The sequence below is a fragment of the Trachemys scripta genome, chromosome 16 (genome assembly GCF_013100865.1).
Source record: "Trachemys scripta elegans isolate TJP31775 chromosome 16, CAS_Tse_1.0, whole genome shotgun sequence".
NCBI classification, from domain to species: domain Eukaryota; kingdom Metazoa; phylum Chordata; order Testudines; family Emydidae; genus Trachemys; species Trachemys scripta.
This window is the reverse complement of record NC_048313.1, coordinates 22587191-22658933: the sequence shown is the minus strand read 5'-3', so window position 1 is coordinate 22658933 and position 71743 is coordinate 22587191. Positions and strand designations below refer to the sequence as shown.

Sequence of the window (71743 nt, the reverse complement as noted above, 5' to 3'; positions counted from 1 at the left end):
GAAACTTCTCAGAGTAAATAAACCTTGGTTTAGGTAATTTATAATGGAAAGTCAGCCAGACTCCTAACCAAAGTCATAAATCACTGTCAGGAATCTGATTCACGAGTATTCATTTGCTAATTTTATAAGCCAGATCTGTTTTACAATCCTCCACTTTCCAAACTGCTTCCTCTAGTCTACGTACTTTCTACAACCCGTACATACCAAGTAAGCAAAACATATAATTACAGAAAGCCAATCAGGAGCACAGACACCTCTAGGGCAGAGAAAAGAAACTAGAAGATCTTGAATTATGCTGATATTTTTACATCAGGTTATGTTATTCACTTTATTAGTTACATCCCCTTGAGAATCACAAGAGCATACAATACGCACAAAAGAGAATGTACTCCTCAGGTAGGCTTTTCTCTTTAAATACAAGTACAGTTAGTTCTCGCCCAAGTGTGGGGTGATTCAGACATAGTGCAGCCAGGTGCTGTGAAAACTGCTCACACATAGCTCTGCCAAAGCACCTTAGACCTGAAGTGTAATACACCTGCCATTCAGTTCCTGTGTGCACGTGCCTCTCCCTACCACAAACACAACTCTCTGCCAGGGCCCTTCAATCCTGAGCTGCAATCACAACCTTGCATTTATTCTACTCCTAGGTCAAATTATACAGTAGTCATGCAACAGACAGAAAAAAATCATTTTCACTTGTGACTGGAGCTATGATTTGAACACCCATCTGCAGTAGCGAAAGGACAATTCATTATTAAGACAGAATTATTTTATACAAGCTGGCCTAAGAAATCAACTCACCCCTACAGCACTATATGCAAGTGTTAAACAGTTCACAGTCTTATCAATGGGACAAAGGTACAAGAACCTCTCAGTCAATATACAAATTAACTGTTCATCTCCCACACTGAAAGTCTCCACTCTTATTCTTACTGTGATGGGAAAATAAAGTCGAGTTAAAAATTTTCTCTGAGCAGAACTAGCAAGTGAGAAATTAAAAAATTAGATCCACAGCCTCAAATCCTCCATGTTCAGGGCTCTAAAGAGAATTGAAAAAAGGAAATGGGGTGGCTCAGGAAATCAGTAAAAGAAGGTAGAACTTTTCATCTCTAGGTCACTTGTGCCACTACAGCTAGTGAGTCAAAGACATTCTCATTAGGTGACTTCATTAAGTAACCTGTGTGAAATAAACTTGTGGGTCTCCGCTCTATTCCTAGCAGATAAGTGTCTATATCAAAAATCTCCACCATCGAACTTCCTGTGCCCCAAAAGCAGTCTCAGCAGCAGCCAAAGAATGAGAGGCCAATCAAAAAATGGACTGCTGTCATCCATGAGGTGGGGGTCTCTCCAGGGCAGGGCTGAGACACACTAGCTAAACAGTGCCTGAGGAAAGTTTGCTTTATTGCTGCCTGAACTGAGGATGTATAGGGAACTTCAGTCTCCAGGACTGTCAGGCAAACACCTTTTACCAGCACTAAAGTCCCTTAAATAAACTGTAACCCCATACTGAGGGTTTGCTCCTAAGACATTCCCAGGGTCTCAACACTATAACTAACTCTACCGTTTTAAGCAAAGTTCCTCTGTGAAACTAAATCAGGCTGCCTCACGCCTTGCCCAGCATACAAATTCACAAGCAATACGGGAGATGGAAACAAGCAGGGAAGTTAGTACGCAGGAGCCTGATCACCTGGTGCTCACAGCCCACCTAAAGCAGATGCCAGACACTACCCCACTCTACACTTTAGTGACACACACTGCCATCCCCTAGAACCAGACTCTGGTGCCCAAAGATTCCAGGATTTGGAGACTCTCTACCCATACCCTGGCCCCCAGAGACTGCCCTACACAGCCCAGGCCCTGATGCCTAAAAGCCCCAGGACTCGAGACCCTTCAGTCCCCAGAGCCTCGAGCTTCAGAGGCTCCAGGTCCCTAGTCAGGCCCTCTATGCTCAGAGCCCCCTCGGGCCCCGCGCCCAGACACCCCCTCCGCCTAGCCGCGGCGCTGCCGCCCACCTATGAAGCCTCCCCGCAGGCGCTGCTCGGACCCCGGATCTCCTGCCCGACGGGCCGCACATCCCCGTCCCCTGCGGTACCTGGCTTGCGCCTCGTCCAGGCTCTGGTCGGTGATGGCCATGATCTGCTGCAGGATGTCCCCAGTATCCTGGTGCCCGGGGGGCGGCGGCCCCGGCTGGAGCCGATGCGGGGGCGGCGGGGGGGGGGCGGCGGCGGCCGGGTCTCCGGCGGAGGGAGGCGGCGGGATCCCCCCGGGCAGGGAGACCCCCGCACCGTGCGCCGCCGCCAGCAGCCGGGACGGGTCCTCCATGGTGGGGGGGAGGGGAGGCGGCGGGGCTGGGACGGGGGTGGGGAGGGAGCCGGAGCAGCCGCTAACGGGCTCCTGGTACGGCCCAAGCTCCTCACACACAACAGGCCCCAGCCCAGCGCCGTGCGGGCCCCGCCCCCTCCTACGTGACTCCGCCCCTTCCCTGGCGTCTGTCCGCCGCGGCGCAGCGAGACCCCGCCCCTCCGTCCTGGCGCTTCCTTCCAGCCTCGAGCCAGGCCCTGCCCCGCCCCTTCCTCTTGACTCTGCCCCCGGGGCGGGGCGGGGCGAGGCGCGGCGCGGCGCCGAGCACTTACCCAAGAGCAGGCTGCCCCTCCCGCCAACGGCCATTCTCCCAAGTGTTACCTCCCGGCTGCCCCAGGGCAAACTGTGCCTCGGGGCTGCCCCGTCCCGACTGCCCCCAACCACCATTCTCCAACTGCCCCCTTCCAACTGCCCCTCACAGCCCCCTCCCAACTGCCCCCAACGGCCATTCGCCANCCAACTGCCCCCTTCAAACTGCCCCTCACAGCCCCCTCCCAACTGCCCCCAACGGCCGTTCGCCAACTGTCACCTCCCGCCTGCCCCAGGGCAAACTGTGCCTCTGGGCTGCCCCATGCAGACTGTCCAGCTGCCCCCTCCCGACTGCTCCCAACCACCATTCTCCCAACTGCCCCCAATGGCCATTCTCCAACTGTCACCTCCCGACTGCCCCGCACAGCCCCCTTCCCTCTGCCCCCAACGGCCATTCTCCAATTGTCACCTCCCACCTGCCCCAAGGCAAAGTGTGCATCACCCTCCCACACTCTGGTCACACTCCAAATAGCCCCAAAGGGTGTCACTCCATGTCCCTCTGATTCTATGGGAATTCAGCCATGTCAGCACAACCAGACTGGACTACCAGCAAGCCAGCATTTGCCTGCTATAGGGGCCCAGGATCATCCCAGTCCCTGCTGCCACTCTCAACTGCTCCAGGGCAAATTGCCCTTCCCGTTGCCATCATCTTTTGGCAATGTACCTGAGCACCAATGGATTAATCCATAAGGTGCTGAGCATCCTTGATTCTCATTAACTTCACTCTGAGATGAGGTCACTCTGGACCTTGCAAGAGCAGGCTCTGTGACAGGCAGAGTAATGCTCGTGCTGTGGTTAACCATTCTTATATCTGTATTCATATGTGCAAGCCTGCATGTGTGAGCTCCTTCCAGGAAGAGAACAGATTCTCCAACTAGAAATGCTCTGATCTGACTAATTGCTCTAGAAAGACAATGAAAACATGTGAATCATCAGGTATATGAGAGGCATAGATTCTACTCTCTGCTAAATGCACCACTATCATTCTCAGACAATTGGTGTAAAGCAGAATTCTGTACTGATTGAAAGCTTAATGATCCCAACTCTCCTCTCATTTACCCTGATGTAAAACAGGAATAATTCCATTAAAGAAAATGGAGTTTAATTAGTATAAAACCCATGTACATGAGATGCAGGCTATATATTTCTACTTCATTAATTAAAATCACTACTAGCTGCCCAGCTGCAATGATTCATTCTCTCCAACTCATGGAAAGTCTTCACTTAAACTGATTTACTCTACCCAGCTGGAGATTGTCAAAGCAACTAAATTGGGAGTCCTCTGAAACATCAACAATGCTGATCCATCTCATAGGCATGGCTGGAAAGCTGCTTAATCATCAAATGCCATTGTAGCGTCCCACCCAAAGGGAGGGGAGCAATGTGTCAATTTAATTATAAAGTAATAACAACTAACAACATTTAGCTCTTATATAGCTCTTTTTATCCATAGAGCTCATTAGAGGTGCTTTCTTTAAGCCAAAGTACGGAAGCTAAGGTTATTGCTATCAGTGGCTACCAGAACAGATATGCTTCTGGGTTATTCTGGTGGCAGCTCTGTCCAAAAGAGTAGGATGCTTTATTCAATCTGTACATGGTGAGAAGAGTGCGACTTTTCTCTCAAAGGTGGATCTTGCTACAGTTACCAATGTTTTTGTCACTTTGAAAATATGATCTACATGGAAGTACATGAAATTAATAGGCAGCGGGTTTAAAACAAACAAAAGGAAGTGTTTTTTCACACAACGTACAGTCAACCTGTGAAACTCCTTGCCAGAGGATATTGTGAAGGCCAAGATGGACAGGGATGGTGTCCCTAGCCTCTGTTTGCCAGAAGTTAGGAATGGGTGACAGGGGATGGGTCACTTGATGGTTATCTGTTCTGTTCATTCCCTCTGGGGCACCTGGCATTGGCCACTGTCAGAAGACAGTATACTGGGCTAGGTCGACCTTTGGTCTGACCCAGTATGGCCACTCTTATGTTCTAAGTACATGATCTACACCTTAGACATATTGGAAACCAGATCTAATGCAGATTGCTGCTTTTTAAGATGTGCATCTTGCAGAGAGCACCTCACACACATGCTCTGTATTCTAAACGGGAGGTGAAATTCACCTCTGTGCAGAAAGCCAATCCAAGGACTATGCACCACAATGCATGGGCATCTTGATAAGTGCTTTGCAGATGTTTCTTTTAAAACACCTAAAGCTAAGGACAGGTGCAAAATGTTTTCAAAATAACAGAACAATCCAGATTTAAAGCACGTGCCATGTATTTAGAACTCGTTAAAGTTGAATCCCAAGCACAAGTGTCATTCATCTTCCCTGTAGCTTGTCTCCTCACTTCTCAGGCAATGATAATTTCATGCTGCAATGTAGTCATTTCATGGTGATTCCAAATCTTTAAATAACACCTGTTTTACGCATGTTAAAACATGTATTCAGGTTCCAAAGCAGGGACCTAATGGTCATGGTCCTGCTCTATCATATGAGACCCAGGCTTGATGCCTCCCTCAAACTTCTGGTGCCCAGGTCTAGTCACCCTGTTCTGCACCATTTAGTAGTGTCAGCATCTCTGGCTGTTCAGCAAAACATTTCCCATTTTGCTCCTAGACAATTATCATATTAAAGATGACAAACGGTGAATATGCTGAGAAATGATATGGGGCTTCCCCTCTGGGGATTTTCTGTAGCGAGTAAGTGCTGCATATGGGCAATTGTTCAGCTAATGGAATTGTGCTGTGTCAACATGAAATTGCATTTTCCCTTTCTGTAGCAACTCAGAAGAGTCTACGAGCAAAAACTTTATTAGAAATGACAAGCCCGGTAGCTTGTAGATCCTTCCTGTCATCCTGTTGAAAGACCTGAGCTCAGCCCTGCCTGCTTGTTTGTAGCTTTAGCAGTTCAACAACAGTGACATTGTTTTAGTCTTGCACAAGCCTCCTAGTCCAGGACTTTTTATTGTCAAAGGGAAGTCTTGTTAACCGGGATGAAAATGGATTTTGTGCAATGAAAGCTTTGTTGCCATTTATTTTTACGAGTGACTCCAGTTATTGATACTACATGAGGCTCAACCTCTTTCACAAGATGTAGCTGTAGAAAACCAAAATAATTTGTGATACCTGTTCTATCCACCTTTGACACCATTTAGTAATCAGAAAAGCAATTTTGCTTCTATTGACATCACATTTTTCCACTGATTTCAGTGGAAGCAGGATAGGAACCCCGTTCCATTTAGCAATGCTTTGGGGTGAATTACTTGATTTGCAGACAAGTGGGTGAGGTAATATCTTTTATTGGCCCAACTTCTGTTGGTCAGAGAGAGAGAGAAGCTTTTGAGCTACACAGAGCTCTTCTTCGGGTTTGGCAAAGATAGTGTCACAGCTGTACCTTTGCAAACCCGAAGAAGAGCTCTGTGTAACTCAAAAACTTCTCTCTCTCTCTCTCACCAACAGAAGTTGGTCCAATAAAAGATATTACCTCACCCACCTTCTCTCTCTAGTAGCCTGGGACCGACACAGCTATAACAACACTGCATACATTACTTGATTTATGCAAGTTTATGGTGATAGTTGGGTGTGAGAATGTCTTTTAGTGAGACCTTCAACATGCTATCCCCTCTGTATGAGCTTGAACCCCTTAATTCCTAAGAGTTCATAAACGGGCATGTTCTGTACATGGTTACAAAGGAATCTGGAATTAAGCGGTTAAAAAAAACCTTTGAGCACTTTTATTAATTGCTCAGTGTCCCTAATCACAATTTCTCTTCCCATGTGATTATTGTTGGGTCCCAGGTAGCTGCTGTCCTCCACCCCAGAGGTGGCTGGATGTCAGTAGAGGAGTGATTCTGGTACATATCAGTTTGGAAAGCCCTTTTCAATGAAAGACCCTGCAGAGATGTGATCTATTCTCATTCATTATTGATTAATTTACATTTCACTCTCTGTATGAGGAAAAGCTTCTTTCTTATCTTATGGTTTCCAGGACTGTTCCAAGCACTTACATGCAGTAATTTCCCTACACCCCCCCTGAATTTCCCCAATGCCACCCTCCCCCCCCCCGATTTTTGTGAACTAGTTACATGCCAATTTAGTGACTGTTTGGAAATTTGAATTTAAATTGAAACATTAATACTCACTTTAAAAGCATATACAGTGTATGATAAAATATGTGTATCTGAAAAAGTATAATAGATTTGAAAAGTATGAACATAGACTAGCTTCCTTATACAGCTGTTGTTTTTTTATGACAGTGTCAGTGCATTCATTTCGGTGATGTTGGCCAATCTAATAATTTCAAATGATGATTTGTAAGCAAAGTCTAAATGAGCTCTCCCTGACAGCTAGTGATGAGCTGGGGCTGGGGGGAAAGGCTTCAGGACCAGATTGTATTTAAATTCACACCTAATCTACCTAGGTATCCAGCAAACAGAGCTGTGTTGCCCAAGTGATAGATTTTGGTTAGGGTTGGGTTACAAATCACTTGAATGCGGGGGGGAGGGGAGAGAGGGGGAATGAAATGTTGTTGTTCTTATTGTATGTGTAAAGGGCAGTAGAACTGTACTTAGCCTGTGCTGATTGAGGGCATCAAGAGAGAGGGTGGGGATCTGTCCCTCTCCACTGTTTAAAGACAGAGCTGATTAGTCTCCATAGATAGTCTTTTGTTCTGTTAAGTGACCACTGTAGCTGAAAAAAGCAACAGAGGGTCCTGTGGCACCTTTAAGACTAAGGCCTGGTCCCCACTAAGCCCCCACTTCGGACTAAGGTATGCAAATTCAGCTACGTTAATAACGTAGCTGAATTCGAAGTACCTTAGTCCGAACTTACCGCGGGTCCAGACGCGGCAGGGAGGCTCCCCCGTCAATGCCGCGTACTCCTCTCACCGAGCTGGAGTACCGGCGTCGACGGCGAGCACTTCCGGGATCGATCCGGGATTGATTTATCGCGTCTAAACCAGTTGCCTGCCGCCGGACCCTCTGGTAAGTGTAGACGTACCCTAACAGAAGTATTGGGAGCATAAGGTTTCGTGGGTAAGAACCTCACTTCTTCAGATGCAAGGAGAAGTGAGGTTCTTACCCACGAAAGCTTATGCTCCCAATACTTCTGTTAGTCTTAAAGGTGCCACAGGACCCTCTGTTGCTTTTTACAGATTCAGACTAACACAGCCACCCCTCTGATACTTGACACTGTAGCTGAAACCACTGATAATCAGGTCTAAGTGCTTAGTCCTACTGTGGGGACAGTGTTTCTGTGGAAGAGACAGCCCAGATTGCACTAGCAGCGAGGTTCCCCCACTGAGAGCTCAGCTGAAATCACTGAGAGCTGGGTGAAACCTCAAGAGACCAACTCGCAGAGGTCACAGTGGCAGGTGGCAGCAGAAGGTGACTGCGCAGGGCCATTGGCAACAGATTGGTGGAGTGAATGGTGGCACAACAAACAGCCATGGCCAGAACAAACAGTGAGCAGCTGGAGGAATGAGCAAGGTGCCTTCTTGCCCCCCACCTGGGAAATGTACTCACGTGAAAGCACCTCTGAACTCTGAGTCTCCACTGACCAAGGACAACACCGGTGAGTGGGGTGCGATGGAGGGAAAAGTGAGAGGTACGTTAAATAAACATTTGTTTGTTGGACTATATTTTAGTGACTTTGCTCCAGAATGCTAGATTTGTTACTGGGAATGGAAACTTATATAAATATGTTTCCTTGCAGGCCAAGATTTTTAAAATGCAGTATTTGCCAAGGTTGTTATCTCACGTCATTGCTATCTTGAGAGGTCATTATGTTGGGGAGTTTCTGTACTAAACATTTTTTTATTATAATTTTTTACATAAGAATGGTCATACTGGGGCAGACCAATGGTCCATATAGCGCAGTATCCTGTCTTCCAACAGTGGTCAAGGCCAGGTGCTTCAGAGGGAATGAACAGAACAGGTAATCATCAAGTGATCCAACCCCTGTTGCCCATTCCCAGCTTCTGGCAAACAAGCTAGGGACACTCAAAGCATGGTGTGGCATCCCTCTCCATCCTGGATAATAGCCAATGATGGTCCTATTCTCCAGGAATTTATCTAGTTCTTTTTTTAATCCTGTTATAGTTTTGGTCTTCACAGCATTCCCTGGCAAAGAGTTCCACAGGTTGACTTTATGTTGTGTGAAGAAATACTTCCTTTTGTTTTGTTTTAAAACCTGCTGCCTATTAATTTCATTGGATGACTGCTAGTTCTTGTGTTATGTGAAGGATTAAATAACATTTTCTTATTCACTTTCTTCACACTAGTCAAGATTTTATAGACCTCTATCATATCCCCCCTTAGTCGTCTATTTTCTAAGCTGAAAATTCCCAGTCATTTTAATCTCTCCTTCTGTTTCATACCCCTAATCATTTTAGTTGCCCATCTCTGTACCTTTTCCAATTCCAATATATCTTTTTGGGGATGGGGTGACCAGATCTGCACACAGTATTCAAGGTGTACACGTACCATGGATTTATATAGAGGCAATATGATATTTTCTGTCTTATTATCTATCCCTTTCTTAATNTGGGGTGACCAGATCTGCGCACAATATTCAAGTATCAGAGGGGTAGCCATGTTAGTCTGGATCTGTAAAAAGCGACAAAGAGTCCTGTGGCATCTTATAGACTAACAGACGTATTGGAGCATAAGCTTTCGTGGGTGAATACCCACTTCGTCAGATGTGTCTGACAAAGTGGGTATTCACCCACGAAAGCTTATGCTCCAATACGTCTGTTAGTCTATAAGGTGCCACAGGACTCTTTGTCGTTTTACCCAGTATTCAAGGTGTGCACGTACCATGGATTTATATAAAGGCAATATGATATTTTCTGTCTTATTAACTATCCCTTTCTTAATGATTCCCAACATTCTGTTTGCTTTTTTGATTGCCGCTGCACATTGAGTGGATGTTTTCAGAGAACTATCCACAATGACTCCAAGAGCTCTTTCTTGAGTGGTAACAGCTAATTCAGACTCCATCATTTTGTATGTATAGTTGAGATTGTTTTCCAATGTGCATTACTTTGCATTTATCAACATTGAATTTCATCTGCCATTTTGTTGCCCAGTCACCCAGTTTTGTGAGATCCCTCTGTAACTCTTCGCAGTCTCCCTGGGACTTAACTATCTTGAATAGTTTTGTATCATCTGCAAATTTTGCCACCTCACTGTTTACCCCTTTTTCCAGATCATTTATGAATATGTTGAACAGTAATGGTCCCAGTACCGACCCCTCAGGGATACCACTATTTATCTCTCTCCATTCTGAAAACTGATAATTTATTCCTACCCTTTGTTTCCCAGTTACTGATCCATAAGAGGACTTCCCTCTTATCCCATCATGGCTTACTTTTCAAAAGTCAATTTAAATTAAATACATTTTTTTTAATTATATTTTTTTAGAAATCTAGACCCGTTATGTGTTTTGGTGTAACTTGCATTATCCTTAGGTTAAATTTGTATTATCCTAACAAAACACTTACTTTATTCATATCTCTTTTATATGTTGCAGGTCAAAGGTAAAATGAAAAGACAAAAAAAAAATACAACAATTTTTCCACTCAAAGGCCTCAAAAACTAACCAAGGTGAAGAACACGTCAAGAACCAAGAATATATCAACATATCGTCTGAAGGTTCAAGTGGTATATCTACATCCGACCAGCCCGAAGCACAAATACAGCTACCTACTGAAGAAACAGTGTCTCCAAAACCTAAAGGCAGTTCCCGATGTATGTGAGTCACAGTGTTCCCATTTATTGAAGTTACAAAAGATGGTTACTGATGCACCTCTTGCAAAAAAGCTTACGAAGAAGGAAAGCTTCCCAATGCTATAATTGGTAAAAGTGGAGGACCTTGGTTTGTCAAACTGATCAGCAAAGCCAATGCTGACAAACTACGTAAAAAGGCTGCAAAACACCAGGCCTCTGGAGTCCATCAACATGCAGAAAGCCTTATAAGCCCACTTTCAAAGCCAATTTTAGAAGTACTTAATGAGGCTGTTAAGAATGCTGGAGACACAACACAGTTCATGTGAACAAACATGGCTGTGGCATCGTACTTTCTATTTAAGCAAGAGATACCACACACTCCAAACTGGAGGCCAATGTTAAGTGCATTGTCACTTGTTCATCCTCAAGTTGAACACTGGTTCCGAACAAGACCAGCAAATGCTCACTATCTTTCTGCAAGAAACTCAGCTTACTGGCTAGAAGCATGCGGTGCAACAGTGAAAGACTCAACAGTTGAAAAAGTGAAGAACTCTCTCACCACATTCAAAAAATTTGCATACATGCCTGATGAATACACCAATGCAAATGGGCATCAAGTATTAAGTCATTGTGTATGCTATCTTGATGTCAGGAGCAGGCCAGTAGATGCATTTCTAGATGTTCAAGTTATAGAAGACACATCGGCTGCATCTGTGACAACCCACATCTTAGAAGAGTTAAATGCTTGTCAATTGGACCCCAAACAGATGGCTGCTTGTGCATCTGATGGAACTGCAAACTTCTCCGGAAGACATGGTGGAGTACAAGCTTTGCTCAGAGAAAAGTGTAACCCTAATCTCTCCCATACACACTGCAGAGGCCATCTACTCCAACTAGTACTAGTACGAGCTGCAGAATCTTCAAAAGACATTTAAAAAATCTATAAATTTAATGTCTTCATTATATTATTTTTTCAGCAAGAGTCCAAAAAGACTGAATATCTTGGAAAATATAGAAGATACACTGGGACTGAAGTTCAAATTAGTCCAACCTGGGAAAACCCGCTGGCTTTCTCATAAGCGATCCTTGGCTGTTGTCTTAAAATTACTCCAGCCATTATTACTAGCTTTGGAAAGTATCTACCAAGATGGGATGGAGCTAAGGAGTGAGGCTGGTGGATTACTTTTACTACTATATTCAGATAAGACTATTGCCATTCTCCCTCTCGTAAGTCTACTGTTGAAACCACTTCGGTCATTAAACAATGCCATCCAGCCATCTGCTACAACAGTAGTAGATCTGTGTCCAGCAAAAGAAGCTACATTTTGGATCAATCAGAGAGCTATCAATTTAAAAAATATTGGAAGAAGCAAAGCCTTCAGTCCAGAAGTTGACTAATTAAGGCATTTATATTGAATCCTTAAGTGAAGAAGACAAGAAGTTGTCTGTTAAGACAACTGAAAAAGTACACAGACTTGATTCTTAAAAATCTACAACAGCGACTTCTAGATTCTATTCAACCTCTACGTAGCTTTTACAGATGCCTGTCCTATAAAACACCAACAGTTGAGTGGAGTGAGGCACTACCAGCAATGGGGCTGCCATGTGTTCAGGACAGAATAGAGAATTTGAACATAGAGTGGAATATCATACACACAAGAAGCCACCAAAGATGAACGCATTGCATTCAAGAAGTTTATTAACAGAGTTGTGCAAAATTATAACGAGAAACCAAGAAGGATGTAGACGTCATGCTTCATAGAAGGCTTGAGTAGCCAACTTTAATTTGTGTGATGATTTTAAAACACGAGTTAAATCTAATAAAATGGTCATGAAACATTTTTCAGTTTTTACTATGGTGCCATACAGCCCATCTTCACCCTCACAGTCTCACCCCTCATCGGCCCTGACACACACCCCTGTAAATTCAAACAACCCCCACCCCCAATTTCAATTCCTGGGGAAACCACTGGTTACATGCATGTGGGAAATGAGTGCAGAGATTATGGGTTTATTTTCCAATGTACCATTTGTACACTTTGTTCCTCTCTGCTCCACCAGTAATTGTTGCTGTATGATCAACTCCATCCCAGCACAGTTCCCCACACCACCACCACTTTCTCATTTCCCTCTTAAAATTCTATTCTTATTTTTTCAGCCCACCTTCTAGCAACCAGCTTTTTAAAAATTGGCCAGAATTTTCCAGCCTTCTCAATGGGATTGGCAGGGCTGAGCACTTTTGAAAATCTGGCCAATTACATTTTTTTTCCTCCTTAGCTGCAAGATTGGGGCAGAAACCATGTATTTTGTACACAAAATATTGTGCATTTTTGGAATTAACCAAATAATAAGAATGAATAATATGCCCCTCATTAAACTGCTCTTCTGCGGATTTTGAATGATGGTCAAAAGGTATTTATTTCTTCACCTGTTAAATGATGAACGCACTTGTCTCTCTGGGGGTCTGGGTTCACAAGTTGCATTTTTTCTTAATGAAGTCAACTTTGTATCATGAGTGCTTCTAACCCCAACCCCATGGTAGATACCACACTACTTCTCTTTGAAGAAAGCAATCTGCACTGCCATTCCCTAGGATGTAAGTTTAGCTGGATGAAACTAAGAGTAAGCTGGTGCATTAATTTATTATGAAGAACTCTGGCACCTGGGTGCAAATTACCCCTGACCAAGAAGGACATATGTAAACAAGACACTTTCTCTGGGGCAGGCACTCAAGCTTAATAGGCTTGTGGGAATTACTGCCCCTTTCATCGTGGGCTTCCATTTTGCCACCTGAGTTGCTCCCTCTTCAATGTCTATACTCATATGTAGGATGTTACTTGGTCCCAGTTCTACAGAGCTTACATGTCTTTTGTCTGTGTTTTGTACAGGATGTTTTTAGTGAGGAAATAACATCCTTACATCTTACCTATACAGGCGAGTCTCATCTTACACTGGGGTTACGTTCCGCTGTCAGTGCGTAAAGTGAAAATCACGTGTAGTCAAAATTACATTCAGTGTAATGGCGTGTGTAATCGCCCGCACTACAGGTACAGTATTTAAATTGTTATTTTTCCTTTTTTGTTTTTGTTTTTGCCCACCACGCAAAGCTGAATTCGCACATGTTAAATACGCGTAAGACGAGACGCGCCTGTATATCTATCATCATATGACAGGCATGATCACCCAAGAAAGAAGACAGGGAATCACAACTGACCATGTTTTGTTATAGAAAGGAAGGACGTCTAGTGGTTAGGGCTCCAAACTGCATACCTGATGCAGAAAATAAAGCCTTCCACCTATAGAAACTGGGGAAAACCCTCATCCCATCCCAAATATACCATTGGCTCTTTCATTTAATCAGAACATCTTATTTTCACTAGCATTTACAGACACCCACACAGCCAGAATCAATATACATTGACAGTCAAAATAAGAGTAACACTGCAGTTACTTGGGACAATTATTGTGTCAAGCAAATAGGCTGAGAGGTTTTGTCTGTAGAAAACTTCAAGGAACTTGCTGGTATCAGCAAACACAAATATACAGCTGCGAGTTCCCAGAACTCTGCTGGCGTCCATGAAATCTTGTTGCCAAGCAGAGCATTACCTTTCTATTAGTATTGGTGCATTTATTGCTTGAACTGACTGAAGCTTTAAATCTGCAGGGAACACAATAACCCCAGTAACACTCTCAATCGATCTGATCCTCATATTTACTGGGGGGGGGGGGGTGTTCTGTGCCGTGGCTGGACCAGAATCTATATTGATGCCTAGAAACAGAAAAGCTTGTTGCTCTCCCCACTTCTTTACACTGTTCTATTTATGACTGATAGGAAGCTTAGGTGCTGATGTTTCTATTCCTAATGCTCTCTGGATCTGACATTGCCTAGTTGATGCCTGTGTTTAAAAACAATACTTCAGCTTACCTGACAACTGTCTATCACTACAAGTACTTTATGGCAATTAGAAGGCAGAACAGCAGCACTCTGGCCAAAGTTTTCAAACCAGCATAACTAAAGTTAAACACTTAAATCTGCATTTAAACAATCTCAAAGACATCTATTTAGGTGTCTGAATATAGATTTACAAACCTCCTTTTAGGTATCCAGGTATGAAAACTTTGGCCTCTGGTCCTTCAATTTAATTAGTTTTATCAATAAAATCCCTAAAACTATTTTACAAAGTGTTACAGAAAAAACTCCCTCTCAATTGCCCCTCCTAGTGCACATTCTGGACTCCCTTCCATAGAACCACCTCTCCCTGATCCCGTAGCAGGTTATGCCATCCATGGAATAGGAAGGGAACTGTGTACAGGAAGCAAGGTGATTTTGTTAATAGCCCCCCTATCCAGTTCCCAGACAATGTCTGATTTTAATGCATAGCATACTCCAGATATCACTAAAAGATTGTGACGTGCAGGTAAGATGTCAAATGGTATAAATATACTCAGTCTTGCTTCAGTGCAAGGGATGACCTCTTGAGATTCATTCCAGCCCGATTCTCTCTCCTCTCCCACATAGAATTTCCATTTCTACCATATCCTAAGATGGTAATTTTGTTATCTAATTTTGGCCAGTTTTGTATATATTAACAGTTAATTGCACTTGCAAAGTTTTGGATGCCGAAAAAGAGGCCAATAATTAAAAGTGTGGCCCATAAAGTCCACCTTTGAGGATTTCTATGGCCTTGTCACATGAAGAAATACTATTCTACTAAAGTGTTAAAAATTGTGTTTGAGTTAGCTAATACAATGCTGGCCAGGGCTTTGCAGTCAGCATAGACATGGCAAACCTGGTGGCTGAACTTTGTGACTTTGTCCTCACCCACAACTATTTCACATTTGGGGACAATATATACTTTCAAGTCAGCGGCACTGCTATGGGTACCTGCATGGCCCCACACTATGCCAACATTTTTATCGCTGACTTAGAACAACGCTTCCTTAGCTCTCGTTCCCTAACGCCCCTACTCTACTTGCGCTACATTGATGACATCTTCATCATCTGGACCCATGGAAAAGAAGCCCTCGAGGAATTCCACCATGAGTTTAACAATTTCCATCCCACCATCAATCTCAGCCTAGACCAATCCACATAAGCAGTCCATTTCCTAGACACTACTGTGCTAATAAGCAATGGTCACAACAACACTACCCTATACCGGAAACCTACTGACTGCTATACTTACCAACATGCCTCCAGCTTCCATCCAGAACATACCACACGGTCCATTGTCTACAGCCAAGCTCTAAGATATATGAGTTATATGGCAACACCCATTTTTTCATGTTCTCTGTGTATATATACATCTTCCTACTGTATTTTCCACTGCATGCATCCAATGAAGTGGGTTTTAGCCCATGAAAGCTTATGCCCAAGTACTTGTGTGTTAGTCTCTAAGGTGCCACAAGTACTCCTCGTTCTTTTTGTCCATTTTGAGTAGAGTAGGTTAGATTTTCCAGTGGCACTAGCACATGAGCATAACTAGAACCTATGGAGATAAAAATAAGTTACTAAAATGGTTTTCCAAGGCCCTGACTAGCTCTTGCTTACTTCCATCCCATGAAAACTTCATGGAAATCTGTCCTCTCCTGATGAACTTGTTTTAGCAACATTCTAATTTTATACATGATCTTTCCAGAGACAGAAAAAGTAACCCCTTAAAACACTTCCAGATACAGATCGTAGGGACTACTTGTTTCGAAAAGCTTTGCGCTAGGAAAGAGTAGGGGAAGCAAGATGATGAGGGTAGCGAGAGTGAGGAGAATGGAAAAACGAGAGAGGAAATAAACAGTGAGAGTCTCTGACCCCATCTGACAAATACAGGAAGCAAACCGTACACAGAGGGTTTATTCCTTGGCCTGGGGTCATTTCCCAGGCACAGACAATTCCTCATGAGGAGTCACACATACATTTTCCTCTAATGCAACATTTTAAAAATGTTCCCCTATGATCCCAGAAAATGGGAGATATTCCATTGTGAACATCTAATATGGCAGAATTCCTGCGGAGTGAGACAAGCCACCTCTTCCCTTCTGTGCCCTTATACACACTCCAAACAAGCACTCCACAGCTAGATTTACAAAAGGACTTAGGCACTTGACTGCCACTTTAGAACCAGACCCCACTAGGATTCACAAAACCCTCACTGCTCAGCCGCCGAGGCACCTAAAAATCACTCAGCACCTACATTTTCCAGTAAAAGCTCCCTCCATGCCTATGTTTCTGCCTCAGACCACAAAAGCATCTGGATGCCTACACCCCAGAGCGATGCATGAACTGGGGGCAGATAGACATTCCTCTGCCTAACTCGCTTGCAGGACTTGATCTTGTAGGCAAGGTCTGAGCTCCTCTACTGGATTGGGCCCCTGTAAGTGAGCTTACACAAAACCGCTGGCTGTGTGATGCCAAGCCCCTGTACACATACTCATGCCACCTCAACGGTAATGAAGACGCAGTTTCACAAGCACTGGCACCATGGCTTAGCCACAGGCCTGTGAACAGCAATTCCGGGCCCCAGGGCAGAACAGTCAATGGGCCCCCCTTGAAAGGGATGTGCCCACTCAGCGACCTTCAAGCCAAGGCCGGATTAACCTTTTGTGGGCCCGGTGACAAACATATTTGTGGGCCCCCGGGGGGGTAATGGAACATGGTGTGGGGAGGTCAGTACCTGGAGCAAGGGGCCGTCCAGGGGCAAAGGGGCATGGCATGGAGGGTGCGGCCCCACTCTGCCCAGCACAGTGCGAGGGCACTGTTTACGAACTGGCAGCCGACAGACACACACTGGCCCTCCCAGCCCTGTGCTGCCAGCGTGCCCCTTCCCCTCGGGGGCAGACCCATGCCGTGCCACACAGCCCCTGGATGGCAGGCAGCAGGTAAACTGGGGCTGGGGTGGGCGGGGCGCGGCCCAGTCCAGCACCCCCGGCCAGCCCAGGCCAAGAGGCTCTGGCCCCAGCGTCTCCCGCCTGGCTCGGCTTGGGCCCTGGGGCGCCGGCTCCCGGCCGAGCACCACCGGCCCCGACCCGGCCCCCAGCCGAGCACTGCCGGCCCTTGGCCCTGGCCCCTGGCCCCTGGTCGAGCACCGCTGGCCCCCGGCCCCGGCCCCGTGCCGCCAGGCCCCGGCCCCGCGCCGCCAGGCCCCGGCTCGGCCCCGGCCCCCGGCCGAGCACTGCCGGCCCCTCCCTCCCTATTTTCCCGGACATGTCCGGCTTTTTGGGATTTCCTCCTGGACTGGGATTTGAGGCCCAAAAAGCCGGGCATGTCCGGGAATATCTGGACGTATGGTAACCCTGCCCTGTCAGCGGTTTCTCAAGCGGTTTCAGTGACTCAGCCCTCCAGCCGAGTGCCACACAGTCTGTAGATAATGCAAACAAAACAAACACCTTCCAGGGTAGACAGTCCAACAGAGACCTATCACAAGGCCGCTCAGTCTTTAAGCAGTCCCACAGTCACGGTCTGACACTTCTAGGCTTGGCAGTATCAAGCCATATCCCCAGGGCTTCCACCTTGGAGGCAATGGTTTCACCCTCTCTGGGAGCACTCACTAAAAGATCATAAAGTTTAAATTACAGACTGAGCCCTGAATTAGCATGCACATTCTTCTGGTGCCAGACACATGCCGCTGTGGCCCTTTAACTGCTCACTATGCTACTACGATTCCATGGGCCACTTCCCCAATACTTCACCCTTAGTGTAGGGCTGAAGTCTGGTACTCAATCCCAGCAGCCAGCGGAGGAGCAATCTAACCACTCCTATTCTGGATGGAGCTAGCCAGATCTACCTGCCAATACACGTCAGTAGTATTTACTCTGCATCTTCAGGCAAGTTCAAGCAACTGACCCTACCCTGACTTAGCAGAGGATCCTGCATTCCTATGCAGAGTCCCAGAACCTTCCATCTATTGCACCATTACTATACAACATTAGGCCCTGATCCTGCAAAGACGTATGCACATGCTTAGTTCTATACACTGGAAGGAGTCCCACTGAAATCAGCAGGGCGACTACCTCCAGCGTGCACAGTTAAGTACACATATAACTCTTTTCGGGGGGGGGGGGTGTCCTTCTTTTATACAGCATCTTTCCTACAAGCTGTGGATTAGATCCTGCTCTCAGTTAGACCATTTTAAATCCTGAGTAGTACGGTAAGTGAAGGTAGAATCTGGTTCATCATGTTTACACTTGAAAGGATTTCACCAAGCTGGAGCTAAGTTTCCCATGTCAAAGGGCTGAGTGTTTACGACCCCATAGCTGTCAATACTATTCAGTGAGCCCTGGGAATAGTGAGTGATGTGATCTAGTGCAAACACCACGGAGGAAGCACCATATTTTTCCACCTTTTAGTAAAAATGATTAATAAACCAGCTTTTCTCATTCAAAAGATGCCTGTGGGGGAAAGGAGCAGGATTAAAAGATGACAAGAAATTAAATTGTATTGTGAATGTTCTTGCTGATGCAGCCAAGGGAGAGCTGTCTGCAGCCCTCTGACAAATCGCCCCACGCATTTTGATAGGAAATGGACGGGGGTATAATTAGCAAGTAAATTCTCTCCTGTCAGCAAAAAAGAAAAAAGAAAAAGGAAAAGGAAAGTTAATTTTAAAATTGAAGCTAGAACTTTAGAACCTGATTGGCAAGTGTTTTTGCGGAGAGAGAAGCCACAAAGCCATAAATCTGCACCGATTCATTCCCCACCTCCGAGTCATGCATTATCTCCAGGAATGGCAGTGGCAAGGGCTGCAGCTTCAATAAATGTTTGCACAGTGATGGGTTTAGATTAACTGTCAGGCCAGTGATTGCTGCCTTTGCGATCCAGGGAGATAATATGCTGCACAAAAGTGAGGGGTTCCATCTGGAGAGAGAACTGCACAGTCTCAGAAGGAAATGTAGGTTCCCCCTGCTGCTTCTCAGAGAGTTTTCATAGGGTATGCCTGTGGAAGACAGAGCGAGCGTGAGTGCGTTGGGGTGTGTGACCGCTGTCCTGCTGGAAGGAATACTTGGAGCTGTTCAAGTGTCTGTGACTGCTCCTAGTACTTACTACTATACAAGCTTGAATGTTTCATGGATAGCAGCTAGTTTTCTAAAAGGAGCCTGATTTTACTGATGCTGATGCAAAAGCAGCAACAGTGAGCACAGACCCAGGTCCAGTGTAATGCATCTTTATGTAAAATGTGTACAAAACTGTCCTGATGTTACATCGCAAAACTAAATCTTTGGGAATTGCAAATGATTTTTAATTAATGTCTAATTTCTATTGTGTGCTGTGTGTGTTTGTGTGTATGCCACGCACATGCTCAGGTCGGAGCGGTGGGCTCATTTGGTGGGTTAAATACAATTTTTTTTTGTCAGGAGGGTACTGGATTTCGTGTTTGTGAGAGCTTTTATGTGTGGTGGTTACCTCTCCTTTCCCTGCAACCTCAAGGAGCATTTTACATACACACACAAGCTCATGCACAGTTCATATATGTGTATAAGCAATTCAACACACAGTTGCATGCTAGGAATTACTAAAGGGTTGCTGTGTGATTGAAAGGCAGTAGCCATGAAATTAAGTCTCTAATAAGAGGTGACTTATATTAACATAATGTTTGGGAACCTCTGCATTAGAATAACACACTGGCTAAGTGTGCTGTGTCTCCCCCCGTGGCTGGGGCATACAGAGGATAACAGCCTACTATGGCTACCACTTAATGAAATGACTCCTTTAGCTCAAGTGACAGGGTCTGTTCTAGTGTTGGAGAGATCACAGTCAAGCCCTGCTCATGACCAATTTACTCCTGAGGGCATTCTGCACCAAAAATTATGCACACAATATTTCAAAATTCTGCAAGTTTTATTTTGTCAATAATAAAGGCAGAGGCTCCAGCATGGCAGTGGGGAGCATAGGCCACTGGCTGTACGAAGGTGGGAGATCACCCTGCAGCCTTCCCACCCCCAGGACACGAACTCAGTGAGGCTGCACCTGACCCCTAACACAGCACAAGGCCTGGGCCTGCCCCAGAAACACCCTGGGGCCCTGCCCCTCTGCCCCAGACACACCAGGTGTGGGGGCAGCCAGGCTCAACCAGGCAGGATCCAAGTGTGGAGGGACTCAGTGTGGGGGGATCCAGGTGTGGGGTGAGAGGATTCTGTGTGGGACAATCTGGATGCAGGCAGCTCAGTGGGGAGCCTCTGTGTATCCAGATCCCTACACACACAGGCTCAGGGACAATGGGACTCTGCAGGGGCTACCAGGTGAAAGTGGTTGGGGCTCAGCAGAGGGGTCTGGGTGTGGGGGGGTCTCAACAGGGGGGTCTGGGTTCTGAGGGCTCAGGCTTATCAGGGTGGGAGTTTGAGTGCAGGGAGCTCAGTGGGGGATGGTCTGGGTGCAGGGGTGGGAGTCCGGAGACATGGGGTTTAGGTGCAGGGGGGTTCTACCTGTAGGGGTTGAGAGTCAATGGGGATGGAATTCAGGTAGAGATGGCTAGGCGGGTTCTGGGTAAGAGTCAGGCTTGGCAGGGGTGTCTGTGTATGGGAGGTCCAGATGCACAGGGGTTGGGCAGATGGGGGAGCAGCTCCCAGTACAGTGATCCCTCCTCCCACAGATGAGGAGGAATGAGGGCAGGAAGCAGGAGAGGATACTGAGCTTCCTGCAGCTGGGGGAGGTTTCTGGGGATGAGCCTGACACAGACCCAGCCACTCCTTACAGGGGAAGAGGAAGTCCTGTCCTCTCCTACTTTCAGCCCAGCTGGGACTAGCAACTGATTCCAGCTCAGAGTAGGAGCCACTGGCTGGGGCCCCCAGCCCTGTGGTGATTTACCTCTCCAACAGCTGCTCCAAGAGCCTGAAACAATGTACCTGCGCAGCTAGGGAGTGGTGTGTGACGCTCTTGCAGTGTCCCTTTGCTTCCCTGTCAGAAAGTCATTTTTCTGCAGGGAAGCAAAGAAATCTGCAGGGGACATGAATTCTGCTCACGTGCAGTGGCACAGAATTCCCCCAGGAGTACCAATTATAGCTAATGTACACTAGTGTAATGCATGGTGCAGTTATATGTATCATTGCATGGCAGCTGGAACAAGTATTGAATGGCCCTGTAGTGATGAAATTCTCTAACATGAGGGGATGGGCTGATTTGGCGACAGGCTTTTCTGACTAAAGAAATACACCATGCTATTGAGAAAGAGGCATGGTAGTTGCTGGCACGCCAATATGGGAGTCGGGCCACCTCTGGGCTAGTCCTAGCTCTGCCGCTGACTTGCTTCACAACTCTGTGTTCCAGTATAAGGGGTAATAATTATTACTTCTCTCACAGAGGTGTGGGGGGGCTTTACACACATCTGTAAAGCAATCCAAACTCCTTAGCCAACATGCAATGCAGAAATGCAAAGAATGATTATTAGCTGCTGCCCCGAACAAAGCCGCCATTCTCCTAGCACCAAGGAGGAAGATACTTGTTATTTTTATGGATAATACTATAGTATTTTCTCCTGGCTCTCAGCCTGCTGATCCAAGCTTGGTAAAACTGCCTCGCCCTGGGTGTTGCTGAATCCCCATGCGACAGCAGATGACTGAGTCTGGGAGGAAGGGGTGGTACATGTCACGAAGGCGTAGAACATATTTTTGTCAGTGAAATTACATGGAAACAACATTAGAATCACAGAAGTCAGGATTCTGTGAGTCTGAGTCACTGCTGCCTTACTCATCTTGTGCTGTCATAACTGCTGATTTTAATTTGTTAGGCGCCCTAATGACTAAAGGATGGAGCCACTACTTCCAATGATGGGCCATGGCGGCTACCTTGCATCTTCACACCAGGGGTTTACTCTCCTGTGTAGGTTTTCATTTTCATCTCTGTGCAGGACCTGTAATCTAATCCAGTTTGCTAGCGATCCTTATCAGTGTGGGATTTGAGCACCTCCTTCCCCAGTGCAGGCTGATGTAGGACTATCCAAAACCACTTGCCATGCCAGTCATGGTCCAGAGCTCATCTGGCAACACCAACCACCCCAGGCTCACCCTGCAGCGGCAGGACCGGACCATGAGCAACGACTCACCAGGCTTAGACAGCTGCCAGAGACCTACTGGCGCCCAGAGGTGCTCCAGTCCCAGAGTCTCGTCTTCACAGCTCAGTGACTTTTCATGCGAGATCTCGGTGTTGGCCTCTTACTGCTCACAATTTCCTCACACAGGACCTCATTCCCCGTATTCCTCACTAGGATTAACACTGCCCACAGGGCGTGCAGCCTCCCCCAGGGCATGGCATGCAAAGCACAAGCACTAGTAAGGGCCAATAAAGTAGCAGCAGTTCAACAACTGCATTATTCCTCGACTTGCTATCAGTTCCAGAAACTGAAAATAACAACTTAATTATCTCCGTCTGTCTCCTCTTTGGCTTCCACGGCAGAATTTTACAAGAAGGCCAGTACAAAGATGACAAGATTTATGGTAGAAGCTGGCAGCTTGGGTGGTGGATAATGTGCTTTTCTAGAAAAAAAAAATCTATTTAATGGAAAAATAATGAAAAATAGTTTCTTACTGTATCCAAAGAGATGTTTTATGTTCAGATGATGCATTGCAATAAATGTCTCTGATATTGTGGCTCTCACACTCTATGCGCATTTGATGCAGATGAAGCCATCAAGAGAACATTTTTTAGGCCTTTATATGTGTTGGAAATATGTGAGTATTATTAATATAATAAGCGTTGAGAGTGAGATCAATGGCAGGGAGATATAGATCAGATCCTCTGCTCTGAGCTTCAGAAGAAGCTGTGTCAGGACCCATCTACACAGCAAAAAAACAGTTACAGAGCGGGTGACATAGCTGTGACTCTTGCAGGGACATGTGTAATGCTGCTAAAGCAGTTCGTAAAACACATCCTCAGGGCAAAGGCTAGAAAAGAATCTTATTAAAGAGAAGGCTAAGAGGTGGCGGCTTGATCCATAGGCACCGACTCCTTGGGTGCTCCGGGGCTCAAGCACCCATAGAACAAAAATAGGAGGTGCTCAGCACCCACTAGCCACAGCTGTTTGGCAGGCCCCATCAGCTGTTTGGCAAGCCCCGGGGTTGGCCGCTGATCAGCTGTTTGGCAGCTGGTGGAGATGCTTAGGGAAGGGCAGAGAGCAGAGAGCGGGCAGGGGTCTCAGGGAAGGGGAAAGGGGAGGGGCAGAGCATGGACAGGAAGAGATGGAGTGAGGGCAGGCCCTCAGGGATGGGGCAGAGCAGGGGGTAGGGCCTTGGGGCAGAGCAGGGGTACAGCACCGACCAGGAAAAATAATAGACTGAGAGCAAGCCACAGGCACTATCAGTACCAATGCAGGGAGGTGTTTGACAGTAGAAGGCAGACAAAGGCAAAACAAGATGCAATGACTGGTAGTTGAAGTTAAACAATTGAAAACGACATGGATGAGAATTAACCATGGGCGCAGCTTACCAAGGGGTGAAATGGCTTCTCCAGCACTTGAAAATCTTTAAATCACAATTGGATTTCTTTTCAGATGGTACGCTCTAGCTCAGCCAGAAGTTATGGGCTCGATGCAGCAATTACTGGGTGGAATTCAGGGATCTGTGTTATAGAGGATGTCAGATTAGATGATCACAATGGACCTTTCTAGCCTTAAATCCTATGAAGCTATGAAAATCCTGCATGCTTGATGAGAGGTGGCAAAGGCAGCTCTGTTCATCATTCACTCACCCAGTGTTTAAAACCATTGTCCTGTTGCTGTGGGATGGAGTCACCCAAGGTCTGCTTCTTTGTTAGAAAGCCTGGACAACTCCTGAGAGAACCAGGGCCTTGACTGCACTTTGCTACGACAGCACTGTCAGCAACAGACGTTTTGCCTAAAATTTCTCCAGGCTGCAGCTGCACAATTGGTAGCAATGTTGTCAGTGCTTTAACTATCATGTGACATAACCTAGCTAACAGCAAATCCAGACAGCACAGTGGTTAAAACACTGCCAGCTCCCTAGCCATGCTAGCATTCTCAGTGGAGAAGCTATACCAGTACTAGCAATGGTGGGAAATTTTAGGGCAAAGTCTACTGTAGCCAAGGCCAAAAGGGGTTGAACTTAATTGGCTCTGTCCACGCTAGAGGGATATGCAAATTAGTTACAATTAACTTAGGTTTAAACAGAGACTGGGAATGGTTGGGTCATTACACTAATTGAATCTATTTCCCCATGTTAAGTTCTCCTCACACCTTCTATGGGTCATCTCGATTATCACTTTAAAATTTTTTTTCTCCTGCTGATGATAGCTCATCTCAATTGATTGGCCTCTTACAGTTGGCATGGCTACTCCCACCTTTTCATGTTCTCTGTATGTATAAATATCTTCTGTGTGTTCCATTCTATTCATTCGATGAAGTGGGCCGTAGCCCACGAAAGCTTATGCTCAAATAAATGTGTTAGTCTCTAAGGTGCCACAAATACTCCTGTTCTTTTTGCGGATACAGACTAACACTGCTGCTACTCTGAAACTAGAGGGACAATAACTGTCAATACCAGCTGAGCTGTAGTCAGGGAAGGGAGGAACTGAATTTGACACCTACCCCCTAAGTTCCCTGCCACTAGCTCTTTTCACTGACAGACACTGAGAAAGCAACCTCCTTCCTGTGATGTGGCAGAGAAATTCAGCCCCAGCAGAACCCAGGCAGCCCAAGAGAGACAGAAAGCTGCATTTCAGGGTAAACTGGGTCTGGCACACATGAAAGGTGCACCTTCTCTCCCTTCACCAGCGCGGAAATGCAAGTTCCAAGGAGCGGAGGCAAGACAACCCCTCAAAAAAAACACAGCAGCCCCAAGGACATCTGCTTTGCATGAGCGGCAGCATTCCAGCTCCAGCCACTCCCACATCCTGCAAAGGGATCAGAACAGCCTGTAGAGCAGAGATCTATGGCTTACAGTCCCTGTATACAACAAATACCTGTAGGGCAGAAACCTCCAGCATATTGAGGGCCTGAGTCTCCAGTGCCCAGCACTCCGTGTCATCATCTACACCTGCCCAAAGTGGGTACAAAGCACTTCCATTCTGATTTAGCGCTGTTTTAACACCCACTTTGGTGCTCGCTTTTCAAGGATATAAATAATTGTACAAAAAGTGCAGTGCAGCAGAGAATCAGGCCCAGTCAGTTTCACAGGGGGAGATTTTCAACAGCACAAAGGGCAGCAAGCACCAGATTTTTAAAGCTATTGAAGCATCTAAAGATGCAGATTGATTGGGAGTTAGGCACTGAGGAACTTCTGAAAATCCCACTAGATGCCTAAGTGCTTTTGAAAATCTAGCCCTAGCTGCCTACTATTTGTGCCTTTGAAAATCTTCTCCACGATCTCCATGTTGTTTAGTCTCTTTTAGTTTGTTAGAGGAAGACTGCTCACCTGCTAGCTACCGGGGTGCTTGCAAATCCATCGGCGTGTATTAAAGGTCTGATTAGGCAAACAGATTTATTAGCATTTGCTGCTGTCAAATCACCAGAGAGGGGGCTGCTTTGCCTACCAACTCTCCTTCTGATCTCATTTACTGCTGTGTAAATCAGGAGTGAGTCCACTACAGCCAATGGCGTCACTTCAGTGTTGGTGAAGTCAGAATCAGATCTACACCCATAAGCAATACTGCCCCCTGGGATTTTCTGCCGTATCGTAAGCAGTGTCACTATAGTTTAAATTCCAAAATATTGTCATCAAATACACTTAAGCCTTAGCTACTTGTTTGTTAAAACCCCAACTCAACCTTGCAGAACCAGGCTTTAATTCCTTGCTGCCCTGCATACTGTACAGTAATTTACACCCATTAAAGCAAAGTGGATGCAGAAATCAGACTTCTTCCGTCAGCCACCCTCCTGGGATAATGCTGCACCCACTTTGCATACCATAAATGATTCCAGAAAGACCCAGGTGCCAGGCTGAGGGAGAACCAATGAATTAAGCAAACTTTGATGCCCCTAGTGGATACACGTCTCCATTGCGCTGCAGAGCTGCTTACCTTGTAAGCCAGGGGTGGGCAAACTTTTTGGCCCGAGGGCCACATCTGGGTGGGGAAATTGCATGCAGGACCATGAATGTAGGGCCAGGGCAGGGACTTGGGGTGCAGGAGGGAGTGCAGGGTGTGGGAGTAGGTGCGGTGTGCAGGAAGGGGGTCAGGGCTAGGGGTTGGGGCATACGAGGGATGCAGGGTGTCCAAGGAGGCTCAGGCAGGAGGTTGAGGTGCAGGAGGGGTGAGGCAGGGGACTCAGGGCAGGCGGTTGGGATGCAGGAGGGGGTGCGGAGTGTGGGAGGGGGCTCAGTAGTGGTTTGGGTGCAGGAGGGGGCTGGGGTGCAGGCTATGGCCCGGCACTGCTTACCCTGAGCGGCTCCGGGGTGGCAGCAGCATGCAGCGGGGCTAAGGCAGGCTCCCTGCCTGCCCTGGCCCTGTGCCGCTCCCGGAAGCGGCTTTCACCACATCCCTGTGGCCCGGGGTGGGGGTGGTAGAAGGCTCCGTGCACTGCCCTCGCCTGCGGGTACCTCCTCGGAAGCTCCCATTGGCCGCGGTTCCCCATTCCCAGCCAATGGGAGCTGCGGGGGGTAGGCCAGCAGGCGAGGGCAGTGTATGGAGGCCTCTGCTCCCTCCTCCCCCCGGTGACACAGGGATGTGGTGCTAGCCGCTTCTGGGAGCGGCGTGGGGCCAGGGCAGGCAGGGAGCCTGCCTTAGCGCCGCAGCGCCACGGGGGTGGTAATCCCGCAGGCCGGATCCAAAGCCCTGACGGGCCGGATCTGGCCCACGGGCCATAGTTTGCCCACCCCTGTTGTAAGCTCTACATATTTCTGGTATGAACAGTGATAGCTGTTACAGGATTTTTCCAGACTCATCAACATGCATAATGCACAATCAATGCCCCAGAGACAGGAACGATTGATCGCACCATGTAGAAACACTAAATCTGGCTTTTTAATAAAAAAAAAAAACATTGCATATAAAAAGTCCCAGCTTGACACGGTGCCAAACGGAAAGTCCCAGGCTGCAGCGCACTTTGTGGGCTTTGGGTAGCAGCTTTCCCTGTCATGAGATTTATTTTTAGATATGAAGCATGTTCTGACGCCCTTCAGAATGGCTTTGCTACTTCTTTCCAGGCATACAGTAACTTGCTCACTACCCAACTTTTGTCTGGATGTCAGAAGCCCAAAGATGTTCATGTGTTGGAACATGACAATATGACAAATGTACTGCTCATCCTTGGGATCCTCCTGGCTTTGGCCTTCACATTCCTTAAGGACTTTCAGTCAGTACCTCCAACTTCCATTATGCACAATCTGTGCTTAAAGGTTCTGAGGAGTGATCCACTGAACTATTGTGATGCCACCCTGTGGGTATCTGTGGCATTGCAGATGCTGGCATATGGACTCACTCTTAAGGCACATTTTCCACTAGAGTTTCCAACACAAACTTTTCCAAATACTGCTGATCCCTGCCCCATTTTGGGCTTTGAATGCCATATTTACAGACAGATGGTTTTATTTCTTTGGCCAGCCTGACACGAACAGCCTCATCATACCCTCTAGTCTAAGAGCCCTTGCAGACTACATCCATGTTTCACAGCCGTACAACAGCATGGGAAGGATACAACTCGAATAAATCCTGAACTTGGTTGTCATACTAAGATGATGTTGATTCCATATCTGTGTAAACGGCCCGTGGCAGATGCTGCTATGCCAATCCGATGGAGAACCTCCGTGTGAGAACTGGAGGAGTTATTAAGTATAGAACCCAGATCACAAAAGCAGGAAACTGATTTGATAGTTTTGTTGTTCAAAGAGATCGGAATCGCGGGTGGACATAGTCCTAGATTTTGCAGTTTTATCTTTGACCATGAAACATGGAGACCAATCTTAGCTGACTCCTCCTCCATAAGCTGGAGTGCCTCACGAAACCTGTCGGGTTCTGTACTCAAAGAACGTCATCAGCTTAGTCAAGGTCTGTGAGTGAGAGATCACCGATCTCAATGCCTGTGGACCTGACGGAATGCTGCATTAAGAAATCCATTGCCCGACAAAAGAGTGCAGGGGCCAAAACGCAAACCTGCCTAACACCAGATACTGATTTAAAAGGCACTGACATCTGGTTCCCCAGATGAACATGGGCAGTGGTTCCATTATGCAGCTCTCTAATTAAGTCCAGCCGAGTGGTAGGGACACCTACGCCCTTTAAAGCCTTCCATAACGTGACAGTTTACTGAATCAAATGCAGCCTTAAGATCAACACATGCTACGTGCAGCAGCTTCCCGAACTTGCACTGTATCTCCGACAACCAGCGAAGGACCAAAATGGTGTCTAATGTGGACCTGTTCCTTGTAAAACCTGACTGTTGGAGACGACGCTTCTGATGTAGCAAAGGCTCCAGACCTGCCAGCAAAACATGCACAAACACCTTCCCTGGAACGGAGAGCAAGGTGCATGCTGTAAAACATGGACACTATGCCTCTCAGACTGGACAAAGCTGGAGGCTTTTCACACAAAATGTCAACATTGTATATTGGGCATAAAATGGAGAGACTTAATCTGTAACGCAGATGTTTATGGCTGCTCAGGTCTACAGATTACTGGGGCCATTGTCCGCAGGCGGTGCCTTACGCTTTTCGGACACGTTGCAAGGATGCCACAAAACATTCCAGCGAATGCTGTTCTCCGGGTAGCTTGTAACATCCAGGATAAAATCCCACCAAACAAGGGGTGGAGGTGGCCCAGAGGAAGACCCCCTATTACATGGGTTCATCAAATCTGTTCCAATGTTGGACTCTCAGGCCGTCAAGCCTTTGCAATTGCGCAGGAACAGACCAAATGGCGAACGATTGCTATGGCTGGCTAAGCGTTAATGAAGACGACTACAGTAGTCACAGGACAGTGTCTTTGTCTGAACCACAAGTCTTTGCAATAAAGAATGTTATCTCCCCAAACAGTCTAAAGGGACACACACACACACACGTTAACGGCATCACTAACAAGTACCTATGACAGTCTATGTGCTCTAACACAGCTAGTCACCCAGCTACTGGGATTTCCAAACCCTCTCTGCTCTATGTTGCTGTGTTCTCTTGGAACCTCTCCTCTCCTTGGGCCATGACCCAACTGAAATCATTTAGAGCTGGGCAAAGAGGGTGTTAAATGTCACCAAGCTGATTCAGTAGCCATCTATACCCACTTAGCACTAGGGTAAATGACTGTACAAGGTGCCAGATAAAGAGCAGACACCACCCATATTCTGCTTTGAAAATCCACAATTGACCACATGGTCTGCAAAACATCCAAAGGGGCCATGTTGAAAAAACACCTTCCCACCCCCTCCCCAGACTTTACTTGCCTTTATCATCCAGAGCTCCAAGATCTGGACCGAAAGTGTTTTACAGCATTAGATGGAGCAATAGATAGAAGCATCCTGGTCTAGCATGTGGCAAAGCTTTCTGGAAAGCCTAAACACTGTTCCTTTCCTGCCCCCCAATTTCCTCTCCTGGGGTGCAGATCGCACTGACGTCGCTACCCATCGTTCTCATGTGGGAGAGAACATGGGAGCTGCTGGGTCATGGGTGGGCAAGTCTGAAAGAAGCACAACAGCTGTGTAGCTCTGAAAAGGTCTGTGCCCATAAACCTCAACACTGAAAAGGCCAGAGGATGCAACATGGACTGTGCAGATTCAAAGGAACATTTGAAATATGTTTTAGAACTAGTTTTTCACTGTTTACTTTTCCTGTTCATAAAAGCATGTGAGAAGCTGGAAATCGTAAGGCCAGGCTAAAATCGGGATGCCCCAAGTTAGGCTGAACAGTCACAGCTCTCACTAGCACCAACAGAAATGGAGAGTGCTCAAATGGCACCAGAATGCCAAGACAACTCAATATTCTGAGTTAAGAGTTTGTGAGGGTCCAATGTCAGGGGACTAGAGGGGAGAAGTCTTCTGCACTTGTAGGTTTGTTTCATTATATACAACACCAGGGTGGGGAGTGAGGAGATGGGGAGTGTGAATTATTTTATTATTTAGTTTCTTAATGCCTGAGCATTGCTATTCATTATTCTGTGTGTTTAATCTAAGCTCTGTGTCACATAGACAGAGTTATGTTAAAAGATACATTTGGATGGATAATATAATACTTTAGAGGAGTGTAACTTGGAGACATGCATTCTCATTAGGCTAATTGCTGTAGGATGGATGGGTATTACCTTTTATAAAAATTTTATTTAAAAAAAGAAAGATGGAACTCCATGACTCAGAGGCAAATGTAGAACTAGAGCATCCAATTAAAACGTCCATGGTTGAAAGTTTGCACTGTGGCCTGAAAGGAGGATCAAGGGCTTTCAAAACCATCTCTGGACAAGAGGTCAGCACATAGAATATGGGAATTACCAATTTATTCACAAGGCTGTTTTTCAAAGGACATAACACGCAATTCTCATGTGCGAAGTCTCCACCTTCCCATTGCACTGTCGGTTATTGAATCACTTGGGGATAGTCACGAACAGACCCACAGCAGCATTGACTCTGCCTATCATTTTGTACTACACCCATAAGCTTGGTATCTGAGCGCTTTAAAAAACCACAGCTCTGACACTTCAACCGTAGCTGGTGGTTCTCCTTTCACAATCAGCCCAGTGACAGTCTCTGTGGGGTTCTAGGAATGCAGAAACACAGGAACAGCCAGCCCAGTTCAGAGCAGGCACCCAGCGAGCCCCATCTCAAATGGTGGCTGGTGAAGGCACCAGCGACCCTGCTGTGGTTGTTATGAGATCAACTGCCCACTGGAAAGCTCCTCCTAACTCTCAGTAGTTGCAGGTTGGCTTATGGCAGGTAGTATTAGAACAATCATCCAAGATACAGCAATGGAGACATTCCCATAAGATTTCTTTACTAACAGTTACAATTACAGTGCAGCCAGGGACACCGCAAACTGCAAAAAAGTGCCGGGAGCTAGGCCAAGGCCACCCCTCTTACAAGCCGTGCCTCATAGGATCACTTTATTTATACCAGGGTCCCTCTGGCACTGCAGAGGGGCCTTACTGGAAATGGGAATCAGGAGCTTACTGTTCATGCAGAGCAGCTATGATCTTGGGCCAATCTTTTCAAATGTGCACGCCTAAAGTCAGGCACCAATGGGAGCTGCATGGGCTAAGCCCATCTGAAAACGAGACCACTTATCCACCAGCTCAGTAGCTAACTTTAGGCTTGCAAGTTAGAAAATGTTGGCCCTGGTTTAAGGTTTCTGCTACTATCTCAATTGAATTTATCTCATTAACCTTCCCTCCCACCACAGTTTCCAGCTGCCCAGATCCAAATCTGGCTGCAAAGGGAGTCTGTGCAAAAGCTCCCTTGGAGTTGGGCTCTTGAGCTGTAGCGTGGACTGCATACAAGCAAGGCGAGCCCTGTATGATCCTTGTCACTTCTGCTCCCCATGTAGCATTCACACCCATATGCTGTGCACAAGAGCAACCGTCAAATGACTAATTGTGATTCCCTGAGCAACCTGTATTCAGGAAACTCAACTGATGTCTGTGACTAGCACGTACGTATGTTTATATCAGCCAAAACAAATATTGCCGGTGTGTGTGATTTACAGGGCACAATGGAAAGCTTCTCACACAGAGAAATACTGCAGGAAAGACCTGATGTACGGTCAATGTGATTTTTCTTTCCTGAATTACTTCTGTTGGGCATGCACTTTCCGAGCCAGGCTTTGCAACTACATTAAAACATGTCCCAAGACACAAAGAAAGAAAAAGGTTTTTGAGCCATTGCTTTACTGACCCCATAATCCTCTAAGCCCTGGCTGTCTCCTTGCTAGCCTTAGACAACTGCCCTCCGCCTAGCCCAGGTGTTTTCGACTTGTTAAAAACAACACTAGACTTCTATTGCTCCCAGCTCCTTGATACTGAGCAACAACAGGCGAGAACGGAACATACTTGCTACCCTCTTAGAGAAGCAGAGGTGTCTTGCAGAGTTTGGCCTCCTAGGGTTCTCCCTTTCAGTTGGCCCTGCTCACAACACTACAGCTGTTTTACTATCCAGCCATCACCCAAGTCACTGAGTTGCAGAAGGATGGGTGAGCCTTTGGGATCTTCACAAATAATTTTCCCTTAAACAATTCCTCATCTCTCCCCCTTCTTCCAGTTTTTGTTCCAACAAACAAAAGTTGCACCACACCATCGATGCTAGTCATACAAGGGCAGTTCTGAAAGGAGGCTTTAGGCAGTAAATTGCTTAAGGAATTCCAGCTCACCAGCAAGGCACGACCCTTCATTCCTGGAACCACGTGGCCTAGCTTTGATCAAGCTGTGTGTTCTCACATATCCCGTATCTGATCCCTTAAAAATAGCTCTTAGGTGTCTATTCCTTCCTTCCACCTAATGGCCACATGCACCTCTGACATCTAGAATAATACAATGCTGGCCGATTTCAGGCTGCAGGAAGATTTTCTCATTAGAAGTTTGAAAAAGTAGATGAAACTTCAAAGGGAGGTTCATACTTCGACATTAGAAATCCATTATTTTTCTTCTTGAGATGAAGAGAGCGAGGGATGCTAGCTTTGCTGTCAATATTGCCTTCTTTGTCTTGAGCACTGAGCTAAGACAGCTGAGATGAAATGAACAGCACAGGTACAATGTGCCATGAATGCAGTGTGACAAAGAAAAAAAACTTTCATGCACTTGACAGCATCTCATTCATGTGCTATGAGAAAGTTATTTCTGGAGTCGGTAAGTTGCCTCTAGGAAGCTAACATTTTAGTAGAGAACATCACAACCTGCTCTGCAAAGTATGTCGTTAGACACACGGAAAGAAGAATGGGAAATGTAACATAAAAGGGTAATTCCTGTCCCCATGTATTTAGATAAAGGCTTTGTGTTTCCTGGAAAGTGAATTTCTCGTACAGAGTATTGAACAGCCTCAGGTCCCCTTTGGATCGTGTGGATTCCATATACACCATTTATTTCAATTGCTAGGTGGTTTGTGTCTGCATCTGCCAATCCTGTCTCACTGACTCTCCCTTTCCTTTCAAGTTTCATCTGACATTTTCCACTCTTGCTTCTCTTTGTCCCTCTTGAGTCTCATTGTCCCTCTCCCATATCTATTAGATCTACTTGAAAATCAGCTAGATTTCTAAGGGTTAAGTCACTCAGGAAGAGAAACCTCATTAAAGACTCAAACCACTCTCTTTCCATTCAGAATGAGTGACAGCTGTCATTCAGGGTCTTGTTTCCATAGGAGATTTGGGCCATGTCTCTCTCTTTATATATACTGTTTTGATTGGGTTGAGGAGGTGCATTTTGAAGAGGAAGAATAAATCATAGGCTGAATTTTTGCCTAGTCATTACTCAACCCTCCAACTCTATTGTTACAGATAAAGTACCGACAAGCTCCAAGGCAGGGCATTCAGAGGGGAGTGTCTGGCTGGCACAAGCCATTCGAATCAACAGGAACTCACGTACAACAATCCGTCACTGCTAATACAGGTTCGGCTTTCAGGCTAGTTTTAAATTAAAAAGTAAAAAAAATACAGAAGAACAAAGATGAGCTTCTATATGGTGGCAGTAAAATGTCAAATAAAGAAAAATTATTATTATTATTATTAGCTTCCCTTCCTCTACTGAGACACCTGCAGGAAACCACTTGTAAGAGTGGACTTTATTGCTCTCTGTAACAGTGCAACAGCTGCAGCCCAGCAGACTGGTTGAGGTCAGGCTAGTTAGCAGAGTTCTCTGGGAGGAATGTGCACAACTTATTAAAGGCCCAATTGGGCATAAAAGCCAACTGCAGTTCTTGAAGGGCTGCATGTCATTTCATCCACTACAAAGATTCATTCATAACCAGCATGAAGCACAGTCAGTGTGTTTTCCCCCTGGAAATAATTTTAGTACCAATCCCACAGCTAAACACCACAACTAATGTACACTTTTAATTATTTTTCCCTTTTAATAAAAGAGGAAGCCTGGACAAATATTTCTAATGTAATTTTGCTTTGCCTTTCAGACAAAGGAACTTTTATTGCCTTGGTGCTTCAAGACTTTTTGCAGAAGCTGTAGAAAAACTGTTAGGTTTGTACTGGGCCCAGAAGACCACCAGTGACAAATCCCCAGGAGTCTACAAATATAGGACCCACCTCATTGCTAGTGGAAATTGGCCATTGACTTCAATGGAGATGTGCTAATCTGCACGAGTGGAGAATTTAGCCCATAAAGCCCAGGGTGCAACTGCAGCTGTTCCAAAGGGTTAATCTCTTTTCTTTTTGGTGGAAAATATTTAGATACAAAAATTCTCTCCCAGTCAAGCAAAGCACTGCCCATTTTCTCTCAGCCGGAAGTTGAAAAGGTAACCTCTCTCTCCCAGCATGACTAAGCTATGCAACATGTTTGAAAGCTGTTTCTTCGTTCTATCTGGATTTCTGAGCCACAGCTGGTGACAGTCATTAGCTAAACAGAAGTAACTACGATTGTAACATTGGACATGAGAGAAGAGGCAGCAAATTTCCATTGGCTTCCATATTGGCTTAGCAATCCCCCAAACAACACTGGACCCGATCCTGAGACGTGCTGATGTCAGTGGGAGTTGAGGGAGCTCAGCACCTGACAGGATCAGGCTCTTTACTTTTTAAAAATTTAAATATTTTGTGTTAAAGGTTACGGGTGTTGGTCTACCTCTGCTCCCACTGGAGTCAAGGGAGCAGACTCAGGCCAATGCTGAGTGCTTTTGCAAATCTCACCCTAAAGTTTTGTTAATGACATGGAAGAAGTTCGGAGAATTGTTTAGTCTCCCACACAGCCAGTGTCACAAATATTCTCTCTATAGCAAAATGTCTTCCTCCAGAAGGGGGCACCAAAATGACAATCACAACTTATATCATCGCAGTGTTCACATACATGTCAAGAGCCGAATACTCTGGTGCCATAAATCCACTGAAATCAATGGAGTTACTCCAGCAGAGAATTTGGCTCTAAGCATATTGATGGTGAGAAATGCTTCTTGTTTCTGTGCTGTGCGGAGACAAAAAGAGGTCTTGGTTTGCCTTTAAGACCACATTTGAAATGATGGTGTTTACATGCTATTTGAACAATTGAGGGTTAAGCTACAAATTGCACGTTAAAATCTAGGGGAAAGTGCTGATTGCCTCAGACTCCAACACAAAGCAATCGAAGGGCTCTTAGTGAGTAGAAAGGGTTAGTTTCATGGGAACATGACTCACTGTATCTTCATGAATAGGCAATGAATTTGCAGTCAAGACCATAAAGTACTGTGTAGTACACTTAACAGAACAACAATGCTATTGGAGCTTTTAGCTGCAGCTTAACTCTCCAGCTCAGGAAAGTGGTATGTGTTCCTCAGACATTCTGGAAAAGCCCACAATACTTGGAAATTCAGTAACAGACACGTCACCAAAGCAGCAAACTGCTTCTCATAAAGGAATTCACATAAACTGGATCTTCCCTAGAGACACCTTAAAGAGAACAGGATTTTCAAAATCTGTGGGTCAGAAGTCTCTCAGGCAAAAGTCTCAAGCAAAGTTCTTGCTGATTTCAATAAGTAAGGACAGATTAAACAAAAGGACTTTGGGCTCTGGCCCTGGAATTCCACAGCACTGGAATGACCATTCCTGTAGGTAGTAATACTGAAGAACTAAGACAATACGTATCTCGTGTAGAAATACTCGTACAAGCGTCTTGGTTAACGTGGAGCAAGCCTTTTGGAGGCTACTAGATTAAATCAACAGTGCTGTTAAAAACAGCACCTCTTTAATAGTGGGTATGTAACTCAAAGTCTGTCTGTGCCAAGCAAGGCACTGCTCGGCACTGCCTTAACAACTTTTCGCCCCATTCTGCTGACGCCACTCTTTATTCAAACATTTATGCTTTCGAACAAGTTTCGGTTTTTTTAAATGTTCTTCTGCTTGACAAACAGGTCACCCCTGGTCTCTGCTCTCGGGTGGTTGCTATGGAGCAGCGTGAATGAACCCTGAGCTAGGCTCCTACAGCGAGGAGTCCATGATAGAATGGCCGTTCTGCGAGAGAATCCTGCGTTTCGTGACATTGGACTTGACCGAGGCAGGAGAGTATTTGGGATTCCTGTAGCAGATAAAGCAGAGGATCTTCCGGAAGGTGCTGCGCATCTCATTGTCCCGATAGGAGTAGACAATGGCGTTGATGAGCGAGTTGATCTCTGCCAGCAAGAGGACATACTTCTCCATTGCCAGCACATTGCAGCTCTCACAGGCCAGGCCGTCCAGCAGGAGCAGCACCTGCCCTGGAGTCCAGCAGATAACGAAGGCGCCTGGGAAAAGAAGAAAAGCCGTAAGAGTAAAGTGAGGCACCAGGACTCCTGCCTCTGACTTGCTGGGGGGTCAGGGCCTTGGGTGAGTCACCTGCCTCCACAGCTGGTCAGGAAATGCTCCTCCCCCCAACAAACCAAAGAAAATTAAATTAAAAAGATATATTCAAATGTTTGGTTTTCACAGGAAAACCTGAAACAGGTGGTTAACTATAGCAGGCTATTTCTGGCAGAAATGTCTGTTTCTGCAAAAAAGACATTTTCTGTCAAAAAGTCATTTTAGATGGAAAATTTTCAGCTAGCTCCATTCACTGCTTTTATCTCAGTTTTGCTATCTATATGACGAAGTTAATAAAACTGACTTACCCACCATAGGAAGGAGAGCGGGTTACTAAACACAGTTAATTAATGCTAAGTTGACAAAAGCAAATAAATGTGCATGGGAGGAAATAACAGAACTATTTATATACCTTACAGGTTTCTACAGTAACTTTGTCAACTCTGAGAAAAGACCTGGGCATCATTGTGTGCAGCTCAATGAAGACCTCTGCTCAAATATGCAGCTTCAATGAACCAAACAAACAAAATAGGATGATTAAGTAATAATCTGGAAAATATTCCAAACACAGTTATATAAATCAATGGTTCATCATCTGGAATCCTGGGTGCAGTACTGGACACCCTATCTAAAAAAATGACGTTGCAGAATTAGAGGGGGTTCAGAGAAGGGTGAGGAGCATGATCAAAGGCCTGGAAAAATTCTGTTCTGAAGAGGAGAGATTGAAAAGCTTGGCATTGTTTCCCTAAGAGAAGAGAGGATGTGATATGCCCACACCTTGAGTACTGCGTGCAGTTCTGGTCGCATCCTTTCAAAAAGACACATGTGATTTGGAAAAGAATCAGAGAAGGAAAACTACAATGATTAGAGGTATGGAACAGCTTCCATATGAGGAGAGATTTCAAAAACAAACTTTAGCTTAGAAAAGAGATAATTAAGGGGAGATATGATAGAGGTCCATAAAATCATGAATGATTTGGAGAAAGTGAATAAGGAAGTATTTACCCATTCACCTAACAAAGAACTAGGAGTCACCCAATGAAATAAATAGGCAGCAGATTTTAAAATAAACTAAAGGAAGTACTTCACACAACACAGTCAACCTGTGAAACTTCTTGCCAGTGAGAATGTGTGAAGATCAAAAGTATAACTGGGTTCAAAACCAGATGAGATAAATTCATGGAGGACAGGTCCGTCAATGGCTATTACCCAAGACAGCCCCATGCTCCGGGGGTCCCTAAACCTCCAATGCCAGAAACTGGGACTGGACGACAGGGATGGATCACTCAAAGTGCCCTAGTTTGTTCATTCCCTCTGGGGCACCTGGCACCAGCCTCTGTCAGAAGACAGGATACTGGGCTAGATGGACCATTGATCTGACCCAGTATGGCCGTTCTTTTGTTCTTAAGGGTCATTTCCCTTTATTCCTGTAATTTGATCAGACTGGGAACAAAGACATTTGTTTGGGGACTCAAATCATAGACACATTCTGTACACATAGGGACAGTAACTCAGGAATGTCTATTCATCCTGTCTCATAACACAAGGACTGGGGGATATTCAGGAAAACTGAATGGTGGCAAATTCAAAACTAAGAAAAGTATATACTTTTTCCATACACAATAATATAGTGGAACTCATTGCTACGAAGTTTCATTGAAGACAAGAGCTCAGCAGGATTAAAAAAAAAGGGTTGGCCATTAATAGGCATAACAAGGATATCCATAATTATTATAGGGAGGGTTAAATAAATAACCAAGCATTTTGGAAGCGATCTAAACTCTCCTGCTTTAGGACATGAGCCCGATCCTCTGGCTATAAGGAGTCAATAACTTCCCCTGGGGGTAGGTTATCCCATCACTTCCTTCTGCGGGGCTTCTTGCATCTTGCCATAGTCAAAGATGGAAGACAGGACTGGCTGGGCGCCTAGGTCTGCCTGTTCCTGGCAATTCCTGTATTCCTTCTAAAGCTCTTCTGAAGAGATCCATGTCACTCGAAAGCTTCTCTCTTTCACCAACAGAAGTTGGTCCAATAAAAGATATTACTTCACCCACCTTGTCTCTCTAATATCCTGGGACCAACATGGCTACACCACTGCAAACTGCTGTTTGGGAAATCCTTTAGCAGAAGGATTGCGAAGGACAAAGGATGGCCATTCTGTCGATGAATGAGGCGGAGGGGGGAGAGGGAGAGGGAAGGAATTTCTAGGGTGATTATTGTGCATTCTGAACCCCCTGCTATTTGCAGTCGTGTTTTTAGTTCTGAGGCTGCCGTAAACCACGCACTCCCCCGCTAGCATTCTTGTTCCACCGGGGGTGTATCCTGACCTGTCTCCTGGAGAAGGGTCGAACAGAAGGAACAATGCTCCTTGGAGCTTTTCAACTACACCCTTTACTGGAAATCGCCTGCTAGGAAGAAAAACGACCATGGAGGGTGCTGCAAAATGAGAGACTGACTCCGAAACTTTTGATTAAAAGAAACAGGGAAAAAGGCAGCACTGGTGGGGGGTCAGGGCAGCAGCAGCTGCTTTCTGGGCAAGGCTAGGTTTCTCTGCAACTCCAATAAACTTCCTTGCAGGGTCATTGCTTTGGTCCTAATTTCAGAGGGAGGATGGGGGACAAAAAGAAATTCTGCACTCAGCTGAATAGTAGCCTTTGGAGAAGTATGCACATCACTGCATCACTAAGGGAGGGCCGATGCCCCCAGCTTGTGAGAGCCTGTCTCCAGCCCATGCACGCTGGGCCAGATTCTCCAGGGCTTAGTGCCCACAACAGGGGCCAAGTTCTCTGAAGAGCTCTATTGCCCTTCAGCACCCAAACAAAGGGGCTGGACTCTCAAAGGTGTGCTGCACTGGCCTCTCCTGTCTGAACACCCGCACCCATGTTTTGGTGCCTAAATGGGAGCTAAGTTCTTTGGAAAAATCTGATTCCCCATAGTGGCCCGCTGACAACCTCTTTTGAGGCTGTTGGGCCCTGTCCTGTGATCTCGCTCTCATTCCCCAGTTACAAAAGCTCTGTCTAGGGGCTCATACACACAGGAAAGGTATTTCAGCAAAAGGTAGCGTGTGAATTTAATTCACTACCTCTGTTCTGGGATAAGAGCTTGCATGAGACACTTGTTCTGGAATAAAAGTGTTCACACGGGGAGCTCTTCTGGGTAGCTATTGGTAATCCAAGCCCTTAAATGTCATCTAGAAGACAGAAACCCATGAGCTTTAGGAAAGTCCATATTTGCCATCACTATGGGTAAGTGATGGAGCAAGGTGAATGGGTGGGTTTGTCAAATACAAAACGAAACACTTTTCCAACCCGAAAGCATCTTTCACATACCCCCTATTGACTTTTCCCTGAAGATTATCCATTTCAGAAGCTTTCCCTCTTCATCATCATCACACACACCCTTTCACCACACAGAACTCCTGAACACTGACATTAACCAGATGCTTTTGGCTTCCTTTATTGAGCAATAAGCTGTCTCAGTCTTGCTGTTCCCCAAATTTTACAGAGCAAGCACGGGGGGTTAATTATTGAGCCAAGTCTCCATTGGTGCAACTCAAGTAGAGTCAATCAGAGTTACAGCAGCAGAGAATATGGCCTGGTTTAACCCCCTGGTGCCGTCTGCAGCTGCTGGGATCTGCTCGCATGCAGTCGCAGGTCTATCTTTGGAAGAACAGAGAGGCACACGGGACAGGATCGGGCAATGGAAGGTCAAGGAAGCCCTCCTCCCATCACCTTGCCCTGGCCCATGCGAGTGCCTCACACCATCCGCCCGCTCCATCCTTGTGTTCAGGTCATGGCCGAGACTTCTAGGGCACCCAAGGGACCATGCATCATTCACACACGCGCCCACAAGCCTAAACAAGAATGGGCTGTCTCACTGTCAGAGCCACGCAAACAGCTTTGACCCCATTCTGACTCCGCTGAAATCCCCAAAGGGCTCCGACTGCACGGACTCCACAGAGGCTGTTATCTGCAGCGGCCCCATTAGGGCATGGCTTTCGTCCACGTTGTCTGGACTGAGGGATAATGTCTCCCGCAGCCCAGCCTTCCCTTGGGCTCAATTTGAGCACAGACGGGGGTCTGGTCAGCGGTGAATCTGCTCTGCAGTTCGCTCAGGGTCAGGGGCCGGGACTCAGGGGAAATTCTGCTGTTGATGTCAAGGGCAGCAAGACTGGGCCTTTCCTACCCATATGCTGCATCTTCCCTGTCTCCTCCAGTCCCCCCCTGCCCCCTTCTTCGTGGATTCATCCTAAGACCTTTGCACCCTATTTTTAACATCTGTGGCCTACACAATTCTGAGACACAGCCTCACACAGCAGTCACACGCTTGCTGCCCCTGAAGGTCTCTAACCCTTCCTCCCTGTTAGCACACCTACCAGCCACCACACCCTCCAATGAGTAAAGGGCAAAATATGTCTCTCTGCCCAGTCCAAGTTTGCAGAAGGCTGTGGAGCCGGGCTAAGGGGATGGAAATTATCCCAGGGTTTTCACAGAGCAGAAAGTCTCTGCATTAGCAGCTCTGGCGGTACCCTGCTGAGCCCTATCATTAATGGGTATTTCTCAGCTTTGAGTAGTAAAAAAAGGTCTCCCCCTCCCCCACTTGCTCAGCTGCCATTTCCTCCCTGATGTCAGTCCCATGGTGATGGCAGAAGCCAGGGTTTTACTGCAGAGATTCCAAGGGCTTTGGGCAATTCCTCTCGTCTGCCTCCATACAGCCCCCACAGGCCACTCCCTCCAAGCTCACCTTGCTCTCCCCTGCTGATTTCCAGTTCAAGGAGCAAGGAAAGGCTGGAAAGGGGATCCTAGCAGCAGAAAGATGGGTCAGGTCTGGATTTCCCCACCACCACCTTAGACACCCAGGTAAGCACCCCTGCCAGCAGCCAGAAATCCTTCCTCCTTGCCAGCACGATGCCTCGAAGTCACACTGAAATGAGCCAGTCCCAGGCTACATCTACACTACGGGGGGGGGGGGGGGGGGTGTCAATTTAAGATACGCAAATTCGATGTATCGGAGCCGACTTACCCGGCTGTAGGGACGGCGGCAAAATCGACCTCTGCGGCTTCCCGTCGACGGCGCTTACTCCCACCTCCGCTGGTGGAGTAAGAGCGTTGATTCGGGGATCGTTGGGACGCGATAAATTGATCCCCGAGATGTCGATTTCTACCCGCTGATTCAGGCGGGTAGTGTAGACCCAGCCCCAGTAACATCCACCCAGGGTGGAGTTAGCTACTGTTCTAGGGGGGTGGGAAATAATTTGCCCTGTTCCTGACTGTGCAAAATAAATAAAACAAAATGTGTTCCTGCCCTGCTGAACTTGTCTACAGCATCTGATTGATTCCTGGGCAATCATGGGCATGCTGCTGGCAGCAGAACATGGGGTGGGGGGTGGAGGGATGCAGCTAAGGCAGGAAAAGACACAAACTGTAGCACTGCATTAGCAAGTTGCAACAGGATGCCAGCGCTAATTCTCCTCCAGCAGAGAGACACCAAGGAACCACACAACTCAGATTCCTGCTTCCCCCCTCCCCCTCCCAGCTCTGCAAGCAGGAGTTTGCAGGCAGTAGCTTCTTTGTTTGCAGCTTGAAGGTTTCCCTGACTGAGCAAATTCTGCACTTATCAGGAGAGATCTGCAGCTGGGAGCATGACCACACGCTCAGATGTGAGCTGGGATGCAGAGGCTAGGGTGACCAGACAGCAAGTGTGAAAAATCAGGACGGGGATGGGGGGTAATAGGCACCTATATGAGACAAAGCCCCAAATATCAGGACTGTCCCTATAAAATCAGGATATCTGGTCACCCTAGCATAGGCACTTAACATGTTTATTTATTTCATTTTCATTAAGCACGTTGGATCGTGAAGGATGGGACAGCAAGCAGGGGTGGCTCCAGGCACCAGCGCAGCAAGCGCATGCCTGGGGCGGGAAGCCACGGGGGGGCGGGCTGCCGGTCACTGTAAGGGTGGCAGGCAGGCAGCTTTCGGCAGTGCGCCTGCAGGACGTCCGCCGGTCCTGCGGCTTCAGCGGCAATTTGGCGGCGGGGACGCCAATAGGGTGACCAGATCACCAAAGACAAATATCGGGACGCGGGGGGGGGGGGGCGTTATGTGGGGGGGCGTGGCGGGGGGGCAGGGCCAAAAAACAAAACAAAAAACCCTTCCTCCGCAAGCGCTGGAGGGAGGCCCGGGAGACTCAGGGGAAGCGTGGGGCCGGGGTGAGTGAGAGTCCGGCCTGGCCCCTTGCAGGCAGGACTCAGTTGGGTGGTAGGGAGAGGAGGGGGGCGGCCCGCGGGGCCAGGCGGCGGCTGTTCTCCCCCCCTGGGCAGCGGGACTCGGGAGCAGCCGCTGCTGCAGCTCCCACTGCCGCGGGGGAGGAAGCGGCCATGGCGCTCGGCGCCTGCGGCTCTGGCGCCCCCGAACCCCCCGAGCCGGGGCCTGCTGCGGGGACCCAGCAGCGCGCACGCTGGGCCCAGCCCCTGGCCAGTCGTGTCTGGGCTGCTGCCCAGCTGGTGCTATCGCGCGGCGGCCCCGGAGTGGAGGCAGCAGGCCCCAGCCCCCCCCCCGCCTCAGGGGAACGAATCGGGGGAGGAGGGGGTGTAGTTGGGGTTGGGGGGGGGGGTGCGAGCACTTCCGGGCTCTAGGCTCCGGGGCATTTCCTTGTTTGTCCAGTGTCCCGACCGCATGTCGGTCGGGACGCGGGACAAACAAGGAAATATCGGGACGGTCCCGATAAAATCGGGACGTCTGGTCACCCTAGACGCCGATGGCACGGCACTGGTGGACCTCCCTCAGGCATGCCGCCGAATCCGCATGACCAGCGGACCGCCTGCAGGCGCGCCGCCGAAAGCCGCCTGCCTGCCGTGCTTGGGGCGGCAAAAAGCATAGAGCCGCCCCTGACAGCAAGTAATAAAAATCAGAAAATTTCCCTGCGCTGGCCCTGCAGTCGCCAGGCCCTCTGCACCAAGGTCTTGGCCTGCAACAGCTGCGCACGCTGCAGGGAAGCCCTGGGATTGCAATACTGATAGACTGCACCTTCCAACCCAAACTCCCTAATGACCTTTGGGCCTGGTCCACACTAAGCCCCCACTTCGGACTAAGGTATGCAAATTCAGCTACGTTAATAACGTAACTGAACTCGAAGTACCTTAGTTCAAACTTACCGCGGGTCCAGACGCAGCGGGCAGGCTCCCCCGTCGATGCCGCGTACTCCTCTCGCCGAGCTGGAGTACCGGCGTCGACGGCGAGCACTCCCAGAAGATCGATTGCTTACCGCCAGACCCGGAGGTAAGTGTAGACCTACCCTTAGAGACTATATACACTCAGAAACACTAACATACAGCTGCCTCTGGGGTGCAGGGCAGCAGCCGCAATGCACAACACTGGCCAAGGAGACTGGGACAAACCTTGGGCCAGATTCTCTTGGTGTACTTTGCCAGACGTCTGCTGCATTCGATGGAGCTTCATCAATTTATACCAGCAGGGAGTTTGGCCCACGGGCTCTCACAGTGCGCACCGCCTGGCGGCTTTAATGTTTCTGCAGAGCAGACAGTACCTGGTGTTTCAGAGTCTCTGCAATGATATAATTCTCAGGGCAGTTTCAGTAAAAACCTCAGGCAGGACCGAGGCCAGGAGGGTCAAAGACCCTATGGGAGTTACATGCCCAAATCCCACAGACTTTGGACCATAGTGGGGCACAAACCTCCTCTGGCCTGTTTGAAAATACCAGAGTGAAACCTGATTTCATCATCCTTAAACCCTTTTATTGCAGGAGACGTAGGCGCTGATTCCGTGGGTGTTCTGGGGGAAAAAAAAGAGTGGGTGCTCAGCACCCTACAGCAGCCACACACCGACCAGCTCTTCCCCCTCCAGCACCTTTTGCCCGCCGCTGATCAGCTGTTTGGCGGCAGACAGAAGGCATTGGGGGAGGAATGGGAGGGGAAGCGGAGTGGGGGTGGAGCCTCGTGGGAAGGGGCGGAGTGGAGGCAGGAAAAGGCGTGGTGCGGGTGGGGCCTTAGGGGAAGGAGCAGAGTGGGGTGGAGCCTCAAGGCTGAGCGGGGCTGGAGTTCACCCAGGGAAAGCTGAAAGTCGGTGCCTGTGGCAGGAGAGACGGAGGACTGTTTCTCTAGAAGCCTCCACACCACTACAGCTGCTCCCAACTCCACTGGCGTCCATAGTCAACTCCCCCCCTTAGGAGAGCAGAACACTTCGAACAGAGCATCTGTCTGCCAAAGTGCCCCCCGCCCCCCGACAGACAGACACAGGGTGTGATGTTAATACACTGCTCACATTCCCGGTTTGCGCTGGCCAAAGCTCAGCATTTGCTCTCTGACAGAACATCATATCTTCTTCCGCCACAACCTCCGGCTCTTTGAAGAGCCACAGCTGCTGGCCATGTTCACAGAGAATGGAGAAAAGAGAATCTCAGGGTTGCAGTCCCCTCCTAAATACCTCAGAGGTGCTCCAATTAGAAGCCAGGGAAGATGCCAAACTCACCCCTTTAGCTTGGCCTTCTCTCAACAACTGCAAAGAAAGGAAAGGTAGAAGGAAAGGGACAGACAGGGTGAGGCAAGGAGTGAAAGGAAGAAGAAGGTGGGCCACGTGATGGATTTTATGCTGTGTGTGGTGATTCTGGAAAGCATTCAGATGCTATAGCGTAGGTAGAGCTTGTAATGGATTTATTTTGTTCAGACTGATGGTTAGTCCAATGATTATGGAACAAGGTATGCTGATCGCCCCAGAAGTTTCAATACCTAACACCATGCTAGAAGTGATGCATAAGTTCTGCTATCTAGTAGGATCAACTAGTATCGGATAACTCAACTCTAGATAAGGAGCTGAATTCTCGAATTGGAAAGGCAGCTACCACATTTCAGCCAACTGACTGAATGTGTGGGAGATAACAGAAAACTAACACTGAGCATCCAGATACATATCTACCGGACATGCGTTTCAAGCATAAGGGTGAGACCTGGACAACCCACAGCAAGTGTGAGAGAAGGCTAAATACCTTTCACACCCTCTGTCTTCACCATATTCTAAATATCAAGTGAGAAACCAAAGTTCCTGATGCCAAAATTGCCAAGTCTAATCACTACTCTGGACAGCTTCACCGGATGGATGATTGACACATTCCAGATGATCTTCTGTATGAAGGATCTGCAGATGCTCCAAGGCCACTGGGCCAACCTAGGCTCAGGTTCATGGACATTTGCAAGAGGGACTTGAAACCCTTCAAAATCAACATCCCAAGCTGGGAAGATGCAGCAGGGAACAGGCTACCCTGGAGTCAAAGAGGCTGAAGAGAGATGGTGGAGAGAGAGGAAAGCAAAGAGAGCAAAGATGAAAGTGCAACAGGTCTCAAGCACTCGTAGTGCCCGAGCTCCATCCTCTGACCCTGTGCTTTACACCTGCACTATTTGTGGCAAGGACTGTCACTTGTGAACTGGACTTCCTTAGTCACTTGTGATGCTGTAACAGGACACACAGTAACGGAACTGCTTTGGCACTGACACCAGTCTTTTGAGACAGACAGTTGCGATAGACAGCTGGTGATCAGCTCCTCTACATAATACTGGCTGTGCCACTAAAACACATTTAGGACACAAATTAAAAACAACAGCCCTCTTTTTACAGGGCAGCAGGCTGGATTCTTAGCCCCTCCACTGCCCCTTAAGCCAGCAGGTCTGAGGACTCTTCCAGCCTGAAGGAATCTCCCGCTGGCATATGTATGGCGTATCTGGATCTGTGTGCCCTCCTTGCAGCCCCCAGGGTGTGATGGAGGCACTGGGAGAGAGTCAGGAAAAGGGGTGACAGCCATAGTGTACTGGCACCTCAGTGTTCCCCAAAACCCCAGTGGGAGCCACTGCAGTTGCATGTAGGTTAGAGCAGTCCTGAGGCTGTTCTAAGTTACACCAGAGGCCAAACCATTCCCCAGGAACCCCAGGGGAACAGGAGGGTGGCTCACAACCACCTCCCCCCATCTCAGCTGTACTGGATACCTCTTTCCCTCTCTCACTCCCCAACACCTGGGCAGACAAGGGAAGGAGCCCCATGGCACCATGCAGATTGGGAAGCAACTTACTAAGAATGATGATGACGGTTTTGATGAGATTGATCATGGTCTCCTTGTAGCGGGGGTGGAAGCTAGTGTGCTTGGACATGCTCGTCATCTTCCTCTTGACATAGACAAAGATGTGAGTGTAGACGACCACCATGATCAGGAAGATGACCAGGTTGGAGAGGGCCCAAAAGGTCAAGTAGCTCCTGCTGTAGAGGGGCGCCATCCTGGAGCAGTTGCCCAGGTCACACAGGCAGTGCCAGCCATAGGACGGGATGAGGCCCAGCAGCAGGGCTGTGACCCAAATGCAGATGATCAGGATCACCACCCGCTGGTTGGACATGGAGCTGTGCAGCTGCATGGTGAAGATAGTCTGGTGCCTCTCCACTGCGATGGCCAGCAGGTTCACCACCGAGGCAGTCAGGCTGGTGTCCAGGAGGCTCTGCCGGATGAACCAGGTCCTGAGAGAGAGCCCTGCTGTCCTGGGCCCCGTGTGGAACATGAGGAACATGTAGGCAATGCCCGCAAAGAGGTCCGCTGCCGCCAGGTTCCCCAGCAAGTAGTAGATGGGGTAGTGGAAGCGCCGGTTGATAATGATGGCGCTGATGACCAGCAGGTTGGTCAGGAGCACGATGACGCTGACTGTCAGGCCCAGGACAACAACCAAAACATCCTTGGTCCTCCAGTAGGAGGTCAGCTCCTTCCGGCTGTTGTTGTAGAAAAACCCCACACTCTCGTTGTAGTAGCAGTGCCTCATCTTTACAGTCCCTGAGGACAGGAGAGAGTCATGTTAGTTCAACCACTGGCACACAAAGCAGCCCCTGTTTATAGCCCCTGAGAGACGCACTGAGCTAATACTCCACGGCCTGGTCTACACGTCACATAGCACTCAGTTGGGGAAACTTTTGCAGCGCCATGGTTAGGTTGACTGAACCCCTGGTGCAGACACAGCTAAGTCGACAGGAGAATTCTTCCATTGATCTAGTCACTGCTCTCGGAGAGGTGGATATACACAGCGATGAAAGAACCGCTGCTGTAGTCAGTGTCTCCTCGGCAGCAGCACAGCTGTGTCACTGTAGTGTTTCTCGGGTAGAGCTACCCTAAGATACAAAACAGGAAAAAGCGAAGGTATGACAAACCTCAACATCTGCTACAGACATGAGTCTAATTAAAGTAAAATAGGGTGAACAAGAACCGGAAGCCATCTGAGCTGCTGCCATAACAGCCCTTCCCCCATGTCCCGTAAACCAGGTGCCTGATTCACCTTTGCCTCGTGCAGTCATTCACTGCAGTGCAAGGTGAACACAAATTGGGTGACTGACGCTGCACTTCTGTAAGTAGCTGCACAAGACGCTGGGCTGCAGGGGCCCGTGGAGTACAACCGACTCCAGGAAAATTATGCTGAGGATGCAGCACAACTCCGGAAACAGATCAGGCCTCAGAGATTTGCCCCGATCTGATAAGGGATTCCTCCTCAGGAATATCTGCTTCCCGACCAAGCAGCTATGTGTGGGAGACAGAACTGCAATTGTTATTGTTGCTCCAGCTGCTCTACTTCAAAAACTGAAAATAAAGCACATAACACAGACCTTTATCAGTCAAACATCAAGCAAAAATCTGACAAAACCTTTGATTCCCTGCAGCTGTCACCCACCCTGCAGCACCGCGGCTCCTGGCTTGGTGAGTGCCCAGCTCTTAAATTGGTTGAGCTTATTTTGTTGCTCAATGCCTGATGGTAACTCCCGGCTGGTCCTGAACTGCACTCTTTTCCCAGGTCTTACTAATCCTTCTAGAGGGGTGGGCACTGCAAGACTAGTCTGCCAAGGGGCAGATGAGTACTGAGAGTCTGGTCTTTAACACAGAGCCTGGCCAAAGACGCTAAACTGCTGCAGGAGGTCAGCAAAATATATCAGGGGGCTGGATAACTTCATTGGCACTAATACCTTGGGAAGACATTGGTACAAAGGCAATTGAATCTCATACTCTAGGGTATGAACTAATTCCCTGCCTGGGTCAGGGAGCGACTCTCCTCCTCCCCACACCCATGCTGAGGTCCCTGGAAAGACTGAGAGGCTCCAGCTGCACTCTAGTGCTGGGAAAGGCTGTTCACCTTTCCTTGGAGCATCAGGTACACGCTTGCTGGTGGAAGCAGGATATGGGACTAGCTGGACTATGGTCTCCAAGGTGATAAATCCTACACACTGAAGCACATACCTCTTTCAGATTTTAAACTACGCTTCTCGATTGCCCTGCGGAAGCCCAAATCAGCAATCTGGGTGAAGTCAATGGGGATCAGGTACCCAGAGCAGATGCAAAGTCAGACTTTAAAAATGGAAGCTAATTTATTTGGAAAAAACACTAAACATTTTAGGGAATTATCCCAATCAATGTCATGCGGCATTAGAGCGCTGACTCAAACAACTATCAACACAGAAATGGGTCTAGACGTCTTCTCTGGAAGAGAAGATTTACTCCTCGGGATGTTTGCCTCCTCAGCTAAGCAGGGCTTGACCTTTCCTTCGATAGCACAGTCAATACAGCTGCAGGGAAGAGTCAGCAGCTATGCTTGCACTGGATTTCCCAAATGCCATCAGACGTGCAATTGTGCATCGTACCTCCAGTAGAGCACCCCCTAATCCCTCAGCACCAGAAAGTGACTCCTGCACGTAGGGACTGAGCCCAAGTGACAATGGGAGGTCTAGAACTCCATCTCCTGCTCAGAATGGTTCCAACTCCCCATATCCAAGCCTTGATTTTAAATCCCTCCAGCTCAGTGGTTCTCAACCTTTCCAGACTCCTCTACGCCTTTCAGAAGGCCGATTTGTCTTGGGTACCACAAGTTTCACCTCATTTAAAAACTACATGCTTACAAAATCAGACCTAAAAATACAAGTGGCACAGCACACTATTACTGAAAGACTGCTTATTTTCTCATGCTTACCATATTATAAAATAAATCAACTGGAATAGAAATATTTTACTTACATTTCAGTGTATGGTACACAGAGCAGTATAAACGAGTCATTGTCTGTGTGAAATTTTAGTTTGTACTGACTTCGCTAGGATTTTTACGTTGCTTGTTGTAAAACTAGGCAAATATCTAGAGTTGATGTACTCCTGGAAGACCTTTGCGTACCCCCAGAGGTACACATACCCCTGGTTGAGAACCACTGCCTTTTCTTACTCCCCTCCTCCACCTGTTACCCTTCCTTACATAGGGCTGGTTTCTGCTCTCCCTCACCACAGTGGGTACAAGAGTCTTCTCCTCTGCAGCTACAGCGATCCAGAGCAGCCTCCCTGCCTCTCCTCCATTATTTTCCAAAACAAATGTGAAACAACCACTTTTGCCTTGGCCTAAGCCTTTTCGTGTCCCCGTCCCCCCTCATTACTTGCTGCTCTTTAGCCATATGCAGTATCTGAGTTGCAGTTTGCATGGGAGAAGCTGAAGAAGATGAAGGTGCCTGGCACCTAATGTAATTTCAAGCCCCATCATCATTTCCTTCTGCAGCCAACATCCCACGCTGAGTGGTACAAAACGTTTGCATTGGAGAAACCACTGTTTGTGTTTTGCAGCTATTCAGAAGCTCTCCCCTGGCACCTGCCTGCATGAGTTTCCCCTGCTGTGTGGCTTGAGATCGGGATAATGAGGAGTTAATTAAGAATTCTAACCTCATTAAAGGACTATGAAATAACAGCCCCATAAACAAGCAAGTGAGATCAGGCGAACCCTGACTATTACACAAAAACTTCCCAGCATCTTGGTTCTCTAACACAGGGGTTCTCAGGAAAAAAATGTTTGGTGGCCTCAGAGTGTGGCCACCAACTCTTGCTGGTGGCCGCTCCCACACTTTTTCCTAAAATACTTAATTAGCTTTAGGAAAAACAAATAAATATGCACATGTACGTATCCAAATCATTGTAATTTATTTATTGCTAGATAGTAAATCTGTTGTGAAAAGTGATATTAACAAAAACAAATATCACTTTTCACAGCAGACCTAATCAGCCCTGGCAAGCCAGGGGACAAATTAAGTCCTAGATGGAGTGTTGGGAAGGCGGTGGGGAGCTGGGGGAGATAGGGGGGGACTGGCACCTGAAGTTCTGTGGCCAGAGCCCGAAGCCCTGCGGCCGGAGGATGATGTCCAAGGACAGAGCCTGAAGCCGTGTGTCCGTCCGGAGCCTGGGGCCTGCCACTGCACAGCCGGAGCCCAGGGCAGGAGCCCAAAGCCCCGCAGCCAGAGCTTGCTGCCCCACCACCCCAGGGCTGAAGCCCAAAGCCTGAGCCCCACCACCCCAGAGAAGGTGGGGAACTCACTGGCTGCCTGCTCCTACAGCGCTGTGCCCCAGGTGACTCCAGAGGGGGGCAGGGCCCAACCCTGCTGCTGGCCCCAGCAACCAACATCAGGATGGTGCATCCAGGAGCAACAGGGAGGGGGAGGGGGCTCTACTACCTCCCCCCCCCCGCCCCCGATCCCCAAAATCACAGCCCAGGAGGCTGTGGCCGCAAGAAAAGCCCCTGGTGGCCGCATTTGAGAAAGCTTGAAAATTGGGAGGCAGCGCTGCCTGCAGAGAAGGGAAGGGTGGAGGGAAGCTCGGCTCAGAGCCAGAGAGGCCATTAACATCTGCCCCAAATTTTGCATTTACTTTTCCTTCTCTAGCACCTTCCATCTCAAGCTTCTAATGTCGGGCTTCATAGACATGAACTCACTAACCCTCATTGCTCTCTCGGGCTATTGGTATCCCCATTTTGCAGATGAGGGTAATGGAAACACAGAGGTAAAATGGCTCACTTCAAACCACACAGCAAGCCTGACGGAGAAGGGAACAGAACACCCATGAGTCCTGACTTGCAGTGCCCTTACATGAGTCATTTCCTTTAATGAGGCTGCTACCCGAGGCTGAGAGCAGAACCCAGGAGTCCTCATTCACGGTATCCCACTCCAGTAAACAACACTGCCTCCTTTTCCCGGATGTTTCAGAGTCTACCCGTGTAGGACAGCAGAATTTGCTCTGCTCACAATATTGTTGGTAACCCGGTAATGAGGTTACTATAGCCAGTCCAACCTGGTTATCACCTGTGCCCCACCCGCCTCTCCCCACACACTCTGCTAATTGTGCAAACATGCAGAATGGACTGGCCTGGAATTTGAAAGCACAAACGCAACACAGAAGCAGCCAGATTCAAAAGCTCAGCTAAAGACAGTCTCTTGATCTGTCCACTTAGGTCTTGTCTAGACTGCCACTTTACAGCGCTGCAACTTTCTCGCTCAGGGGTGTGAAACCCCGAGTGCTGCAAATTTCAGCACTGTAAGGTGGCAGCGTAGACAGCGCTACCGCGCTGGGAGCCGTGCTCCCAGCACTGGGAGCTGCTCCCCTCGTGGAGGTGGTTTTTCTCTCTCCGCGCCGGTGCCCCGGCTACACAGCCACATTAAAGTGCTACCGCAACAGCACTTTAACGTTGCTAGTGAAGACACGCCCTTGTACACATGGCTCCGACTCCCAGAGAGTCTTGGTGCAGCACAAACATTGGTGAATGTAACTTACCACACCCCAGAGAGGTAGGGGAGAATCATCATCCCCATTTTTACAGATGGGGAAACTGAGGCAAGGAGCAGTGGTGTGGCCTGTGGGAGAGTCACAAATGGCATAACCACAAGCCCGTGCAATGCTGTAACCACAAGCCCGTGCTTCTCCCTTCAGAGCCGGCACCCAGAAGCTGAGGTGTATGCAGACCTTACACACCACCATGCAGATGTTCCAGGGAAGCATCTGGTCCAATCACAACTCAGTTGGGGGTGAGAGCCCATTATGATCTTCAAGGGCAGGGGAAATCTTAAGACAACTGAAGGTTTGATCAGCAAGAGGAAGGAAAGATAGGAAGAAAAGGAAGAAAGATTAGGGCTAGACAGAGAAAACCACTGGGGGTAACAGACAGCTAGAGAGCTCCCTGGGGGAGCACGGGGGGGGGGGAGGAGGAGTCTCCTAGGGAATGGAATTGGTTAGGGGCTCACACATGTTACTTCACACACCAGCAAGGCCGGGCCTGTAAGCATCTCCCTCCTCAGCCATTTGCAAAACCGTAAACCAGCCAAAACAAAGGGGGAAACTTTAGCAGAAGAAATAACAATATCCTTCTCTGCAGAGGGTCAGTCTCCTGGCACCAGTGCCCTGGAGCAGGGGGATAAAAGGGTGTCAGCCATGCACATAGCACTTTATACATCAACCAGCTGTTTGCACGGGAAGCAGGTTTCACATGCATTTGATTCAATCGACATTTTGCTGTGAAATGGTTTCAATCTATCCTTATTTTTTCCCCATAAGGAACAACATAGGTGCTTAGATACTATTATGAGTGCGAGACAAATAGATATATACTGGCCTCTAAGCAGTATTCACTGAACACACCAACGCATACACCCAGCGCAGATTAATTCTATCAGAAGGATACTGAAAATAATAATACCACACATGTGTGTTAATCCATGTGGCATCCAGTTTCAGTCTTTTTCAAGCCTGAGAGACAAAAAGCATATTGAGATAATGTTGTCTTGAATTTCCACCAGATAATGGAGACCAATCATATTTTGTTCAGAGGATTAAGACTTCAGCAACCATTTACAAGCAGTGCTCTTGTAGCACTGTTGGTCCCAGACAGGGGTTGTCTACTTTTTGACAAGGTCCAGACTCTAGAGAAAATAATAATAAAAATAATATTAATCAATAATAATAAGCAAATAAAAATATTTCAGGGTCTGTTCAAAAGTGTCTGGTAGTCCGGATTTGGCCTGCGGTCCACCTATTGACTACTCTGGTCCCAGGCTATTGGAGAGACAAGCTGGGTGAGAATACCTTTTATAGGACCAACTTGTGTAGGTGAGAAAGCTGGTCTCCAATAAAAGATATTACCTTGCTCTGCTTGTCTCTTCAGCAACTATTTGACAGGCCCAATAAACTTTGCTATGCACACTGCATGCGTTCATGGTTCCCTGGGTTATTGCAAAGGGTCTTTCCAGAGGCACTGAAATTGTATCTGTTTGTCTCCACTTCCCCTTCACTGAGAACATCTCTCCAAGTGAGCAAAGCCCCAGTTCCTCTTTACAGAGCTGAGTAAGTAGAAAAGAGGGACAGTCTGTATGTGTAGTATCCAAGACTGGAAAACCAGTTCATCAGCATTCGCCTAAATGACAGGGTCTTAAACATGGCTTTAGACAAACACCCAGCTAGAGAACATGGAAAGTTTCAGAGAGCATTGCCAACTCCCCCTGAAATGTAAAGAAGTTACAGGCTAAACCTGGGCAAACCAGTGACCAGGGTGGGGTCCAGGTGCTGACAAATAATTGCATATGTTCCTAGGAGCTTCCCTGACATCTCAGGCGCAGCTTTGCAATTAGGAAACCGACCTTGGAACGCGGCATCAAGGGCGGAGATCACCACAAACCACCATTATACAAAACAGACTAAACAAAAGGAACCCAGCAGCAAGAAAATGGACAATCAGGCCAGTGCCATGATGCACAAAGGAGATGCTGGTTTCTATTGTTGAGTGCATGGCCATTCCCTTTCCAGACAGAGCCTTGCAAAGCTTGGTGTTCACCGGTGATCACTTATTTGGTAAAAACAGCTGCAGACGGACATTGTTTATCCCCAAACCCTCTTCCCCCATCACATCATCTAGAACTCGTTATGCGGTTCCCCCCCTTTCATCAACCATTGCTAGTAACTGACCTTGCAGGCAATGCTGTGGAAGAGAAATTCTCACTCCATACCCACAGTCCTGTGGGATGCCACTGGGAGCTCTTCCTGTTAACGTGCACAGTGTGCCTCACTTCCTTGCATCACATAGGAATTCCTCACCTGAGCTGCTATCCCTAGACACACTTCCTGCTTTACTCTCGGACAGGTTCACAGCAAGTTCAGAATCATTCTTTTAACAGAAAATAAAAATGCCTACACATCCTGGCTTTTCATTTCTTAATGTTCAGTAACACTGGAAGGTGCTGCCTCTCTCCTTCAGGTCTGGGAAGGCATTTGGTGCACAATGTAGTATGGAAATGAGCAACAACGAATAGCTGAAATTCTGCTCCAACTAATCATCACAATCAATACAGATCAAACCTCAACAATGGAGCTAGTACAGAACTAGTATTCTCCTCACACATGCTCCAGTCCAGCTGTTTGAACACAGCCCACCGCAATACCAACTTATGTTGTCAGAAATTCAAAAAGCCGATTTTTTTTTTAAACGTAGTCACTACAGTGTTTTACTCCAAAGAATAACGTCCTTACCTGAAAGCACAGCCACTGCATCCAGATCTGACAGTTAGCATTGGTCTCCCCAGCACAGCATTGGTCTCCCCAGCACAGAGCTGCTATTCAGCAAGGAGATGGACGACCTCATCCCTGGAAGTCAGAGAGAGGCTCCTCCAAGCAAGAAGGAGGCCCGTGCCAATAGAAAAGTTTAAGACACATGCTATACCTCCAAAGTCTGTCACAGGCACCTCCGAAACACTGACTACTGAGAGGCAACTATGCAAGAGCTCTCTGAAAAGAGCCCATCCTTCTTTGTGCCCTCCCCTAGGCGGGCCTTACCAAGCCACACACATCTGCCAAGCAGGAGACTTGATCCACCCAGGAACTGTAATCTGAGTCTTTTACTAGCTTGATCTAGGCTGCAAAGTCATTTTCCCAGCACCTCCACTTCTGGAGGCACTGGTCTGGCACTAGAAGGGACAAGTTGCTGAGATCTGCACTCTTGGCGCTGTGTTTTTGCTCACTGTATGGATGGACACAGCTAACAGAAATTAATGTGGGGGGAGTTCTCTCCACTCCCACCCCTAAGGCCTCATCTCATGGTAACCTTCATTTCATTCGAGTGCTGGACTCTGACCCCTCCAAAATCAGGGGTGTTACAGACTGTCCTCTGTAGAGATTCCACCAGAGGAACCAACTGCTTTAGAGACTGTCTATGTCTACACTTGCAGAGTTTTTGCGCTGTCAGTTTCAACAGCGATAGTGAACTGGTGAACGAAAAGCGCTGGTTTGGGTACTCGCTTACTTCCACAGGCATCAGAGAGTGTTTACGTGTGCAGCACTCCCATCCCTGATGAGAGGAGCAGACTGAGCTATCCCACAGTGCAGCTCTCTCCATTTTGATAATAGGCCTTGTGGGAAGGCAGGGTGATCGTGGGGCATCCTGGGTCCAACTCCTCTCCCCAAACACTGGTCAGCACCAGTAGCTCAGCATTGCTCCAGGCAGGGGAACGTTTACTCCGTGGAGCAGGCGTTGTCACAAGTGAGCATTTGCCAAGAAAACTGAAAGGGGAGTTTCAAAGTTCCCGGGGTTTCACAGGGGGAGGGGTGGATGTCTGTTTACTTGGCGACAAAGCAGCAGAGCTGGTGACCAGAGTGGTCACCTAGGCACTGTGGGATATCCTGCAGAGGCTAAAAGCTCTGTAAACAGGAAGAACGTGACACGTGCACATCACCGCAAAAGCATCACCGGTAAGAGCTGTACACCTCTCATGGAGGGGGTTTCTTTTTGCGGTGAAACTTCTAAGTTTCACCACAAAAAGTCATTGGCAACTATAGACGCTCCCACCGTTTTTGCACAAAAAAAGGACTTCTTCCACTTTAAATGGCAAGTGAAGACATGCCCTGAGGTGGTCTCTGCCCCAGAGGCAGAGCACAGAGCCTGACCTGGGACAGCTCCCCCCCCAGTGTTCAAGTTCCCAGCCAGGCTGTTTGCGGGGATCCGGCACTCACACTCACCTTTATGCTATAATCCCACCCAGCAGCCTGGATCTTACCAAGTGCAGTGAGAGAAACTGCCTAAGGGGCGAGGAAACACATGATCCCTGTGGTGACAGATTTAACAAGTGGAGAGGAAATGCACTTCCTGGGGCAGGGAAGACTCATAGGTGATCTCTTCCCTTTGCACCTCTCAGCAGGAAGCTCCCATGGGGCAGACCTCACTTAATTTCAGGAGATCTGACAGTGATTTGTTTAAAACACAGAGAGAAAGAACACTGACTACATGAGTGCCTTCCCCGGGGTACTCTTAGGCCTGGTCTACCCAAGAAAATTCAGTCGGTTTAACTAAAAAGAAATTTCTGTCAGCGGTGTGAAAAATCCACCCCCCTGAGCAGTGTAGATAAGCCGACCTAAATCCCTGTGGAGCTACCATTCAGTTCTGTCACCCTAGCTACTGCTTCGTGGGGAGGTGGGTTACCTATGCTGATGGGAGAACCCCAACAAGCAAAGAGGCAGAGCGGGGAAGGGAGTCCCCTAAGGTAACCCGCCAGGAAAATGGCAAAGCCAGGAAAAGAATCCAGATCTCCTATGTCCTTGATCTGGCCAGACCATGCTGCCTCTCGCCAGGATCATCTCATTTTCTGTGTACAGCACCCCACCGAGTGCAATGCTGGTGTTAACAAATCATAGCAACGTTCATCACTAATTAATTCAAACCCCACTTCATGGAGTCTGCAACTCCCATTCGTGTTCACATGCCCCCACTGAAGAAAATCCCCAGTGACTTCCATGTTATCCCACCCCCCATCACCCGTTCCCCTAGGGAACAACGTTCTCCCACGTACAGCCTCAACTTCCCCCCTGTTGGCTAGGTCGTGGGGCATGGGGGGAGCCGGGGTGCATTATGCCAAGTAGGCAAGGAGATTCACAGAGAGACCCTGACACAAAAACGGGAGAGATAGCAACAGAGAGGCAAAATGGACCCAGACAATCAGTAACAGGGAGGATGGCTCCCCTGCTGACAAAGGCAAGGATGGATGAATGAGAAGACTAAGGCAATATTCCCATTGGCTTCAATGGAAGAAGGATCAAGCCCTATAGCAAAATAAAAATACAAATAAAAGAAATGTCTTCAGACCTCTAGAGCAGTGGTACTCAAACTTTTGGACTATTGACCCTTTCATATAGCAAGCCTCAGAGTGCAATCCCCCTTACACCAAAAAAAAAAAAATCTTTTAAATATATTTAACACCATTATAAATGCTGGAGGCAAAGCAGGGTTTGGGGTGGAGGCTGACAGCTTGCAACCCCCCATATAATAACCTTTCAACCCCGAGGGGTCCCAACCCCCATTTTGAGAATCCTTGCCCTAGAGTCTCTCTCTGCTGCAGACTCCAAAAGGCCAAAATCACGGCGGAGAATACTGCAGGAAACACCATGGCCAACCAAAAGTGAATGAAGAGACCCTACAACCACAGGTGCACATTCTGCACTGTTGGGCAGCAGATAAGCAAGACGCATATTCTAGGCAACACTACATCCAGGCCTGTTCCAGTCTTAGGGTCCCTTGGGGAGATATTAGGAAGAGGGCCAAGGACACAATGCATTAGAAGCTGAGGAAAGGCAAGCAGGCCCAGATGACAAAGTCCTTTCTTGGCTGGGTTGAATCTCAGGGACTCTGTCTCTCTTTCCAAAGCTCAGTCAGGCCACCATGAAGCAGTTGGCGGCAGGGCCAAGTTGGAAGAGCTGGGATAATCAGAATGAAACAATTATTGCGACACTGGTGATATCAAGGCTGAAAATTAAATTAAATACTTTATTGCAAAATCAAGGGGGGATTTTTATGCCAAGGACGCTGGCAGATCTCCAGCTCTGGACAATGCGTGGGTGATCCCCTTTGCCTTGAGAGCCCTTTAACAAGACTCAGCTCTTCTGATAGGCTTTTCCACGGCAGTCAGGGTACATGCTGAGTGACATTCTAGACATGCTTGTTCTGCAAATGTTCTTTTCTTTAAAGTGTTGTACGTGCTGCTGTAACACCGACAGATCCTGGTCATTGTTAGGTGGAATTGAACGTGGGACCTCCGGAGCTTAGTGCGTGAGCCGCTACCACATGAGCTAAAAGCCAACAGGCTGTTAACTAAGGCTGTAGGGCCGACTAATTTTCTCTCCCTCTCTAAGTGGTCTCAATGCCACGAGATGGCACAGAACACCACACCCAGAAGGTGTGTGGGTTACACTGTCTTTCATAAACAGTTTTAAAAAAACAGGAACAGCTTGGGGTGAATTTAACCAAAAGTACAAACTCAGAATCCTCCAATTATAAATGATCTGCCCAAACACATGAAAGAGAAGCCAGTTTTACTGAGTATTTACATGTTGGAGATACACCTGGAAGCCTGCTGCTTTCTTCTAGTACATCTTAGGGCATTATCTTGTTTCTAAATAATTTTTTTAATCTGGTGCATCCTAAATGGCCTTTCTTCAGAAACCATGTTTACCCTGCTAACATTTCTCCTTTACGTACTGAAAAACAATAAAAAAAATATCAGAAAGGTGTGTGCATTGCAAATTCTCTCCAGTCCATAACGATGGAGATGAGCCAGGATCTGGAGTCAACTTGCTCTCTAAAGAGAAGGAAGGAAATCCACAAACCAAGCAGCAGCAGGAAGAACAGTGTAGCAGACATGCCAAACCAGTGGGAAAAAAAACACAGAAACTGGACTTGTTTTTGGCTTAATTGGCTTGTGAGTTGCTTGTTGGCTAGTTTTTGGCTTGTAGCTTGTTGGTCTTGTAGCTTCTTTTTTTGTGGGGGGATCGGCTCCTGGCAAGCAGGGGCAAACAGCAGGCCTACCACAGTCCCAGACTGCACGCTGGGGGGGCAGGAAATCTAGTCACAGAGGGTTGGTGTTCTTAGGGATTGGCTTGTTTCAGCCTTGTTTTGAAATGGGATTAGCTTGATTTTTGGCTTATTGTGAAAGTCAGGGTGCTTATTTACCACGTGAAAGTAGTTGTATGTGCAGAGCATGGTCTGCTCTGGAGAAAGCATTGCAGCTTCTTGGAATCCTAATGTGGGACCCTTGGTAGCTTTAATTTCATGAAGAGGTGGGGGGAGTGGGGTGGGAGCATGTCTTGTAAATTCCACTGCAATCAGCAAAAACCACCCAGCATAACTGGTTTTAGATGACCTGTCAATGTCTCATTACAACAGAGCCACACCTTGGACATAGACATGAAGAGTATATAAGGGTCAGGAGTGTGTTTGAGGTCCCTCCCGTCTGTGTCCACAAAGGATTTTCTGTACAAAGAACAGGACCATAGGAATTAGACTGGCTCACACCAAGTGTCCAGCTAGACCTCTGGGTGCTTGTCTACGCTTGAAAGTTAATTCAGGTTTGTTTAAAGCACAATAGCTATTCCTGAATAACTCCATACATGGACTCTCTTATTCCAGAATAAGAGCGCCGTATTCCTGTTTAGCTTGACCCAGTTTCAGCTCTACCAGAATAAGGCACTCTTTACTCTGACCCACAAATGGAATTATTCAGCACTAGCAATTGCAGAGTAACTCCATGTCTAGACACACAGTGGCCAGGGCCAGTTCCTTCATAGGAAGGTGCAAAGATATTTAAGAACTCAGTGCTCCGGCTTTTATAATACAAACTAATATAATAGACCTTCCATTTCTCTACCCCGTTTGTCAGAGTCTCTTAGACAACAGTTAACTAACCCTCACAAGCCCCTCTGTGAGGCAGGGAAGTATTATCCCCACTTCGCAGATGGAAGTTGGGATTTTCAAAAGGAACCTGACGCTTGAAAATCCCAGATGACAAAACTGAGGCATGAGCAGCTCAGGTCACTTACCCAAGTAAGGGCTATGACAGACCCAGGAAAGAACCCAGGTCTCCTGACTCCCATTCCTGAACCCCAAGGCCACTCTTCTTCCAAAGGGCTGCATTTGAAAATCTTCCACCAGTTTCCCATCATTTGTGCAAGCTGTAGTACATACAAGGCTCCAGCATTTTCAGCTAGCACACTTACAGGGCCAGCTGCAGGCACCAGCCGAGCAAGCTCCCGCTTGGGGTGGCAGATTCTACGGGGTGGCATTCCGCCCAATCCTAGGGCGGCACGGCCGCTTTTTTGTTGTTGTTGTGTTTTGTTCACTGCTCCGGCCACCCTGTAGGGGGCAGCGGCGCGGAGGAGGGGAGCACCCTGCTGGGAGCGGGCTGCGCGCTCCGTCTGCCCCAGCCGGTGCCAGGTCTGTAGCAAGCCTGGCAGGGCAGCCCGCGTCCTTCCCTCCCCGCCGGAGCAGCGCGGAGCCCTCCCGGCAGGCGGCGCAGCGGTCAGGACCGCGTGGCGAGTGCCCCGCTGAAGCCCTGGCCACCCCCCTTCTCTCTCTCTCCCCGCTTTCTCCCCCTCCCCCCCCGCTAGCCGGGACACGTCTGCAGCGCAGGGAGTCCCCCTGCATCCTGGCTCCGGCCGTGCCACAGGTTTTTTTTTTTTTTTTTTGCTTTGCTGTTCTGGCCGGCCCTGCACACTTGAGATCCTCGTTTGCACCACTGCTAAAAAAAAGGAAACAAAAGCATTTAGTGTAGACAAGGCCAAGAAGACTAGAGGGACATTACAGTCTGTTCCACAGATTGCACCATTTTAGGCTGATGGGTTATTCCAGTTTCACTGGCTCAGGGCAGGTTTTTAGCATGTTGTGTAGTTTTTCCCCACAGCCTACACCAGCAAAGCCCGCTCAGTCAAGAGAGGCACTCAGTAACCTGATCTCGGAGCGGACTGCAGAAGTGATCACATTCTGGTGCCCAGCAGAGAACCGGTGGAGAAATGTTTCCAAAAATAATAGATGTTTGTATCCCTTTTATTACTCTCTTATTTTTCAAAGCAACGTTAGTTGTTTTAATAGATTTTTGCATTTTCAAACAACCTTAAAGCCAAGATTTTTGTTCAAGCCTCATAGCTGTGATTGTTCCTGTTCATGGCAAACTACAATTACCTACCACCGAACTCCTCTCCTGGAATCCTAGGAATGTTGGAAATCTCCTGTAAGAGATACCCCCCCCCCCACTACAACTCTCTACAGATAACTGCTCAAATGAAAGCTTCCCAAAGTCCAATGGCCCTGGAATTCCCAACCCTAACAGGAAGTCACAAATGCTCCTCACCACCTTAGGATAATAGCCAACCTTTATATCACCATCCATCTGAAAGTGTTTTAAAAGTATGGGAATCACAGCACGCATTGTTATTGAAATGCAGCTGCTTCTGGGGTGGAACACAGCAATTATTTGCCAGAGTTCAAGGGCACTGCATGGCAGTTTAGGATGGGAAGTGACAAAGAATGTTATGCCCAACTGTAACCTTATCTGCAATGGAAATTTGCTTTGGTTCCAGCAGTCAACAGACACCCATTGCGGTAGTTACTCCAGGACAAAATCCCAAGGAAAGATGTGATTAGAAATTGCCTTGCCTGCACTTGGGGTTAGCACTTCTACAGCTGCAGCAGTGGCTGGGTTTGATGGCTAGAATCAGGACAAATTCCCATTGTAGACAAGGCCTAAAATTCCAGGGGAGAGTTAAGTTCAGCAGAACAGGATCAGTCCAGACTGGAATCCGATCAAGATGACCTTGTTAGAGAATGAGCATGAGAATGGACTGGACTGGACACAAATGACTCAAATGCAGCTAGGTTCCTGACCCAGCACCTTGTGACGTCCATTAGGTAACTACCCCGGGAGTGATTTGAAAAGGTGCAGCAATTTAATAGCACGTTGCACAATTCCTGGACATCCTAGCACCCTCTAAGCAGAAAGCATTTGTTCTGCAGCAGCTGAGAGGAAACAGAGCAGGGAGGGAAGAGAGGTTTGTTAGTGCGGCTGTTTTGTTTGGAGACAGGATGGTCCGGGGCCCCTGCATCTCTCCTCCTAATTCACACAGGAAAGAGGAGATTATCCTCTAAGGGAGGAGGCATTTTTGCAGGCAGAAGCAGCCCTTTGGAATAGGAGGGTAACCCAGACCCTGCGAGATGTCATGTTATGGGAAGCCACATTAAAGTTAAGCTCAAGTTGGGTCACTGTGTTTATGAAACCGGACTCGGTCTCATTTTTATCCGAAGAGAATTTTATCTGGCGCTTTGCACTGTTGTCAATACAAACAAAACAAGGTGGAAGCTCCCTTCCCGCGAGCCGCATGTGGGCAGCCCTGGGCACCGGCTCCTTTCACAGGGAGGTGTGATTAATTTGAGATGAACAACAGTATTGCCAGTGTTAGGCCTAAAACTTCCGGAAGCTTTATCGAGTGAGCTTTGCAAAATAATCTTTAAAAAACAAAACAACTTTGCAAAATTAAGCTGCAACTTGTGATCAAACACGCCTACAACCAGACAACATTTTATGTGGACTCCTATATGGAATAATAGGTCATGCCCCCGGGTACGGATTATTGAAACCACCTTTGAAACTTGTGGTTCAGAGACGCTGCAGCCAAAGAACTGATTCCTATGTGGGTTTAATGGGCTAGGCCTTTAGGCATAGGTCATCAAGATAACCTTACCCACAATCAGGCCAATAGCCCATTTAGAGGTAAGTTACCTAGAAAACCACAGTAGAAACAATGGGCTATATAGAAATAAGCTATCTCCTTGAGCATAATTTATAAAACTAAAACAATAATTGGCTACAAGAAAATAAGTAAGCATGAATTATACAGCCAAAGCAACAACGCTAAATTTGGCCTAACCTGATTGGTTGACCTGCTTCAAAACATGGTGGGCAGATGAGATTAAATGTGTAGAACCTCAGGTGTGTGTGGGTGTGTGTCTTGCTCTAAGAAGTTATTCTCTTTGATCGGTCTGACCCGCACCCCCTGAACCGAGGAAACCTGAACTGCACCGACTATCTACACCTGGCCAATGCAAAGAGCGGTCAACTAGAAGGTAACAGTCTCAGTCAGGTAAGGTTTTAAAAGAAAAAGTCGGGTTGCATGCAAAATAAGATAAGGGAGTAAAGAAGTCTGGGTTGCTCGAGCTGTTTTGATCTCAAGTTGTACTGACACTATAGTATTAAAAAATGATAGTGTTGGGATAATTTAATCTCAAATTATATTAGTGCTGCAGTATTAAAAATAGTAGTAGAAGTTTACTTGTACTTGTTTGCAATATAATTTGTCATTAATATTAATCCTTATTCAATGCTGGTCTTTAATGTTTCTTTCCCTGTTCTGTCTGTGTTGCATTTATAGCTGTAAATCATTAAAAGCCTAACCTGAGGAATAATCAGTAGTTTTAATTTCTTTATACGAACACCACTTAACCTCATTACATCTGTGTTGGGTGGTGGGAAGTAGCGATCACCCAGAGCCCCATTTGGGCCCTGATGTGTGTCCCCTTCTTCCTATATCTCCGCAGGAGGCTGCAGCCTGCTTCGCTCTGGATGTGGCTGCAGCCTCAGGAGATGAAGGCTCCCTGTTTAGTTTGCACTTGCTGGAAAGGAAGGGAACCATACGCCTCAGTCTTTGCCTTTATAGGAATTCTCTCTGAAAACCCATTTCCCCCAGGTCTCTGTTCGGTTTGGTGTCAGATGCCTGCAGCTTATGGCTGGAGAGTCACAAAAACCGTTTAGCATGCCTTTCTGCTTAAGTCTGGAAATAAACAACAAAACCAATTCCCAAAGGCCTCCAGCTGGAGGCTGCGTGGCTACAGCAGGACTGCCGCTTTATCCTGAACAAAGCACTTAACTCTAACCCAAAGTGACTTCTTGCACCAAATTGCCTTAGGGCCAAAGCCTGACCACCTAACTCAGGCAACGCTCCCAGTGAAACCAACAGGATCTTTGCTTGACTAATAATAATACCTTGTTCTTATATAACACTTTTCATCAGTAGATCTTAAGCCACTTTACAAAATACCATTATCTCCATTGTATAGATGGGGAAACTGAGGCTCAGAGGTGAAAGTGACTTACCCCATGTCACTCAACCAGACAGTAGCAGAGCCAGAAACAGAACCTCGGTCTCCTGAGTTGGAATCTAATGCTCTAGCCACTATACAGCACTGCCTAGTGTATAGATATAGACTTCAAGATCTGGCCCCATCAGTGGCAGGATTCACTAGCCTGCTGTAGCCTTCTCCCCACCTACAGGGCAGGTGTCAGGTGGCTGCAGCAGCGCGAGAGCCTCACCACAGCATCTGCCTGGAAGCAAACATTTTACAAAAGGGTTTGGAGTCAGTCATGAAACCTCCTCACTTGGATCCTAAGGTTGCCAACCCTCCAAGGAATTAAAGATTAATCTTTAATTAAATATTATGCCATGTGGCGAAACCTCCAGCAATCCGTCGAACCAAAACTGGCAACCCTATTGGGCCCTGATTCTGTAATTGGATCCTCGGGGCTTGGTACAGGGGTCTGCTCCAGCATATCCAGATACAGGAATCAGGGTCCAAGGCTTTCTGTTTTTCACAAGACAAGATTTCCAGGGGGCAGATTCTGATCTCCATTGTACATGGATAAAGGCAGAGTTGTGTTAGCTTCAATGGAGTTACTCCACAATTGAGACCTCATCTGGCCCTGTGACATTTAGGTTTTTTTCATAAAAAGTCAGTCTGTCACCTGGTTTGCAACTCTCCCCCATTAATTTTTACACATTTGGTTCTTTTTTATGCCATTTTGTTAACTTTATACTCCTATAAGCTTTGATATCAAGCATTTAGCCCTTAATCATAAACTTAATCATAATTAAAAACATTACAGACCAAGTCATTTCCCCTTTTTTTAAGCTTTCTTTTTTGCCACGAAAAAGCTCTGACTTTTACCCTGACCAACAACCCAGCCTTACTTATAACTAAGCCCTTCACGTCTGGAGAGTAGGAAGCCTGCCAGTTGCATTTATGGAACTGTTATATATTAAAAACATTTAAATGTATTTTAAATTGGTTTAAAAGGCAGCAAAGCTGATGGTCACGCAGGCCCTCACTGCTAAATATCTCAAACTGACTGTTTAGGCACATACTGAATTACAGTTCTACAAATCTTTTTTTAAAATAAATGATAGAGGAGGGCAGCCAGTGCTCTGAAAGGATTCCAGCCACAAACAGTTGATCTAAATGCCTAGACGTGCACATTTAATTTAATTTGTTCCAGATTTTCTTTGTTGCATACACTTGACTTGTGTATATTAAGGTGTGCAACTCCCAAGGGCGTGTCTGTGCCATGTTGCAAATTAAAGGGCAGAAGTAGATTGTCACCCACTGTCTGAGCATTCAGTCTAGTGAGCACAATATTCTTCTAATGTTGGAAACGTGCTAGGCTTGGCTAAACATTTGATATTCATATATTCAGCTAATTCATGCTCCTGCTCTCTGTGTTGCTACAAGTGCCGTTGGCTCCATGTGTCCACAAGAGAGGAATAAATGACTGTAACATAAAACTTAAAAGAAACAAAAACAAGAATAGAAACCACATCATCCATTTCTGTTCCTTATGTGTTTTTTGGACCCAACAAGAAATTCAGAGAAACACTCACTTTCCACTTCATCTTCCACCCAGCACACTTCCTCCTCTGATCTGCTAGCAGATAGTTAATGTTCTGTTCTAATAAATACAAAAATAAAATGATAACACTATCAATATATTGCATTAATATAACACCCTACAGGATCCCAAAGTTGGTTACAAGCTAATATACAAACCATAGCTACGGATCACTTCACCGACCACTGAAAATATGCGGCCACCTCTGGTATGAAACACAGCAACTATCTTATAGGATACAGCACACAGCAGCGCTACACAACAGTTTAGGACAGGAAGTAAAAGTGAATATTGTAACCAATGGAAACTGCAGGAGTAATTTAGGGAGGCAGAATGTAATTTCCTGAACTGGTATTTGCTAGAGCTAAGGAACTTGAAACCAAGGAAGCATGGTGCCTAAGGGTGACATTAGCAATTTTTTTAAAAGGTAAAGAGACAAAACTACTCATATACCGAGTACCATATCCCATATTACAGTTCTTTCTAAGTCTGTTACCTGGCATAACACCACTGCCCCTTCTTTGAGCACCTAGGTGTAATTTGGAAATTGAGAACTGAGCCACCTCAGTTCATGAGCTCTGCAGGAATTGCAGTGCACAGAGATACATTTTCGAGCAATCCTTTGGCAGCGCTTAGGACCCTGGAATGGATTCTGCTGAACTCATGGCTGCAGCAAGACACCTTTGGAAGTTTATTACACTCATTTCAAACAAGTCAATAAATACATTTAAACATCAAATAGAAAACATCTGGGCTTATGTATTTTACTGTAGAGGACATTCAGTTTCTTTAATAATTGTAACAGCTTCTGAGAACTCCCATGTCCTTCCCTTACCCCCCATATTCTCCATCTTTAAACTAGAGAGAACAACATGCCCCTGTCTCATGGCTGAATTGGGCTCATTTAGTTCACATTTGCAGAATGCTTTAAGTTCCTCAGATGGGGGGTGCTAAGTGACTGCATCATCCCTGAATCGGATCCTCCTCTAGCCACACTGAAATGGAGAACTACCTCTTCACATCTGCAGCCTGCAGGGCAAATGAAACTGGAGCAAGTTGATGCATTTCCCAGGGAGACCAACTAAAGGAGCATCCCCACTTGCCAGCTCCAAGATGGGCAAAGATAGCGGACACAAAATAACACATAAAAGGATTAATGTATCAAATTGGCAAGTTCAGGGCTGCTATTGGTGATACTATGGCAGGGGTTCTCAAACTGGGGGTCGGGACCCCTCAGGGGGTTGCAAGGTTATTACATGGGGAGTCGCGAGCAGTTAGCCTCCACCCTAAACCCCGCTTTAACACCATTATAAATGCTGGATGCAAAGTGTTTTTAATTTATAAGGGAGGTCACACTCAGATACTTGCTATTTGAAAGGGGTCATCAGTACAAAAGTTGGAGAACCACTGTACTATGGCATTCATTGCTTGAGAGGATTTGGCCATTTGCTGGGTATTTGGGGAAATGCTTATGAATTCTGAAATATTAATTATATTTGGGCAAATTATTATTTAATGAACTGTGGCTGCATCCACACAGATACCACGGATGTCAGGAAGGACTGAACCCAGGGCGTTCATGACCAAGGTTGAAAGTCAGTCCTGTGCAGCACAAACCTCAGGTACCCCTTAGCATTCACTTGCTTACTGTGAGATCCAGCATATGAATACACACCATAATAATCAACTTCACTCCGTCACTGGGTACAGTGGAGTCACCATTAGAGATTGATTAATCTTGGCCAGCCCAGGGGGCAGAGTTAAGATTGCTGGCTGTAAGTGAGACTTACAAAAATCACAACCCCCTAGCAGTTCGGTTATAAGAATAACTCTGTTAGCTATGAATACACAGCAGGTTTGATCCTCACTGGGTCTGCTGGAGGGAATCCCGATCACATGCACTGGGACATTGCATTACAATTATTCATCCAAAAATGGATTTTGTAAGTGCATTATTTGTTATCCATTAATCCTCAGTTTTCAACACGTCAGACATATCCCATGAGTCAGGTGACCAGACTCACATCAAGAATAGTGATTAGTCAAAGAACAATTTCCCAGAGGCTGGAAATTATTTGCATGAACTACCTGGCAAAGTATGAATAAGAAAGTCTGGATCAAGTTGTAAATTGCTTGCAAAGAGAAAAAAGGTCGACATTTCCAATGCACATTCAGCCTGATGCTGTACCTTTGAAGCCAGCGGGAGGATTGCCATTTATTTCAATAGGAGCAAGATCGTTATTCCACAGCAAATAATTCAACCAGCTCCTGCAATAACCATTTAGCCTTGCCCACAGACTTCTAGCTGTAGTGAGAATCAAATATCCCTGGGAAGAAGAAAGTGTTCCTGCCGTTCTAGTGGGGTGCTGGGAGGACTAAAGATTTTATAAAGACTTCTAAGATTTTCTCTTTTGTGGCGACAGTAAGAGAGCTGAGTCCCTCCTTGCCAAAGAATCCATGAGGGAAGAACTGCTATCTCTTTGTTTCTACAAAGAAACAAAGTGAACGCTGCAGTTGGCACCTTAGCTAAGAATCTACTACCATCTGAGTATTTAGAAGTCTCAGCTCTAATGTTTTAAGTTCACCTTTATTGCAGGAGGGAAACCTTCTGGGCCATAATGTTGCATTAATGTCTCAGTGTTAGGATGTTTTGTGCAGGACATTCTCGTAGGTGTTTTAAACATATCCTGGGGGGAGAAGAATATGGGGGTGGGTCCCCCATTTCTTCTTCCTTAGCCCTCATTATTGCTTATTGCTACAACAGTCACCCAAAGACGGTTGCTCCCTTGATCTCCTTCAGGTGTTGAGCTCTGTTTCTGAAAGCAGAGAATGAGAAGATTCTTCTGTCAATCTTGTAGTGTCTCCACAAAGACTTAGATTGGCTTAACAACACCCCTGACCGGCTGGGTTTGTTTAGTCTGGAGACAAGAAGACTGATGAGGGACATAATAACAGTCTTCATGTACCTAAAAGGTTGTTATAAAAAAAAAAGAGGGTGATAAATTGTTCTACTTAACCACTGAGAACAAGACAAGAAGCGATGGACTTAAATTGCAGCAAGGGAGATTTAGGTCAGAAATTAGGAAAAACTTCTTAACTGTCAGAGTAATTAAGCACTGGAACGAATTACCAAGGGATATTGTAGAATCTCCATCTTTGGAGGATTTTAAGAATAGGTTAGACAAACTGCTGTCAGGTATGGTCTAGATAATATTTAGTCCTGCACCTCAGTGCAGGGCTCTGGATTCAGGGCCGGCTCCAGGGTTTTTGCCGCTCCAAGCGGCGCAAAAAAAAAAAAAAAAAAAAAAGCCGCAATCTGCGGCGGCAATTTGCCGGGAGGTCCTTCGCTCCGAGCGGGAGCGAGGGACCGTCCACCAAATTGCCGCCGAATAGCTGGACATGCCGCCCCTCTCCGGAGTGGCCGCTCAGGAGTCAGAGCTGCTTGGCAAGCTGGTGCCTGGAGCTGGCCCTGTCTGGATTAGATGACCTATACCTACCCTACCTTCTATTGTCCCAATTCCAGACCCTGAAAGAGGCTAAAATCATCACTAAAGTAATGCCCTGAAGCAAGAATCCCAGAGAAATGATTTCTGTAGAGCTGTCTGCAGCCTAGAAAACTGATCACCATACTTGGGGTCAGGAAGGAATTTCCCCCCAAATCAGATTGGCGGAGACCCTGGGGGGTTTTCACCTTCCTCTGCAGCATGGGGCTCAGGTCACTAGCAGGTTAAACTAGTGTAAATGGTGGATTCTCTCTAACTTGCAGCTTTTAAACCACGTTTTGAGGACATCCGTAACTCCCCCCAGCCCCTGGCCAGTCGCGTCTGGGCTGGCGGCCCTGCTGGTGCTATCCCGCAGCAGTCCTCGGACGGAGGCATCAGCAGCCCAGGCCCGTTCGTTCCCCTGTGGGACCCGAGCGGGATGGGGGCGCTGGGGCCTGCTGCCCCCACTCCGGGGCCACCGCGGGATTGCACCAGCTAGGCAGCCAGCCCAGACGCGACTGGCCAGGGGCTGGGTGCAGCGTGCGCGCTGCTGGGTCCCCGCAGCAGGCCCAGGCTCGGGGGTTCGGGCCCGGGCGCCAGAGCCGCAGCTGCCGAGCTTGGCCATCGGCCGCTTCCTCCCCCCGCAGCAGTGGGAGCTACAGCAGTGGCTGCTCCCGAGTCCCGCTGCCCGGAGGGGAGAACAGCCGCCGCCTGGCCCCGCGGGCTGCCCCCCTCCTCTCCCTACTGAGTCCTGCCTGCTCGGGGCCAGGCCGGACTCTCACTCACCCCGGCCCTGCGCTCCCCCTGCGTCTCTGGGGCCTCCCTCCAGCGCTTGTGGAGGAAGGGTGTTTGTTGTTGTTTTTGCCCCACCCACTCCCGCGTCCCGATATTTGACTTGGGTGATCTGGTCACCCTAGTTCCAACCCTTCCTGCTGACAATTAAAGGCCTGATTATCAGAAGGTGTCAGCAAACTCTGAGTGAGCTTCCCTGACCCAATTAACTCACCGATGCTCCTTCCAGAGCAGGAGTCAGAGCCTTAATTTATTTCAAAACAAATGCCAGATAATAAAGAACAAAGCAGTAGGCAGCAAGACCATGAGAAACTACAAATACAAACTCATCCGGAAGTGTTCCTGCTGCCCCACTTAAGCTGAAGCTGAGAGTGGAGAGGGAAAGATGGTGAAATTCAATCTGACATTGAGACATTTAAAACTGGCCTGGAAAAGGGTGGCCCTGGAGAAGACCTTCTCTGGAACAGTCCTGCAGCGGCTCCTGGCAGGAGAACAGCATTTTCAATCAAGCCTAAAGGATTTAGGTGCCCAATTTTAATGAAAGTGGGTGGCTAAGGCTTCTTGCCCTGGCCTACATGCCCTGTTAGATCCTTTCCATCTAGCTCTTCTCATCTTGCATCTGAAGAAGTGAGGTTTTTACCCACGAAAGCTTACGCCCAAATAAATCTGTTAGTCTTTAAGGTGCCACCACACTCCTTGTTGTTCATCTAGCTCTAGTTTCTATGGGATTCTGTTACTCGTTTAATGTAAGTGACTCTCATTCAGTGATTTTCAACCTGTGGTCCACACACCCTGGGGGTCCTCAGACTATCTCCAAGATTTCCAAAGGAGTCTGCAAGGACATATGAAATTTTTTAGGGGTCCACAAATGAAAGAAGGTTGAAAATCACTGGTCTAGTTGATATTCATGGAAGATGGAAACATGTGTAACTGAGGGGAGAATTTGACCCATAACCCACATTTTCTGCTGCACACAGCAGCTGATAATGGAGTATTAAGTTTAAAGGGTCATTAATCTGCAATCAATCATACACAACACAAAACTACTGATCCCAAAGTCAAAATCAAACAACACAGGCCCAGGCTCTGACCCTGTAGATTGTGGAGTTGCTTCAAATTTACACTGGTCTCCATGAGAGCAGAATTTGGCCCTCTGGGTAGGGGAAAATAGCTTTAGGGCCTGATCTTAGACCCACTAGAACCAACTTGGGAGGGAATCCCATTTATTCAATGGGCATTTAATCTGGACTCCTGATGCACTCACTCAATGTCAATGACAGAGACGAGGGGGAGAAAACTCAGGTTTCCAGGTGAGATGTGTAAAGAGGGAGCCAGGTGTCTGAGGAACATAGGAAGTTATACCTGCCTAGCAATATGGTATTATATGGGTCATTAACTTTATCTGAGCCAGTTACTAGCTGTTTTCCCTTTCATTGGAA

General features: G+C 47.2%; 2 protein-coding genes across 5 annotated transcripts in view; both read right to left on the bottom strand.

The window, feature by feature from the left end:
- Positions 1-2406, bottom strand: part of PBX4 (PBX homeobox 4) — a 28824-nt gene extending 26418 nt beyond the window's left edge. The window contains exon 1 of the mRNA XM_034792332.1: positions 2093-2406. Coding sequence (XP_034648223.1) covers positions 2093-2322 — 230 coding nt within the window. The 5' untranslated portion in view covers positions 2323-2406. The remainder of the gene's footprint in view (positions 1-2092) is intronic.
- A 24904-nt stretch (positions 2407-27310) lies between these two features.
- LPAR2 (lysophosphatidic acid receptor 2) lies at positions 27311-66247 on the bottom strand. 4 transcript variants are annotated; one of them, XM_034792556.1, is made up of 4 exons: positions 66189-66247; positions 66023-66090; positions 46772-47515; positions 27311-36639 (listed from the first exon to the last, which is right to left on the bottom strand). In XM_034792556.1, exons 3-4 carry the CDS (start codon positions 47502-47504, stop codon positions 36338-36340), a joined length of 1035 nt encoding a protein of 344 aa, XP_034648447.1. In that variant the 5' UTR covers positions 47505-47515; positions 66023-66090; positions 66189-66247; the 3' UTR covers positions 27311-36337. The 4 variants fall into 4 exon arrangements, with proteins under 4 accessions (XP_034648447.1, XP_034648445.1, XP_034648446.1 ...); XM_034792554.1 differs by lacking the exons at positions 66023-66090; positions 66189-66247 and adding exons at positions 47595-47847; positions 55034-55292; XM_034792555.1 differs by lacking the exons at positions 66023-66090; positions 66189-66247 and adding exons at positions 47595-47847; positions 48012-50597.
- Between the last annotated feature and the right edge of the window lie 5496 nt (positions 66248-71743).

Coding starts and splice junctions, on each gene's coding strand:
- LPAR2 (XM_034792556.1), bottom strand. CDS start 47,504: ATGAGGCACTGCTACTACAACGAGAGTGTGGGGTTTTTCTACAACAAC. Junction 36,640..46,771: donor AACCGTCATCATCATTCTTA/GTAAGTTGCTTC, acceptor TTCTTTTCCCAG/GCGCCTTCGTTATCTGCTGG.